This window comes from Phytophthora infestans, genomic scaffold (assembly GCF_000142945.1).
Source record: "Phytophthora infestans T30-4 supercont1.32 genomic scaffold, whole genome shotgun sequence".
Taxonomy (NCBI): Eukaryota; Oomycota; class Peronosporomycetes; order Peronosporales; family Peronosporaceae; genus Phytophthora; species Phytophthora infestans.
The window spans coordinates 875,124-942,381 of NW_003303727.1; the positions used below are offsets into that span (position 1 = coordinate 875,124).

Here is a 67,258-nt window from a genome sequence, read left to right on the forward strand (position 1 = left end):
GCACCCCTTCGATCAAATTTCACTTCCAAGTTGTCGCATCTGCCTCTTCGAGGATTTACAAGCAACGGTACCGCAAGAAACAGAAAATATTTCATGACGGTCTGGAGGGTTCCAACACGCAGCTACAGCAAGAAATTCGGCTGCTTACTAGTCGACTTCGAGACCTCTCGTTCGCCATCGCAAGAAAGTCAGCGCTGTGGTCAGTTGCTACTGATTTCTTTCGCTTATTTCAGCATGGACTGCACGCTCGAAACGGGAAACCAACCGCCCAGCTTGATTTCCTGCGATCGTTGAGCGCTCCGGATGATGTTGCAGCTGCGGCGGCTACCGCGAGAAATTGGGCCATCTTCACGCTGTTTTTTCAGGACGTCAATATGCAACTTCAGCGTCTAGAGAAGATTGGAGACAGCTCGGTTATCGGGACCACCACCACAAGCTTCCCTCTCACAAGACGCTCGCTAATGAACGCGTTCCCAAACCTGTTCTATGACAGTACAGTCCGCAGTATGGAAAGCCGGAGCTATCGTGTAGTTCAAAAGCTGCTCGACCAGCATCTCGTTATGCATGGGTCTGTTCGTTTTGATTGGGACTACTGTACCAGTCGTATCGGAAGGATCTACAGTGAGATCGACATGATGTCCTCGTTGCTGGAGCTTCTTGGCAACATAGAGGACGTATCCTTTGTATTCAAAGGAGCACGTCGTCGGCGAACTGCTGATCCCCTTGGATGGTGATCAGTTCCGTAGATGTGCGACGATGATCAAACAAATTTAATATATTTGTTGTTATTATACAGAAGCATATTATGCTGTTACTCCGCGGAATAAACCAACAACCGTATTCTGCTTTGCAACAAGTTTGGCAAAACAAGATTCGACCTGCTGTATTGATAGGCAAATGCTGTTCCAGTTTATCGTTTGTAGATCCTCGGTAAACTGGCCAGAATTGTACTTGAAAAAGGGCAATTAATGGTGTATTTCGTAAACGGATTTGTCGGCGGAAACCGCCGCTCATCGCAGTCAAGCAAATATAATTTTTACGGCGGGACGAGATATTCGGCACGTTACAATTTCATGAATGGTTTAGCGCATACTATAAAATTTGGTCGCCATTACGATCAAGACTGAATACTGCTGATTTATTTTCGCATTCTGTAAAACTCAGTCACCATCCGCTTTTATTGTGGGTTATTTCACCGAGCCTGCTAAATAGATTATTTTTTGCGATATGATGGTTTTTCCCGGCAAATGGGTACGTTTTCTATTTTTACCAATGATCAGCGCTTGTTGATTGAGTTGGAGACTAAATGAACAAATATCCAGAGTCCATCCGGCGATACCAATGGACGTGATAATTCAGCAATTTCGTATACCCTGTCATAACAGTTTTGTATTGTTTGAGTGCTCTGCTATTTTTAAAAAATCTTCCACAAAACGTTTCTGCATGTAGGCTGACACATTCACTAGCGGCTAAGGCAAATTACCTTGCTATAACATTGTAGTAGCAGATGATACTGTATTGTAACTTGCCAGAAACTATTCTGCAAGCCCAATCTTGTTTTTACAGTGCAGCGTCACGCCTACGTGGACTCGTACGTGCTACCCAGTCCAACCTTCGCACTGCATACCAAGGTGTCCCGTACCCGGGAACGGAGGGGTCATTCCAGGAGCTCTGCCTCCCATCGGGATGACCCGAGACCCTGGAATCACTCCTCGCCCCGCCGTCCCGTCAGGGTGGTTCCCGTTGAACTCAACCTCGCACGTACCCTTGACCGAGCCCGTTAGGGTGGTCCTATAAGGGGACCCCTGAACGCCGGAGTCTTGGCGTCGGGGGACCAAAAGCACCTCGCGACATCAAGTCCTTTCCCAGAGGCTCTCCGTTGTCCCACGAAGGCCGACAACAAACGAAGTGAATCCTTCCTTTTTTTATGTAGTATAGTGTACGTAAGGTCGAGAAGGTGTTAGGCCTCTCTTCCGGTTAGCTCTCAGTCTTATATTTCCCTCCTTCTACTCAAGAGGAAGCCAAGCCAATCAAGAAACTTTTATTTTTCAACTCTCTAGTGTTCCTATCTACCGTTCCTGCAGCCACTGAACAAGACCGTACTCCCTGAACAGCCGCGGACTACCCGACCCTTGAAGGAAGAGGAGGTATACGACATCTGGTGGAGAAGCAGGGTAGTCTGCTAGCTGGAGAAGGTCTTGCTCCAAGTGAAGTCTCGCGGAGAACGTCAGAAGGAAGGACAAGATGTCGGCTACTAGCAACAGAGAAGATGAGAGCGCCACTGTCCGGGAAGAAGAAGGCCCGACCGAGAGTCTGCCTTCGAGAATGCGACCCAGTCTGTCGACTACGCAAGGCCTCCAAAACGTGCAGAATATCATAGACCAAGCGGCTAACCGACTTGGGGGGAACAACTCTAGTACTGGTGTCGAGCCACCCGCGGACGCTTTGGGCTCCGGGGTCCCTGCGACCTTCACTTCGGAAGAGTTGGACTCGATGCTGACCCTGAACGGCGGAGGCGGCCGAGGTACGGTGCAAGGCTGGCTTAACTCCCTCAACTGGTTGAGATCCATGGCCCCTCCTGAAATTGCCGCCGATATGGAGAGAACTGGTGGAAACGGTCTTGTGGGGACTCCCCCCCTACGACTCGAGTAAGGACTGCAATCCCGTCGTACCAAGGTTTCACAATCCGAACCCCAAATACGTCATATGGACAGGACTTCAACCCGTTCTTCTCCCTACCAACTGTCCCTGAAAACGGTGGACGTGCTTCCCCGGCAAGTATTCCTCCGAGGACCTCTAACGCTCCTCCTTGGGGTCTCCAGCCCTCCGGTAACTTGCGAGGAGGCGGGGAGAACGCTCCAGCGGTAACCGTCCCCGTTCCTCAGAGGGTTCCTTTCCAGGTCTCGTCGCCTACCGTTCAAATTCCTACCCAAGGCCTGGGGTCTCGAACTTCGATTACCAGTGGAGTCGCGTACGGAGTCGACCCTACGAGAACAACCCGAGCTTCACAAGGAAACGGAGGAACTACGGCTTCTGCCGGAACCCACCAGGGTCCTGCGTATGAGGAATATGGAGGTAACTCCTACTACTCCTCGCCTACGTATGGTAATACGCCTTCGACTACTAGTGGCCAGTATGGTATGCCCACTAACATCCGAAACGCAATTCGCATGCTCCAACCCTTTTACTCGGAAGGAGCGTCGGTGGAGAAAGCTAGATCCTTCTGGGAGGCCTTCGAGAACGCCACGATAGGGCTGGACGAACCCTCGCGTCTCAGCGCTTTCAGGGAGTGCTTGAAAGGCAAGGTCGGCGAAGATTGGTGGATGTACTCGCGCATCAACAGCTTTGAGGCTCTGAGAACTCGGTTCCATAACTAGTTCATCAGTCAGACCCCTTTGCAACTGATTGAGAATCTGAAGAACACTAAAAGACCCCGGGGAATGTCCGCCGAAGTGTGGGGCGACATGATTTCAAGTCTCTGCGATGATGCTCAGTGCTACGACACTCAGATGCGTTACCAGTACTTCTTGTCTGGACTTCGGAACCGAGATTGGAGGAACGCCCTCACCACGACAATGATTGACTCCATCCCTGCGGCTGTGGCCATGCTGCTCCTTAAGAATATGCACCGTCCGGTTGAAGACGACTCCGAGTTCGACAATGTGCCGTCCCCTAAAGCTTCCCAAGAGAACGCTGTCCTCGAACGCATGATGAACATGATGCAGCAGACGCAGAATCTACTCGCTCAGCAGCAACAGCAACAACTTCAGCAGCAACAGCAGTTGATGGAGCGTCCTCTGACGACCGCCTATACTTCCCCAGCGATGAATGTAGCTGCTGCCTACTCTCCTCCTGATCCGAACCCCTCTCTGCACTATCAGCCTATCGGAACGCTTCCTATTACGCCTATCAGGGGCGTTCGTGTGGGTCCGGACTTGCGAACCCAAGATGGTCTTCTCGTGTGCGGTCGGTGTCACACTCTGGGGTGTAGTCGTATTCACTGTCGCCGCGGCAAAGCCACATGTCCTCACTGTAAGGAAGTGGGCCACATCGGTCCTGAATGTGAGCGTGACCCTCCTAGCGGATTCCGGAACACCCAGCCGAGGAACGGACGCAAGTGCTTCCTGTGTGATGAATCGGGTCACATGTTGGCGGAGTGCCCTCTAAAGACGTCACTGAAGAGACTTGGCGGTCCGACAGGGGCAACGGTGGGACCTGTCCTAGGGCAAGCGCCCAGCCAGCAATGATGGGGGCGAGAGGGAGGGGAAGGGAGTGTCGCTCCTTCCTCTTGTCTATGGATCGACACAAATGGGAACACTTTGAACTCCGCGGAGGAGTCGACCAAGAGGTATGAAGTGTGTCCTGTTGGAGGTGGGATGAGTTCCGCCTTACCGGAAAGAAATGAAACGAACGTAAGCAATGAACATATGACGAGAACTGAAGAAATACTGCCGTTTGAGCATGAAGGACGTACGGCGCCCGTGTGGAACGGGGTATCGGTAGTCTCAAACCCCAACGACTGTTGGAAGACGGAGAGAGAAGCGTTTGTAAAAGAGGTAGGCTCGGGACCCGTAAGGGACGGTCCCGCAATAGCTGCGCACGTCGACGAACGCTCCAATACGAACCTAAGAGTGGTTACGAGAGATGACCAAGAGAGCGAGATCGAAACAACGAACGAAAAACTAAGCAAGGAAGGAGAGACGGAAAAGCCGCTACTTCAGGAGTCCTCGACGGAACGAGACTACCCGTCGACGTCAACGAACCACAAGAGTGTGGTTTCGAGCGTGCTCGATCAAGACGAGGAAAAAGATGAGTCCAATAACGGCCCTATACAGGAGGAGTTAACTCCAGACGTGACGGAGGTACTCGAAAGCCCAACCCGAGAACAATATGGAGCTACCAAAGCTAGTGTTCCAGTACCAAAGGCGGACCCACGCGGGCAGGAGAAAGACGTGACCACTCCTGAGAGAGACGACGCCTCCGAAAAGGACTCTGAGGACGTCGCCAGTACTAAGTCCCCAAAGAATGAACCGGAGAAGGAGCCTTCCTTCGCGAGGGTTTTCACCAAAGAGGAACTAGATACGTTGGAAGAAGGTAAGCCTTCCGAGCTGGCTGAAGAGAAAGAAGAATATGACAAAGAGCTCGAAGACCGACTGTTTCCTCTCGATGAAGTCGAACTGAAGCGCCGGTTAGTTGAGAATGCGGAACAATCGAAGGAATTGTCTCTTGCCGAGTTGAGTGACTTACTAGGCATTCCCGAAGAACAGCTAGCGAGGACCCGAGATTCTTCCCCCGGTCGACTATCTACTCCTGAGTACTGGTTGGAATGGTTCCAAAAGACACTAGCCTCGTCCGGAGAAGCGAAGCGAGCCAACCGTAATTTCCAAGAGGAAAAGCCAGTACGGATCAACTCTGTGACGTCGGACGACTCCGATTACCGCGACGAAGGGGGAGGGACCGCGACGAAGAGGTTCTCGTGGCAGGACGCGCCGAAGACGGTAGTGCACTTCCCGGAGCTGAGAGTTCCTCCTCTACCAGGAGAAGAGTGTCCCGCGGACCCCTCTGTAGTGGAAGACAATATCGCGCTAACCCTGGGGAGTTCCCCCAAAAGGCCCTCCGAACTCGGTGAAACCGAGTACGAGTTGCTGGACTCTCGCGGTATCGTGCCGGACCCTTGGCGAGCCATAGTGCGACGAGCCGTATACTTCCTCGTAAAGGCTGAAGCTTCAAGTAGAGGTGACTGGTGTGAAGGGTGTATTGGCGAAGGATCGCTAGATGAAGAAAAGAAAGATGACTCCCCGCCCCCCACTAGGCTCCAAGATCTCCTAAGCCGGATCGAGGACTGGATCAATAGCCTCGCTGTTCCCACTGACTCACGATCGAAAGAGTTACTGACTAAGAGAATTGCGGACCTTTACGAGGAAGAGGCTGACGAACTCCGCTTGAAGATCCTCGAGAGGAGTTCACCCTGCCGGCTCTGTCGTTGGAAAGATCCTGCTCCTAGAGGTTCTCCTGCGCCGAAGATAGTCAGTTTCGACTGCTCCTCTCTATTCGGTAACCGTACCGAAGCCCTCGGACCGAACTGTTCTCCCCGAGATAAGGAAAACGGGTTGTACGGCTATGTGAACGTCGTCACTGACGCTCCTGACCCTCGCCCCAAGCCAGGTTTGGTAGAAGTACCGAGCGCCACTGATAACTGGTCCGCTGACGTGGAAGAAGGAATCGTTCCCCTCGGCGAGCGAGTGATCGGATCGGTAGGGGGCGTGGAAGCTCTATCGTGGGGATTTATCGAGAACCTCCCGGCCGAACTTCTCATCGACTCCGGGGCCGTAGCGTGCCTAGTGCATAGGCGGGTATTGAAGCGTCTCGGCTTAACTAACTCGCCTCTAATGCCCTACGTTGGCAGTCTGAACGGTGTGTCCGGGTCTGCGCTCGATATAGAAGAAGTAATCTACTTGCCGGTGCTCGGGTTACACGTCGAGAAGAGAATACCGTTTGCCGTTGTGCCTAAACTACATGTCGACGCAATCCTGGGCACCAACGCTCTCAAGGACTTTCGCGCCGTGGTGGACTTGGACGAGAATACAGTCACGCTAAAGGACACGAGAGAGGTGTTCCCTCTGGGGTCTCCTCGGGTGGAAGAGTCTTACCTGTCCCGCATCTCATCTACCATTCGACTCTGCCCTGGTGGACAAGCTCTAGTAGTTGCGGAGGTGCAAGGTCAACTGAGCGACGGGACCACCGTCCTCATAGAAGGGCTTTCTGCGCTGGATGACTCCATTAAAGTTGCTAGGACCCTGTGCACTGTGTATAACGACCTAGTGATCGTGGAAGTATGCAACCCCTCTATCGAGAACACCGTCGTCAAGAGAAGCACCCGATTGGCGAGTGTTACGGTAATCCCAGCGTCGGCGCTTCAGCAAGGAACCGCTGCGAGTGTAAAGCACGGAACCGCCCTGCCCGGCGAGGCCCAGACTAGGGACCAAAGAGCTCAAGACCTGTGGATCCACTCGGTCCTTAGCGCCTCTAATTCGACGACCGAAGTCGCTCAAGAATCCATACCAGGGGTGGACAAAGTACTCAAGGAGGAACTCTACGTCGACCTGGACGAGTCTAAATTGGGGAGCGAACAGAAGAGAATATTCACGGAGTTCCTCCAACCGTTCAAGGACATGTTCGTCGAAACCTCGATGCGCCCCGGACGGACGAACCTGCTCGAGTTTTCTATTGATACTGGAGAGCACTCGCCTATAAAGCAACTCCCTTACCGAGTGTCCAAGGCGGAAGGAGACGTGATGGAATCCGAGATACAAGAATACTTAAGGCAAGAACTCATACGACCCTCTTCTAGCCCTTGGGCGAGCCCGGTGCTTATGATCCGCAAACCTGACGGCGGGATACGGTTCTGCATCGACTATCGAAGACTGAACGCTGTGACTATCAAGGACTGCTACCCGATGCCGCTCATCGATGACATTCTAGATGTACTCGGCAACGCTAAGCTGTTCTCCACGATGGACATCGCATCCGGCTACTGGAATGTTCCGATGGCTGCTGATAGCGTGGAGAAGACTGCCTTCACCTGCAAATATGGTCTCTTCGAGTGGCTCGTAATGCCGTTCGGACTGTGTAATGCCGTACCGGCCTTCGAACGACTGATGGAGACTGTGCTTGTTGACCTTAAGTGGCGGACTTGTCTAGTGTACCTCGACGACTGCGTGGTCTTCAGTGAAGACTTTCCTACCCACCTAGTACGACTAAAACAAGTCTTGGAACGGTTCCGGTCGGCGTATTTCAAGCTCAAGATGAAAAAGTGCAAGTGGGCACGCGACCAGGTAGCGTTTTTGGGTCACATCGTCACTCCGTCTGGCATATTGCCCAACCCCGAAAAGGTCAAGTCGGTGATGAACGTGCTCAGACCGCACGACTTGCACACTGTGAGGGCGTTCCTGGGTTTGACTGGTTACTTCAGGCGGTACATCCCGGGATACGCAGCCATATCGGCCCCAATCGAACGGCTTAAGATGAAAGGGGCCCGATTCTTCTGAAGCGACGACTGCGAGGCCGCTTTCCTGCAACTAAAGCGTAAGCTGGTGGAACCTCCCATCCTGGTGTATCCCGACTTTTCGAAGCGCTTCCTTCTATATGTGGACTCGTCTAAGCTCGCTGTAGGGGCGTGCTTGATGCAAACCGTGGAGGGGCGCGAGAGAGTCGTGGCCTATGCGAGCAAGCTACTAGTTGGCTCCGAGAAGAACTGGGTCCATAAGGAGGACGGTACGTCGGAGATCGAGTGCTGGGGTAACGTTTGGGCCACGCGCAAGTTCCGCTGCTACCTGGACCGTTGCGAGCTCGACCTATACACGGACCACAAAGCTTTGACGTGGGTATTCAACGAAACTAATCGTACGAGCAACGCTAAGCTGGCTAGGTGGGCCATGGAGTTGTCTCAATTACGTTTCAAGGTGTTCCACAAGCCTGGTACTTCGATGGGTCATGTGGATGGTCTGTCCAGGCTGTATACCCAAACCATCAATGCTATCTCTATGGCGGAGCTACTCAACGATGCTGACGAGCCCCTCCTTGTACTGTCGAAGTCGGGGAGACTACGACTCTCGACTCGGCTCTGCTCCCTTCAGGGACCTTGCCCGAGGACGCTGGCGAAGCTAGACCCGAGCCGTTCCCCGACGAAGAAGAGGTTACCGACCAACTCCTAGTGTCCCCCGTTGATGTGTTCGGGTTACAACAAACTCGCTTCGTGGAAGAACAGAAAAGGACACCCTGGATCCAAGCTATGATAGCGTTCCTTAGCGATGGAGCTCTAGCTCTGGACCCTCAAATGCGCACCAAAATCCTGCTGATGGCGCCTAACTACTCGGTAAAGAACGGAGTACTCATGCGTCGCGTACACCTGAAGGCTCGCGCTGGACCGGCGTCTACTCTTGAAGTTCCTGTGATTCCCCTGCCTTTCATATCGACGGTACTACATCACTGTCATAAGGATGTACTTGCCGCTCATGTCGGAGTTACTAAGACGCTCGACAAAGTGCGCAAGCACGCTTACTGGCACGGGTGGAAGAAGGATGTGGCCGAATATGTTCGGGAATGCACCGTGTGCGGCAGTGGTAAAGGCTATCGCCCTTGGAGAAATGGCCGAATGCAGAGGATGCCCGTACAAGAACTATCGGGACCTTTCTCGCTATTAGTGGTGGACGCCATAGGTCCCTTAGTGGCTACTCCTCGAGGCAACAAGTTCATACTCGTCTTCGCTGACTATTTCACTCGATGGGTCGAAGCGTTCCCAGTGGCCCGCTTGGACACTGTAACGTTCGTGGAAGTTATGGTGAACGAAGTGATCTCGCGGCACGGAGTCCCCGAGAAACTACTGAGCGACCAAGGATCCAACTTCATCTCGAACCTGGCACGATCCTTCTACGATACACTCGGGATCAAGAAGTTGTTTGGAGCTGCTTACCATCCTCAGACTCAGGGGCTAGTCGAACGCTTCAACGGCACGCTGATCGGGATGCTTAAGATGTATGTCAACGAAGCTCAGAACGACTGGGACTTATATCTTCCCCGAGTACTGTTCGCATATCGTTCGTCGTATCACGAGGCCCTTAAGGACTCACCATTCTTCAGCCTGTATGGCCGGGACCCGGTGTTACCTCTGGACCTCGCGTTTCTCAACACGAACAACGGATGGAAGAGTAACGAAGTCGCTAGCTACAGACGAAAGCTATTCTTATCTCTACGGGATACGAGACGATTAGTAGAGCGCCAACTCTTGAAGGCCCAGGGCAGACACGAGCAACGACTGAGCAACCAAGTACCGATTAAGTTCAAGGAGGGAGACCCGGTGTGGGTCTACCAGTACTTTCGAGCTCGTCGCGGGGAAAAGACCACGAAGAAGCTCGCTTTCGCGTGGCATGGTCCGTACCGTGTGGTCGGGATCGTGGGAGAGAACTCCTATCGAGTAGCCATCCCTTCTCACCCCAATCGGGTCGTGACCATTAACGTCAATAGGTTGAAACGTTTCCAAGGGCGATGGAGCCGACCGTTCCCTTCTGAAGTACCCGAGGGAGTCCAGTCGAGTCCGGGTGTAGACGACGACGGACCTCTATCAGAAGAGGACCTCCCCTCTACTAGCTTCGTAGAGAGACTCCTGATTGGAGGGGAAGAGACGGCCCTGACCGGAGTTCCTTGCTCTGTGATCGACATAATCGCCCGACGCAAAAAGAACCGTGAAGAGCAGTTCCTGGTGTTGTTAGCTACCTAGGAGACTCTTTGGAGACCACGAAACACACTATTGCCCACCTACGCTGCTCTGATCAAGGCGTTCGAAGAAACCCGTCGTCGGGAGGGAGACCTACCAGAACTACGTCGCAGCGCGCGGTTGGAAGACGCTAACGCCGCCGTTGACGAAGAAGAGCTACTCTTCTAGGGAGGGGGAATCGTGGCGGGTCGATCCAATGAGCCAGAGTAAACTCACGACCCCGCCTCCCTCGAAAGTGTCCTGAAGAACACTTCTTACGACTTTGTATATTTTTGGATTCTACTTCACAAGTGGCTGATCTCCTACATACCAAAAAGAAAAACAATCTTACCGCGATCTCAAGAAAAAAAAACGAAAACAACAAGTGGGGACGAATCGTGGTGAAAAACAAAAAGAAACTTAAAAAGGAAGACGATGCCAGTACTCTTACTCTCATCCAGTGAGGAACGGTTCTGGAATGGTACGAATCAATAACTCTTGTCGTGGTGGTCGCTGGTGTGGTATCTCACGCTTGTCGTCAATACGACGAGGGGAGCCCCCTCCGATCTGTCTCCCCTAAGGTACTGGTCGAACTAGCATTGACGAGTACCCGCCGCAACGCTTCTCAACGTAGTATGGCCGAGGCTCGGAACATCGAACGTCTGCGGGTCGACGACGATGTCGAGGTGCTATATGACTTTCAAGCCGCCGACCCTAACTACGTTGAGGACCGCTCCGAGGACTACCACGAAGCGTTCCAACCTCCCCTGTCTGAAGAAGTTGCTAACGACGGAGTCTATAGTACTAACGTGAGAGATGTACGCAGAGGAACCGTTCGCCGAGGACGACGAACGACAAGTCGGGGAGGATGTCCCGTACCCGGGAACGGAGGGGTCATTCCAGGAGCTCTGCCTCCCATCGGGATGACCCGAGACCCTGGAATCACTCCTCGCCCCGCCGTCCCGTCAGGGTGGTTCCCGTTGAACTCAACCTCGCACGTACCCTTGACCGAGCCCGTTAGGGTGGTCCTATAAGGGGACCCCTGAACGCCGGAGTCTTGGCGTCGGGGGACCAAAAGCACCTCGCGACATCAAGTCCTTTCCCAGAGGCTCTCCGTTGTCCCACGAAGGCCGACAACAAACGAAGTGAATCCTTCCTTTTTTTATGTAGTGTAGTGTACGTAAGGTCGAGAAGGTGTTAGGCCTCTCTTCCGGTTAGCTCTCAGTCTTATATTTCCCTCCTTCTACTCAAGAGGAAGCCAAGCCAATCAAGAAACTTTTATTTTTCAACTCTCTAGTGTTCCTATCTACCGTTCCTGCAGCCACTGAACAAGACCGTACTCCCTGAACAGCCGCGGACTACCCGACCCTTGAAGGAAGAGGAGGTATACGACAGCGTATGCGATCTAGTTTCATTTTCATTTAAGACTACTGTACCACAGCTGAATTAAGACAAACATTTGGCTGAATTATTAGGAGCAGGCAGCTTTTTTTTTACATGCATAAGACTCAGGAAATAAACATCCACCTCAGCTAAGTAACTACATATCATCTTTCTAATAGTTTTCCCAGCGAGCTTTCTGAGGGACGCCTTAGGAATAAGCTGATAAATGAGCTAGCTGGTTACGAGACTCACGCTACGATTTACCTCTACAATACACTGGTGGCTCTCGCTTTGTCGAGTGTCGATTGGTTTTTCGCCCGGGATTTACTACACTGCTACATGATGGCTTATTCTAATTCATATTGCATCGTGTTGCCTTCCTTGCAATGCCCTCCCGTACATTTTTACCCATCACCTACATTTGTGGGAAGCGACAATGCGCGGTTACTTTCCTTTACAGCTTTTACACATAAAATATAATTGTCTTAATTAAAATACTAAAACATATCTATTTTAAAATACTACGGTAAAATATAATATAAAATAATATGTGTATTGTCATATTTATTTTATCCAATTTTAAACAATTTAAAATTAATTGATAAAAACGAATATTACAAAATGAAAATGTCCAGCAATATAATAAGTATCATTTTGCTGATACTTCCTAATCTAGCTAATTTACGGACGATGCAGAAGTAGTCATTCTTGCGCTTGTTTAATTGCGGGCGTCCAGTTCGACAAAACCAACCCAGCTATGATTAGCAACATCGCTTTTTCGAGCTAGTAATATAACACTGCTGGCAAGTAGTCTGCGAGAGTGGTGGGTCGATACGTGAATCAACCAAACTGAAAATGTACGACGCAATGCGAAAGACTAGTAGTACAATTTTTCCCACATTAACCACCACGGGAATTAAAAGCACTCCCCACAAGACTTGGTGGCGGCAGCTTGAAGACAAATGGAACCAAATCCAGGTTGGTCGCCAGGGATCGTACTCTGTTGAGCGCCTCATGAGTCTCGAGAATTATTGCAGCTCGACATCGTGGACTCGCGTGATTTCAGTCTGCGTCCTCACGCCTGTCCCGTCTCTTTCTGTTGCAGTGTTGCTTGAATGCCTTCCGCTACGACCTCCAGCGGAGGGATGGATAGCCAACTGGGTCTTCTGGCTTCGTATGTCGTTGACTTGCGCGGTGCTTGGCTTCGGAGGGTACTCACAACTGGCAGCATTCGTTCCGGAGCTGAACTTCACGCTCTGTAAGCAGTTTATCGCAAATACGAGGCTGGTTGTCGGGCTGATTGGTACAAGTATTCTTGCAGCAAAAATCATTGGATTTCTAGTACCGCTTATGATGCAATTTGGAGCCATTCCGACCGGTACTTGCGCGGTTCTAATGCTGCGACTTGTCATTCTATCTGATGCGTTTGTGAAAGATTCTCCTATCAAAGTTCACATGAAGAGGTTCTACCGCTACTTTCTTGCGTTGATTAGTCTCACGGGGTTTTATCCCGTCTTTAAAGTATTTTACGACATTGTTCCGGTGACGTATCGAGGCGGAGTGATTCTCGTCTTACCAATCTGGAGATTCGCTGCAAAGCACTTTATCGTCTACGCTTCTCGTGACTTGGAAGACATCATACCTGAATCGGTGGCATTTCTGGTTGATTTCTTCAGCTCCCTCTTCGTATCGGTGTGTATGTCGTCCTCGGCACCATCTTACTTGTCCATCCTGTTCATAGCAACAGATTTAGGGCAAATACTATTGGAGCTTCGTGAATTAAGTGAAAACGCTAGGGTGGTGCAACATCTTATCGGACAATATCAGAATCACTCTGGCTATCAACAAAGCCGAACACCAAAATCTACAAAACTCCTGGCAATAGTTCTCGAAGCGATTGAAGAATCTGACGCGTTTAAAGCTCAACCATTGGCATCTGTGCGTCCGTTGGGGTGTCTCCCTCATGTTCTTACTAGAGCCCAATTTGAACAGCTTATCAACATGGAGGCATTGGGCGTGTTCTGTCAGCAGGATTTATCTTTAAGCAACCGTATTAAACGATCCCCCCTGGAGCCAAATACTCCAGCCCAAAATGTATTTAAATAGAGTACTTCTGTAGCACCGGCTCCAAAATCCAAACAAGGAATATCCTCCTCCACAACGCGGCAGTTAAGTGATACAAAGAGCAAACATTCAACGCGTTTTCGAACGGGGACGAAGAAGTCGAAACAGCTGCTCCGACAGAGTCTGCAACTGCTCTTTCACTGCGAATACCTCGAACTGGTTGAGTACGTCGAATGTATCATCCCAATCGTCTATGTAGCTTACAAATCGGTCCTGGAGCAATTGCCGAATGTGGTTTACTATCCTGGTGGTGCGGGTAGTTGGAGCGTAGTTACTGTGGCGAATATTCTAGTGTTGGCCATCATGGAGATTTGCTCTCTCATTTTCCTCCACCATTTTCTGCAGCGCAAGTTTGCTATTTCGGCAATGCACCAGCTTGCGTTCGTATTGGAAACGCATGCGTATCTGGTCCAAGTGAAGCTTCTTATTGGAATCCTAGTGCTCATTCCGTTTGAACTAGAACATTTAGGTACGAACATTTTGAGTTTTGGTGCAGAATTTAGGCTCTGCTCCGTATGTAATATTGTTTTCTTTGCATTTTGTTAGGCGCCGACTTTAGTCTTCAATTTAGATGGCTGGACAGCAATGAAGTAAATTGTAAGGTGATCGTGTCCGAGGTCAACACATTCCTGAGCTGAAAATGAACTATCCGCGCACATTACTGTAGCATGTACCGTATCGTCGTAGTCCTAGGCGTCACTTCAATAGCAAGATTTTCACATCGCATGCACAGACAGATGTGAGCAAATCATGGTTTTACGAAACGTTGGGAAGGAAATACGTGCAATGTAATTATTCGACATTGCTGTTTAGATCATCGTCAGATTCGATGTCATCGTCCGAATCGACATGGCCGTCGGCAAGGTTGCAATTCTCCAGCTCTTCGACAATACCACTGTCAATGTATGCAATCTCGATATCCGTCAGATCCGCTACTGTGCGCGTGTCGCTAATGATGCCAATCTTATCAAACCCGCTTACAATTGTCTCCTTTGAAAGATCTGTCCAACACGTCGAAACCCACTCAGTGATGTCAGCTCGATTAGGTGGCTCTAATTTGAGCGAATCTTCTGTGTGCAAATCTTGAAGTCGTTTGACTTCGTCATCGGCCCGTTCTTGGGTCAAATCTTTGCGAGCTCGTGCAATCAACGAATGAAGCTCTTCTCGCTTGTGCTGGCGTCGTTCTTCTGCAGCGCGATACTTTACAAGCTGGTTTCGTAAACGGCAAACCCACAATGTGCGTAGCCTAGCTTTAAAAGGCTTATTCCATGATATGTCTGCCGGTTGGCAGACATAAGTGTATCTCGGTGGGACTTTGAAAAGGACAACGTTAATCGATGCCGCGTATTCCTCGACTTCATCGGTCCAGTGCCCGCTAAAGTCATCCCAGATTATTAAAATGTTTTCATCCAGATTCGCTCGCTCAGCAAAATGAAATTGTAGAAATCTGACAGACAACTCTGAATTCCACCACGCGCATTTGTTTCCGTAAATTCGGCAGCTAAGTCGTTTTTGTAATGGACTAAATTCGCGATTCCACATTGTTGGACAAAATCCATGGCGCAAAGCGTCATTCTCGACGCGTTTGGTCGTTATTGTTGAAGGTAGGCATTTAAATACTAGAAAAGTATCCAACTTATTACCTTCCCAGTCTGCTAAGAGCATGACCGTAGCTCGAGCCTTCTCCTTATTACCACACATCACCCATACCGTCTTAGCACCACGCTGGTCTATAGTCGGTTTTGGCAAGTACTCATAATTCACGGCTACAGTGCATGTTCCTCAGCAAAACAAAATAATAGTAACATTTAAAAAAAATGTACCGTACCCGTTTGATCTGCGTTGTATACTTGTACACACTGCCTGTCGGTTATTGTCTGCAGCACCAATGCCCGGAACGATCTAGCCGCTTCTAGAGCGTCCTCTGGTGTCGTTTGCCCCTGCCTCGTACGTGCACGAAGAGACAGTTTGTGCCGTTTTAGAAAAAGCTTTATCCACGTCGGTGAGACAGCAAATTTGTCCCCAAGCCCAATGTCAGAAGCCGTCTTTTTTGCCTCTAGCTGCCACATGAGTCGCGACACAGGTGCGCCATCCTTGCGTAAGGAGCTGAGCCCTACAAAGGACGATCGACGCTTCGGCCGCCTTGGAGAGCACAGTTGCATCACCAAGACTACGTAAATTTTGGTGCCTGCCGCGTCCCGACTCACACGCAGCACGGATATCAGCGGACTGTTTGGCCCACTTGTTGATCTGCTTCTTTTTAGCTCGTACTGCAGCATCGGTCAGCTCACCGTAGAAGTGTGCAATCGTTTCATCAAGACTGTGACCTTCTTCATTGTAATTTAGAACATCCCTCTTGTGTGAATACTCCACCGCTGTGCGTTGATACGACTTTCGCTTCTTGCCTTGCCCATTTATACGAGGGCGGCCCATGGCTCTGTTGGCTGGTGTTTTTCTGACAATGAAGCGTTGTTTTATCCTAACTGACTCTAAAATTAACTGTCACCCCAAATGTAAGTAACAAAACCACCTGACAGAAATACCGCTTTCTGATTGGATTTTGGTAGTCTGACCCTTAGAAGTAAACGACGCTTATGACTACGACGCTACGGTATAGGCCAAATGTTGTCCGATTTTTAACCAACTCGAACTCGTACTAAATAAACTCAGAAATCAGTACACCGTTCACGTTAAAAAGTCATACTCCGACTAATTTTGGTGAACGGAGTAGTTCGGAAATAGCGTGGGCGGGAGCAAAATTCACCAAGAAATGCTTGAATCGTATTGGAGGGGTGATGTACAGTATGCATGTCAGGTTGTTTGCACGATACAGATGAATGTAGTGGGCTTCATACAGGTACAGTAGTTTTGTTGCTGCTAGGGATGTACATCGAAGCCCACACAAAGCCCTAGCTTATTTTAAAAGTATTCGCCACAATTTCTTAGCCTGCTCGCTGGGGTTAGTTTGTCTGTTGTTACAGGAAATTCGCACCAAAAAAAGAATTCACGCCAAGCTTAACTTTTCATCGATCACTTCTAAAAACAAAAAAGGCTGGTATTAATACTCTCAGCTTCGGCTATGCTGTCTGGGTGGCGGATCGACCAACGCGTCTTCAAGTACTTCGCGATGCGAAGCTTTCAGTTCAGACGAAAAAGTACTGCAGTTAATCCCACATCTGATACAGTAGACGTCATCAGCGCTCGGACTGCTTCTCGTCTGACTTCATGGCGACATCTAGAAGAAAAAATGGAATCGAGGCCAGGTTGGTCGCCAGGGTTCGTACTCTGTTGAGCGTCTCATGAGTCTGGAGAAATACTGCAAAACGAGTGGTCTGCCTACTCACGCCGTTCCCTTCTCTACTAGTTGCTATACTGCTTGAATGTCTTCCGTTGCGACCACCGTCCGAAGGTTGGACAGAAAACTGGGTATTTTGGGTCCGCGTGCTGCTAACACTGGTGGTGCTTGGCGTCAGTGGAAACGCACAAATGGCTGTATTCGTTCCGGAGCTGAACTTCACGCTCTGTAGGCAATTTATTGCTGCTACGGCGACGGTTGTTGGACAGGTCGGTACGCTCATGTTTGCAGCAGAATTTGTTGGACTTCCTGTGCCGCTTATGATGCAACTTGGAGCCATTCCGACCGGCATTTTCACAGTATTAATGCTGCGACTTGTCGTTGGATCTGATGCGTTTGTCAGTGGATCCCCAGTTATGATCCGCATGAAAAGATTCAATCGTTTTTATCTTGCGTTGGTTACAATCTTCGGGGTGTTTCCTCTGTTCAAAGTTCTGTACGATCGTTCCTGTAGAGTATCGAGGCGGAGTGATTCTCGTCTTACCCATCTGGAGATTTGCAGCAAAGCACTTAATCGTCTACGCTTCTCCTGACTTGGAAGATATCATACCTGAATCGGTGGCATTTCTGGTTGATTTCTTCAGCTCCCTCTTCGTATCAGTGTGTATGTCATCCTTGGGGCCGTTCTACCTGTCCATCCTGCTTATCGCAACTGATACAGGGCAAATACTATTGGAGTTACGTGAAGTAAGTAATAATGCCAGGGTAATACTACAGCTTCTCGAACAGCAATCGGGTAATTCTATTCACCAACGTCGTGGCACAACAGGTGACACAAAGTTGCTGTCGACAATTCTCGAAGCGATTACAGAGCCTGGCGCGTCTCATCCCAACACGTTAAACTCTGTGCGTCTGCGGGCCTGTTTGCCCCAGTCTCTAACGATAGTACAAGCTCAACAACTCCGTAAGCTGGAATCCTCCGACACAAACGGCCATGACAACCAATCGTCTGGCGACGGGACGAAGCGATATCCACAATATCGATACCAGAATGTGTTAAACCAGAGCGCGACTATTGTACCGAGCCCCAGTTTCATTCACGTAAAATCCTCTTCGACAATTCAACACGCAGGTGAGTCACCTAAGCTTAGTGAACAAATACCCTCTGCCAACAGCGCCGGATTACTGTCGGAGACCACAAACGAGTTGGTATTGGAGGGCTTACAGCTGTTCTTTCACTGTGAATATCTGGAATTGGTTGAATACGTTGAATGCATCACCCCGATAATTTACGTGGTGTACAAATTCATCCTGGAGCAATTGCCGAATATTGTCTATTATCCTGGTGGCGCCGGTACTTGGAGTATAGCAGCTGCAATGAATATTATTGCGTTGGCAATGCTGGAAGTCGCCTCTCTGGTCTTCCTCCATCATTTCCTGCAGCGAAAGTTTTTTTTTTCGGCCATGCACCAGCTCGCGTTCGTATTGGAACACCAGGTCTACCTCGTACAGGCGAAGCTATTTGCTGGAATTCTTCTTCTGATACCATTCCAATTGCAACATCTCGGTACGTTCTTTTGCGTTGCTCGGGGTTTGAACAATCATGAGATTTACAAGCCGCAATTTCTTAAATTATTCGATATTTAGGTGCTGACTTTAGTCTTCAATTCGAATGGCTTGATGACAAATAAATCTATTGGATATTTTTGTTGGATGGTATTTCTGCAAATCTAGCACTTTTATGAAAGTTTGAGGGTTCCGGTATTTACTTTGTTAACGAAAACTAACTTCTCTACCGGTACAAGAAAAACTGATCAACCTGTACTCTCACAAAAAATACCGTTCTGTCTCCAGCAAAGAACAGTTTTTGCCTATCAACATGCCTACATTTACTGGCTAAAATAAAGCACCGTTATCCAATCATAACGCAGAACTCACATCGGCTAACTTTCGCCTTAGAGTTAATTTACAGTAAACAAAGCGACGATGGGCGGGTGTCCGACCATGGTCCAGCGCCGCAACAAGGTGGCGCTGCCTCCAGGCTACAGCCAATTGGTGCGTCCGCCCTTCCTCCTGTCCTCTTCATCCTCCTCTTCTAACTCTAATCTCTACCCAGCACTGGATGCGCCTGTGTCAATCTGGTCAAGACTTGTCCAGTCTCCGTGGCGGACCCCCTCGTCGCGCTATCTCAATGGAAGAAGTGAACCGCCACTGCACTGAAGAAGACTGCTGGAGTGTGCTAGACGGGAGAGTGTACAACATGACGCCGTACCTTAAATTCCACCCAGGGGGCATCGCAGACCTGCTACTGGCTGCAGGTGGAGACTGCACGGACCTTTTCAACGAGAAACACCCGTGGGTCAATGGCCACAGCATGCTGGAAAAATGCTACATCGGTAAATTAGACCCCGACTCAGTAGCAGCCAGTTCCAGCGCCGAATCGTCCAGATTCGCTCTGGATAAAACCCGGTGGAGCAGCTTCACACTCGTTTTGAAGCAGAAAGTGGGTCTCCAGACGGTCAAATTCACCTTCGAGTTACCTGGTACGAAACTACTGGGACTCGAGATTGCGGGACAACATCTTAAAGTCCGAGCCAAGATAAATGGCCACATGATCGAGAGAGCGTACACGCCCACGTCCAAGCTCTCGCAGTCGGCGTCCTTCGACCTGGTGGTTAAAATCTATCCGGACGGTCTCATGAGCAGTTATCTGGATACAATAGAGATTGGAGGCACCGTGGAGATGCTGGGACCCCAAGGGGTAGTGGGATATCCGGACGCGGGGGTGGTGACAGTGGGTGGTCAGCTGAAGATGACGAATGTCCGTCACGTTGTGATGGTTGCTGCAGGCACAGGCATCACTCCTATGCTGCAGCTTGTCCGTGCTATTATGGAGAATAATAAGGATACGACCAAGGTCACGCTGGTGGACTGTAATCACTCGTTGAAGCATATTATCGCACGCACGCAGCTGGAGCCGCTCGCCAACATGTTCCCAGACCGCGTCAAGGTGTTTCATGTGCTGCACGAGGCCAGCGAGGATGATATCAGAGAATTAGGATCGTTCAAAACCGGCAAACGATTGGACAAAACGATACTCGCTGAGTTGCTACCAAAGGCTTCACCCGAGGTGGCAGCTTTCCACTGCGGCCCGCCAGCTTTTGATGAGGCTGTTGGTGTTATGCTGAAGAGCATTGGCTTCCAGGAAGACCAGATCTACGTGTTCTAGACAAACCGAAAGGCGCTTGAAGATCTACATCATACACGTCCCTATAAAGCCGCTTTGAAGAGCAAGTTATTTTTTCACAGCATGAGCAGCCATGTCTTCGTCGACGAGCCCTGTACTGCTGTCAGCGACCGACCCATTCTAGCCACTGTGCTCGTGGAGTGAGCGAGCTGGGTGTGCTCGGGGAACGAGGTGACCCTGGATTTTTGCGGTGTCAGGATACCCGGACAACTTGGTTGCGTTGTTGTCTACAACCATTTGCACTATTTTCATACTTACTGACCATCTTCAGGGCACCCCGATGCTTATCTCGCTCTGAAGTATTTGCCATTTACCGATGACAAAACATCGAGAGTTTTCAGGGTCTTTTTGCTTCAGGTGGACGTCATACAAACCTTAACTTGGGACAAAATGATACTCCGAAGTACTACTGCAGTACCGGTATTCTTCATCTATCAAACATGACTAAAGACTGTAGCGAACATTGAAATCTCCTCGAAGTGCTATTGGTTAATTCGCTCACCAATGCACCCGCAACGCTGCCCGTAGAAAAGATGGAGCTCAGGAATTCCGTGTGCATTTTTTACTTTTGTTCCCAGTGCGCTGCGTGCTACTCGATGTAGCATTAGCACGGTCGGTTGTGGAGACATTGCACTCCTTTCGTCTCAGAATTTCTGAGTCAGAAACGAACTACACGACATCGCATGTCTCTTTGGAATGCTCGACTGGTGTGCATAGCAGCAATAGCGTTAAATACGACTGCCTTCGACTGAAGGCTATGGATTTTGCAGCACGTGGCTGTGACCTCCGCTGGATGGGAAGCCACTAGAGGACGACGTCGAAACTGTCGTAGCAGTCGACGATGACATACGCAGCGTCGGCGCGATAATACTTTTCAGAGTGAAGGCCACTTGCATGGAGCTAGGACGTGCATCTGGGTCCAGCTGAGTGCAGTCCAAGACTAAATTACGGAGATTGGGCGGGCAATCTTTGCGTAGCGACACTCGAATCTTCCCCAGTCGTACAAGTTGAGCCAGTTGCATTCCTGGCAAGCGCTCGCCTTTATCCGACGTCACGTCCGAGAACGGGGCCTCGCATGTATCCATCTCGGATAACACGACGCCCAGCGAGTAAATGTCTGCCTTCTCCGAGTACTTTTTGCCTTCGATGATCTCCGGAGCAGTCCACAGTAACGTCCCCACTCCTGACGTCATCGTCTCGTTCACATGAGTCTTGCGACTAACTCCAAAGTCGCTCAACTTGGCGTGATACTTGCGATTCAGCAGAACGTTCTTGGACTTGAGGTCTCGATGGACAACGACAGGACGCAAGCAGTGCAGGTAGACCAGTCCTTCTGCGATGTCCATGGCGATTTGGATCTTCTCGCGTTGCCAGGAAAACTTGTCTCGGTTCTTCTTGAGCACTTCGTCCAAGTCTCCAGCCTCCATATACTCGACCACGGCACACAGATTCTGCAGCTGATTCCAGCTCACGCCTACGAACGACACAATGTTGCGGTGCTGCAGAGTGCACATGAGTTGAATCTCGCCTGCGAACTGCTCCAAATTGGCTGTGAACTGGCATTTCTCCGGCAACAAGCGCTTGATAGCCACGTGTCGAGTCTCCAGCTGCCCGAGCCACACTTCACCGTACGCTCCTTTCGACAACATGCGTAGGAACGTGAGCTCGTCAAAGGCGATACGCTTCGTGAAGATCTCGGGGTCCTGCATGAAGTCCGTCAAAACCTCCGACTCGTCGCAGTACTCGCTCACTGTTTTGCCTCCCGCTGCGGCTCCCACCCACGTGCCAGCCATGGAGGACCGTCGTCCGTACGCCGTGGATTCTCGATTGCTGGCGTTGCCAACAGTGTACCAGGACGACCGTCGATTCGTCTGTGCGTTCACATTAGTGGCAGCGTTGGACGAGCTCTCGCTGTCTCTGTCGCTCTTCTTCCCACGTCCACCGAGCACTCGAGGGATAAAGCTCAGTCCGGACCGAGTTGCACTCGCCCGACTCTGTTCTTGTGCAGCTCCAACAGCTGCAGGCTCTGAGAGCTGCTCGGTACTCTGCATCCTCCTCTTTCGACAGCAGCAGATAGCTAGACACACGACCAGAAGGACAGCCCCACCGACGCCTACACCGAGAATGAGAGCCACGTTGCTATCACCATCGGATGGCTCGTTATCTTCCGACAGTTTGCTGATCTGTAACGTGCTAATTGATGACAGGAAGGTCGCAACTCGAACGTCATCCACTGCCGGTTTGCAAAAGTCGGAAGCCTCAGTCACATCCTCCAGTCTCAAGCACGGGATGATCGTATCTAGAGTGTTGCCACATGACACACCAGCGTCATCATTCCGCATGTGGATCGAGTACACCTGCAACGTCTCTGTTGAGTCAGTCAAAGCGACTTTGTGTTGATAAGCCTGAGGGTACGGGACGGCACTGGACGAAACTGCAGAGGACCAGAATGACACGTCGTTGGCTGTGGGCAGCACAGAGGAGCCTCTGTCAACTGCACACCGAATGGAACTCGTCACATTGGCCACACAATTGGCGTTCGTGGCCTGGTAGTAAGTGCCACAACGCGCAGCTTCGCATTGCGATGTAAAGTCGTCGTACGAGATTTCTACGCTCGCCATCTCCACGCCTGTTGTAGACCCACTAGAACAGCGAGTGTAGACCTGAATAACAGCGTCTCCAGTCTTGCTCCCGCTGCTGGAGCCACCCGAGAACACGTACCCGTGTATCCACAGCAGGCCCACCTTTGTGACGTCGTCTAGCTCGCCCCAGGAAGCATCAGAGTGCGCAGTCAGCGTGGTCGCGATGTCCGGAGGAAGTTCTACATCTGTGGGGGTCGTCAACAGTGTTGTATCACTCTGGAGACTCTCGCAGCGAGCGAGGATGTCGCTATTGGACGAGGCGTCCAGTGCCACAACGTTTGTAAGCATTGCGAGGGCTGTAGACGACGCGAGAAACTGTAACTTGCGTCGTCGATGACGCAGGACGGTGCTGCACATGGTAGACGTGGCCGGAAGCAATGTGTGGGCTGCTGCACACACGCACAGAGAGAAGACGGCGGTCAGATGACGAGTGCTTCCAAAGAGTGGGAAAAATCAGCTGGGGGGTTTACTATTGTCGATAAAAGTCTATTGGTTAGGCCCTGGTCTAAGTTGAAATTCGTTCCAAGAAATTCTGCTCGGTCATTGGCTGAAAATAGAAACAGAGTTCGGAACGCGATCTAAATTATACCGTTCTGTATGGCGTTCTCAGAATACCCCCGCTACCTATTCCGAAGTGGGAACGAGTTTGGCGTCTCTGCCATGTATATTGGAACTCCGTTCCGTTTGGCAGCACTCTGGACTTGTGAAAGTAAATGAAGACTGAATTATTTAAGTGCTAGCTCACGCTCCTCCAGAGCTCCTACCAACACTAACGGATTCAACCCGTTCCCATACAATGACCTGGCCCAACTGATTCTCATCCCGAATGTCCTGGCCCACCTGATTCTCATCCAGTGTGTCCATGTCTCGTTGTGCCTGGTCTCCAATGTGAATTCCAACACGCCTCCCTCGAAGTGCAACTTCGACTACTTGGCCTAATTCACGCCAGCCAGCTCCAACATCGCCTTCAAGCGAATCTTGTCGAGCGGCTTGGTAAACGTGTCCGCAGGATTCACCTCGCCTTTCACCTTGTGCAGATCAATGGTGCCCTTCACCACTTGTTCCCGCACATAGTGCCATCGGAGTTCAATGTGTCGCGTGCGTCTGCTGTAGGTAGGATTAGTCGCCATCACATGAGCTGCTTGGTTGTCAATACCAATTCGTAACTTCACCTCATGATCTGGTAACATCTCCTGCAGAATGTTCCCCTCTGCTACAGCTTCCATAGTAGCCTCGCAGGCCGCCACATACTCCGCCTCAGCCGTCGATAAAGCAATAATCGACTGCCGCCGTGACATCCAGGCAATAGCTCCTCCAGACAACATGAACACAAAGCCCGTTGTACTCTTTCGCTGCTCTGGATCATTCGCCCAGTCGCTGTCACAATACCCTTCAAGTACAACTTCCCTAGTTGCACCTTGAGTTCTTGTGTACGTGATTCCATAGTCAAGCGTTCCTGCCACGTACCGCAGTACTCTCTTCAGACTTCCAACATGTTTCGCAGACGGTTTGCCCACAAACCGACTCAGTTGACCCACCACGAACGCCAAATCAGGTCTGGTGCTCGTTGCCAAGTACATCAGAATTCCAATAGCCTCTCGATAGGGAAAACTCGTATCTCCTGTCTCCTCATCGCTCATTGGTGCCAACCGCAAGTTCACTTCCATCGGATTTCCAACCGCATGGGCATTCTGGTACCCGAACTTGCTCAGGATCTCTCGTGCATATTTCCCTTGGTGAATTGTGATTCTCTCAGTCGTTTGCTCTACTTTCACACCCAGGTACTCATTCAACAGGCCTTGATCCTTAATCCCGTACTCCTTGTCCAGCTGCGCGAACAAGTCCTTCTTGCTCTGCTCGTCATTCGTTGCAACCAGTATGTCATCAACATACACTAGCACATACATGATCGTATCTCCGTCAAAACGATAGTACAGACACGGTTCCGTCAACGACCGCATGTATCCGTGCTTCATCAACCAGTTGTTTAGCTCCGAGTTCCACTCGCGACCTGACTGATGCAAACCATATAGCGCCTTCAGCACGATATAAACATATCCGTTGATCTTGCATGGGTATCCTTCAATGGATCTCAAGTACTGCTGGATCTCCAACTGGGCATTCAAGTATGCGGTGTTAATATCTCCGGCATACACCATTAATCCTAGCTGCGCTGCTAATGCCAACAGCAATCTGAACGACGACATCCTCGCCACCGGTGCAAACGTCTCCTTAAAGTCAATCCCGGGTCTTTGATAGTTACCCAGCGCCACTATGCGCGACTTGAAACGAATCACATATCCTTGATGGTCGGTCTTGATGTCATATACCCACATCGTGTTCACGGCTGATGCTTCCTCCGGCATTTCATCCGCAGGAATCTCGGCAATCACTCCTTTCTTCTTCAAAACTGCAAGCTCTTCCATCTCGGCCATCATGAAGAAGTCACACCACTTCGACCGTATCATCTCACGACGATTACGTGGAACTTTGATCTCACTTGCACGAATGGGTCTTCCATTCTTATCCAGTACACGTGAGGAATTCATCGTCACGTTCACCATGTAGTCATCGAGATACGCCGGACGTCGACGCTCGTGAACTTCTCGTAGTCCAGTCCGTGTCTTCTTCACGTTTGTCTTATCCGCATCCAGCTCTGCACGAACCTCCTCTGAAGGAGTCTCATCTCGATGCATACGCTTGCCAGTCACTGTTACCTCAGGACTTATCCCCACCGCATCTCTGTCTGGCTCAGCTTCAGGTAGTGTGTCCTCACCAGTGTCACTCTCTAGCTCCGCATCATTGCTACTCTGGTCCTCAGCAAAGACACTCGCTACTGTGGTCTCTTCATTACCATCTTGCTCTTCGGAGTCATCCAGCTTATGGTCAACTAATTCCGATCCACAGGTTCCAGCCACCGATATAGCGTCCGCATCTGCTATGTCAACACCCTCAGCCGCTTCATGGACATTCTCGCCCTCAGCTGCTTGACCAGTGTCGACACTAACACCTTTGCTAGCCATACTCGGTTGACTGCCTTCATGTTGTACACTTTCAGTAACAACATCACCATGTTCATCGTTCTCAACGGCGTCACTGCCTACTTGAACAGTCTCAGTACCGTCCTCAGTAACTTCGAGTTGAACATCACCATTCAAATGAACATCTCCATCCGCTTCGCTATCGGCATGGTGGACAGGTTGATCATACACTTGGTGCATTTCTCGTCCAACCTGCGTATGTACGTCAGTACGCTCGCCTTCCTGTGTCTGCACAGCATCCACGCAAGCATCCACACTCTCGCCTTCCTCGAGCTCAAAAGATGGTACATCACTCAGCTCGCTCAAAACGGTCTGGTCCTCATCTTCTCGATGAGTAAAGTGAAGTGAAGAGAGATCGTCGTCTTCCACTTCCGTTGTGTATCGGTCCCGATACATAACATCTTCTGCAACACGCAGATCTGACACAAACTTGGCTGTGTGCTCATCAGGAAAGTACACTTTGCAGCCAACTACATTCTCAGCATACCCCAATACAAACCCAATCTTTGCATGAACACTCAGTTTCTTGCGTCCAGGAGTCACTGGTACGTGCACGTACGCCAGCGCTCCAAACTTCCGGATGTGGTGTACATTCGGCTTGACTCCGAACAGCATCTCGTACGGAATGCCATTAGTCCCCTTGTTGTACACACTATTCTTGACATACACTGCATTTCTCAGTGCCTCAGGCCACAGGCTCCTCGGTAGCCCCGAGTGTGCCATCGTAGACCTAGTCATGTCCTCCAACGATTGGTGCGTTCGTTCACACAAATTGAGCTGCGAGTTCTTCGGCCCGACTTTCACATGTTCAATTCCTCTTGAACGATACCATGCATCAATGCCTTCATTGAAGAATTCACCGCCCTTGTCACTCCAAATCTGCTGCACTCTGTATGTTTTCCCGTTGGCATTTCGGCCTGCCTGCCGTTCCGCCCACAACACATACTCTTGCATGTACTTGTTCACCACCTTGCTGTCCTTGTTCCTCAGCAGGTGCGCAGTGACAAACCGCGAATAACCATCCATGATCACCAACACGGCCTCATATTGAGTCGCATTATTCTTCCCTGGAATCAGAAGATCCGCATACACTACTTGGTTGGGTCTCTTCAGTCCACGGTCCAGCATCTTCCTGTGTGATTTCATCTTTTATTTTCCAAGATGACAGGCATCACACGTATCTTGCTGTCTCTGTGTCACCATCATTCCCTCCACCAGCTCCATGTCGACCATAGTCTTCAAATACTGTGGACAGATATGACACAGTCTCTCATGCCAAAGCTGCAGCGAACCAACACCTTCTGCCATAGTGTCATTACATCTTGCTGCTGCTTCTGGTAGCACTCGAGCTCTCTGGGTCGGACTCGCTACTTAGAACTCCCAAGTGGCCTCCTGCTGCGTTGCTACAGCCACAGTCCTTCCATCTCTCATGACGTGAAAATTCCTCGATTCTCTGTCATATTCCAGAGTATAACCCTGCTCGTAGGCTAATCCAGGAGAAAACAAACCATACTCGGCATCCGGAATGTACAACACTCCGTCGAGATAGCTCACTACTTGTTCTCCATTAACGTCTGTCGTAAACGCCACTGTTCCCATTCCAGCAACACGGGAAGCAATCGTAGGCGTAACTCCTCGGATCTGCTGTAGCTGCTCCGAGTCTGCCGTGTACGACATGAACTCAGCGAAATTCCCCGTGACGTGCGAGTTGGAGGCCGTATCCAGATACCACCACCCGCCATTGAGACCTTGTGTTACTTGATCACTGTCCTCCAGATGTGATTCATCACTATCTGACTCATGATCGTTCACCGGGTTTCCATCACCTGCTGCTTCATCGTCGCTCACGATTCCAATGCCACGTACATCATCAGTGTGTACGTCATCCACTCCATGTGCTTCATCGAGCTCCCGAGGAATCCCGTATATTTCACGAGAACTTGTGACTCCTGCCACAACACCCTCATCCCGCTCGCGGTTCATCTGCACTGGTCCAGTGGTTTCTTGTCGTAGGGTACAACAACTGCGCGGCTTACGCTTCTTCTCTGCGTCGTCAGCTTTCTCTTTCCCCTTCGACTTCTCAGGACAATCGACACGTAGGTGATCTTCACTGCCACAAGTAAAGCATCTTCTAACTCTCTTGGGGTCACCAGTCTTGTCCTCGTGAAAGCCTTTTCTGCTCTCACTGCCTTTGCCATGTCTTCCTCGCGGGCTACCCTTCTTCTCACTGCGCTTAGCTCGAAACTCTTTCTGCCGAGCCGTCGCCGCAAGAATCAGCTCTCGAACCTTCTTAGGTGTGTAGACACTCGGGTCTGCGCCGTAGTATATCGAAGACTTCAGATGCTCAAACTCCAGTTGATCAGGCAAACTCTCCAGTAGCATATCCACCATCGTGGTATCTGCAACCGTATGATTCAAGTCGACCAACACAGTCTTGAGATTGAACATTTTGCAAAGATGGAGGTTGGCGTCTCCTCCAGGTGCGAGCTTCATACTCCAAAGCTCATTCTCCACGCGACGGATCGTGTACGCCTTGATGGCTTCGTTCTGCTTTCCTTCGTAAAGGCTGCAGAGCTCGCTCCACATCTCCGATCCGGTCTCCTTGTCACGTAGTTGATGCAGCACGTCTGCCGGTACCGATGTACCAATCAAGCGCATGATCTTCAACTGCTTCTTCTTGAACTCCTCTTGCTTCTCTGCACTTGCAGTAGCAAGCATCGCTAAGGTCAAATCTCCGACTACGATGTCCTTCAGGTCTTGTTCCTTGAAGACGTTCATCAGCGCCCACTTGTACGTCTGCCAATCCTTACCATCCCAGTTCTTAGGGACTCCTTCACTCGAGTACTTCAGGGGCTTCGTCATTTGGGCTCAGAACCCTATTGGAACTCCGTTCCGTTTGGCAGCACTCTGGACTTGTGAAAGTAAAATGAAGACTGAATTATTTAAGTGCTAGCTCACGCTCCTCCAGAGCTCCTACCAACACTAACGGATTCAACCCGTTCCCATACAATGACCTGGCCCAACTGATTCTCATCCCGAATGTCCTGGCCCACCTGATTCTCATCCAGTGTGTCCATGTCTCGTTGTGCCTGGTCTCCAATGTGAATTCCAACAATGTATACCCGTGCCGACTTTAGGAATAGCTCATTTTGCTGTTTGCCTCCGGTAGACCTCAGCACTAATCCCCTGTCAGGTCACGTCGCTTCGTAATGGGCACCAAAGCTAAACTCGCCGTTCTCTGCATGTTGCAGTGCGTTTGTGCAACTGTGTCCGCTCTGTGTAGCGATCGTCGTCGTCTCGGTGGAGAGACCCGTTCCAGTGTCAATACGTCTGCAGCTACAGCTTTCGATAGAGCAATGCAGACTAAGAAAACAAAATGGTTTCACTCGAAGATGCGTTGTGACAAGCGAACATTTCTTGCGGTTGTGGCTCTTGTCAGGCTCAGCTGGAGAGAGCGTATCCATTACAATATCAAGTTTGACATCACCAAACGTGTTGCTGTGACGATCATTTATCTATCTACTGGTGGAACGATTGACAGTGCTGCTACTGTCATGGGGATGTCAAAAACCAGTGCTGTCGTATACATTTGCCAAGTGCTGTCGGTTTTGACGAAAATGGCAAAGGAAGAAATCACAATGCCCAACACACAGACCGAAATCAAGAAAGTTACCGATGGATTTGAGCGAATCGCAGGCTTTCCTGACGTCATTGGTGCAGTGGATGGCTCCTTGATGCGAATTAGCCGACCTGCGGAGCACGAAGGCTGGTATTGTAGAAAAAAAATCTCTGCGGTGAATATGCAGGCCATAGTGGATCATGAGACTCGATTTCGTTCTTATTGTATTCGGGCTGGGTCTATCAACGATCAAGCTTTGTGGAATCAGTCGGGTCTGCGCAATAAAATTTCTGTGTCTAGTGGAATGCATTTTCTCGGCGATGCTGGATACAATATATTTCGGCATCTTCTTACTCCTTTTGACGAAGAAGAGGCTTCGTCCAGTGCCCAGAAGCGGCGCTACAACTACAAGCTATCCCAGACCCGAATTACTGTCGAACGAGCATTTGGCATTCTCAAGAATCGCTACCGCATACTTCTGGGCAAGATATCCCAGAACTCCCCAGCTCGTGTCACGAATGTTATTGTAAGCTGCTTAGTTTTACATAATTTGATGATTGGTCTTAAAGACAGCTACACGATGGTAGGAGATGACCCCGATCGATCTCCACCAAGTATGTTGTCCTCTCTTTCTGGAGAAGATGAATTGAGCCATGAGCAGGGTCTAGCGAAACAGAAAAATTATTATGAAGTATCTTGGTACTTTTTAGGAAGTATGCAATTTACAGTTACATTTCCAATGTATATCCTCAAGGACCTACTATCATTTAATGCAATGTAGAACGCTAGGCTGAAGCTAAAGCCATTCCTCGACTACAATTTAATTTGGTGGGGACATCTTGGAGACAAGATGTTTAAACAGTGTCAACTGGCGCGCCTGTAAATCGCGGGAGGCTTCTTGAGCGACCCGGACATCACGGAGCACTTCAACGAGCTTATCGTCAGTCTTCATCGATGAGGCGATAGCTGTCATGCCGTCTTTCATGGCAGCAGCCAGACTTGCAATGGGTGTAGCCGATTTTTGGCGGCTGTCCGAGGATGAGAAAGGCTTCTCTTCTTCAACACAATCCGAATCGTTATCTGCATCCGCCAGAGTTGCTCCACCAACTCCAGTACGACCAGCGAAAGCGCTGTTCAGAATATCTCAGAGCTCACTCTCATCTTCATTTCCATCGTTGCCAGTGTCTGTTCTAGCCTCCCTTCCTTGTCTGTACTCGCACTTGAGTTTTTTGTACTTGTTCGCAACCTACAATTGCAAAAAATGTTAAGAACTGGAGAAAAAAAAAAGATTATTTTTAAAGTACCTGATCACTTGAGAGCACCACCTCCAGTTTCTCCGATAATCGATTGGCAAAAAATTGCCATGCGAGAGCTTTCTTTCGGTTAGTATCGGCATTTTGGACACGAAGCCTAACGTCATCGTCTTTGAAGCGCATGTCGAGGAGCGCTTCGATCATCTTATTCGTCCAGACTAAGCGCTTGGATGGCGTTGTTCCCTTTTCGGAGGATTTCTTCTTTTTTCCTTGTTGCCCAGCGCTGGATTTGGCGCCTGCTTTGCGTTTTCCGTTCACGGTAGTAGATACCGGAGTCGACGGGTTAGCTGTAGCTGTAGAAACTGGAATTGTTTGATCCCATTCAGTAGAGCTTGGAGCGGAAGCGGGGGTTGCAGACGGCCGAGGTGGCTGGGGCCAGTATGTAGAAGATGGCATCGCTGCTAGTGACTCCCGGGCCAGATGCGATGGCAGCACCGGCAGCTGAATGATGCCGTCAAAGTAAGGACGCCAGGGCTCCCGATTATGGCATTGTTATTTAATAAGAACCCTCTTTAACCATAAATAATGGCATTGGGCAGCTAGTGTCATCACATACATTATGTCATGTACTGCACACAAACAATAAATACGAGCATAATGTAAAGCAAACCAACACCATGTTAATAATTAGCGAGTGGCCTCGTCGACAGTCTGAGCTGGCCAATACTCTCCATTTTGGCGTAAGAACAGCACCATTTCTAATGTAATAGGCTGCAAGCTGTAGCGCTCTTGCCCGTACGTCGTCCTGGTGACGCTAAAGAACCTCTCAACAAGGTCAGAAGTAGGTGGAATGCAGCTTAGCAGGTTGTACCGCGGCTGAGCTGCTGCTAAACGGCGACGTTTTTGTAGACTCGCCACGAATGAGCCTTCGTCTTCACTTTCCTTCGCTTTTGCTGCAGTGCGTGCAGGTTCTTCTACTTCTTCCAGGCAGCGGAAGGGCTGCAGCACTGCCTTATCGGCCCTCGTTAGACTTTGGCTCCCTCCCAAGACACGCACACAATAACCTGGGCTGGCGTGAAGGTGGCGTGGCGGGGAAGCGTGGCAAGGACCATAGTAGCTTAGCGAGGGGCTTTGTTCGAAATGCTCAAATTAAAAAGTGAGGACGTGAGCAAGCTGTGTCGTATAGCTGGCTTAGAGAAGTGCTGGTAGCAGAGAGTTTAAGTACAGTAGTGAAAAGTCATGGTTGGTTGTGAGAGGTACATAATGATAAAGAGGTTTTGCTCATAAATTATGTCGGATGATTTCTTAAGCAAATAAATTATTAATAACATCCAGGTAATCGAAGAAATAAATAATTTTATGATTTCATAAGAAATAATTGAAAAGACCATGCCATAATTGGGAGCCCTGACGGACGCTGGTGAATACTTGGTAGATCTGACCCATGAGCGTCCATTGTGTCCACTGGAGAAGGGTGACTGGAAAGTGAGGAGGTGAATGCCTTCTTGTGCTACACAACGATCTTCACCTTCATCAGATTCTTACACGAAGCAAAACTCAGAGCGAGTTCTGACCTGGTTGTTGCATCAGAATGACTTCAGTATTGGTTTACTTTGAGTAGAAACGTGCTCTCATTTAACCCAATCCCTACCCAATTTCTCAGAACGAGTTTACTTAGACCAGGGCCTTAGAGCAAAAACGAATTTAAGAGTCTGAACGGAATTCGAGTTTTTATATAAAATATTACTGCTAATTTTCTACCATTGGTATTGGTTACTGCCAAAAAAGGATTTTGGAGTATGAGCTCATTAATTCGAGTTAAAACCGTGCACGTAATTTAAAACATGTTTACACTGACTACCGGTACACTGCATGTAAAAGAACTGCAGTTATTTCAGTATTTTTGCTCTGAAACGTTTAATACCGAATAGAACTCCGCGTTATTTTGTGCGTTTTTTTCATTAGAGCATTTTCAGTGGTTTTACCTATTTTCAGTGAGAACGTTCTAATTTTATCCAACGCCCTTTCACAGCGCGTAGTAATCGAAGGGCGTTCTAGTCGATGGGGGCAAGTCATTCGATATTCTACGTTAGTACTATCATTCTAATTACATGTCATAGAGCTCGTGTAGCGATTAGTGTGAGATGCTATCCTGCTACTGTGAGATGCTACTTGCTACGGTCTGCCAGTGCCCAGTGCCAGACGTCATTGCCACAGCCAAGACACTGGCAATACCAGTACTACCGAGCAACCTACAATCCTACGCGTGTCTATGCATGTACTGCATCCCGGCGTACCGGTCTGCAACGCGCTCACGTGCAAGCGGCGTGCGGAAGATACCAAGGACTGTATGAAGGACGACATTGGTGGCGGTGAGCAACTGCAACTGCGTTGCAGATGATGGTGAACTACTTAGCCTTCTATAGACTATCTTAGGTTGAGTATGTGCTAATCTAACTTTGCGGAACATGGAGGTTCAGGTGCTGGTAGCTCTCACTCTCACAACTGCTTTTGCTGTGCTGCGTGCGCAACGAGTGAGAGGCAGCAAGCACCAGAACTCCGTGGTCCTGTCGTGGTACTTTGCCCGGCACTTACGTGTCTTGCATTCTATTCCTACTTGCTCTACGCCTACTGCCCTACAAGTCTGTGCTTATGGCACCTACTTTACGTAGTGATAGAAGGTCGGAGAGCCCGGTGACGCGCCATGCGTCATCTCAATTAGTAGCTCCCATCCAATTTCAGATTCCATTCTCTCGACTTTTTCCGAACAAAAAAAACATAAATTAGTATAAAAAAACATAGAATACCATGTATTAATGCTACAGCTAAAGAACAAAGAGATTTTACCCTGGATTTACTCGAAAATAAGCTGCTTTTGTAATCTAATTAAACGCCTAAAAACTAAGAATAAGACTTCTATTTTAGGAAAGGGTTCTCTAAATGTATTGCCAATCCTCCTAGTACAGAAGCGCTTATTACGTAAAGCATCATCCATCTTAGTCGTGTTGATCATGTCAGTAGCAGTGCTAAGGGTCGCTCTCCTGTGGCTTTAGGGGTGACTCTTCGTACCTAGGTACGCATCATGACGAGCAATGAGCGGCCATACGAAAAAACCACATGCAGTTATTCAAATGTAAACGGCATTTACATATACAGCATGTGATCCACGTCTGTCTATTAGATGTCACCCATCGCATTTGCATTGCAAAGAATGTTGATATTTGAGCCCTTATTTATCCCAGATGAGCTAAGCTAGGGGGAGAGTGCACACAAAACACAAAAGCCGCCTCAGCAGTTCAGGTGGATGAAAACTTCTTGGAACTACTCTACCTCTGCCGTGTTCTATTTAGTTTTGGCATACAATGTGTCATACTAGATCACGATTAGTTCTAGACTGCATCCAATTGAATTTAAAAAAATCATTTAAACTATTGATACACTCACCATTCCCCAAGAGTAGCGCTCAACCTATCCCAGCTGCCATTTTGAACTTGCTTGGGTAAAGCGCACTAGGTTTTCGGGCTCAGTTGTCTGGAACTAGCGTCAAACTGCTATTATTTCCACTGAAGATACGACTGCAGAAACACCTTGTATGGGGGGGGGTCCCGCTGACAGGCTTCAGCCGGTCATCGCCATTGTCTAGCAAGTTGCCTCGGTAGAGGGAGTCAGTATAGCTACTCCTGGGAAGAGTGGCGGCAGACCTTAGCTCACACTCGAGCGTAGCTTGTCCACCGCACTCAGGCCCCACAAGTCGTGATTGTAGTTAGGAAGCATTATCATCTCGAGCCTGGCTGGAGACATTTCCTTCCGTAGATCAGACAGCACCAGCTTAGCGAGAGAAAAGAAGCGCTCACAGTCGTTAGACGTTGGCGGGATGTACGCGACGTTGACGTAGTGCGAGCGCATCACGACCTTGCGCTTCTTGAAAGCCGCTCTCACAATAGACCGCTCCTCGGCGGATATTGAAGACGACCGTTCGAGATTAGGCGACCTAGATTCAGCGCATGCTAATTTCCCGCGACGTTTAGCGCCTCCCCACGCTGTAACTTGACTAGACCTTGCCCTAAATTGGAGTTGTTCACTATAGTTGCCGTTGTTGACAGGCGAGGCTTCAGGGCTGGGTACTCCTTATCAACCCGGTCAAAAAGACGTCGCGAAGCGGACAAAGTTAGCGTAGACTTCTGCAGCTCCTTCGTAACGGCCTCAAAGCTGCTAGATCTTTAAGAAGCGCCTTGACGCGCTTGTGCTCCGCACGTCGTAGCAGGAGTGGTTGCACATCATGCTCCATGAGATCACCGAGGCCCAGCCGAATAATTGCCGGCTGAGAGTTTGGCATAGCGCTTTACCATCTCGTACATCTGGTGTCGTTCCTCAGCAGAGGTGACAGATGGGAGGCGGAAAATGGCTCTACCCTTGATCGTACGCAACTTGGACATCAAATTATGGACCTTGGTTATTAGCTCGTCTCCGCTCTTGAGGAAGTCCTTGACCGCTAGATTAAAGCGGTGGCTAGCGCATCAGATTAGCAGTATAGCACCCTCCTTCCGGCCAATGTACTGGTTAGCGGAGCAGTTATTGCCGACCATGAACTTCACTGCGCTCCAGGTCTTGTTGTATCGCGACAGCGTGTCAGCGATTCGGTCGTACAGGCTCTGAGCGCTAAGATCTTCCTCCGTCTCTACGGGCGAGAAAACTAACAGCACGAAGCGACGAGATGAGCACTCTAAGTCCTCGTAGTACTCACTTACCGGTTTTACCGGCGGCACTGTCAAATACCGCAAAGATTGCGACGTAGTGACGGTTGCTGCTTGTCCAGTCGTCCAATACGAGACTAAATGATTCAGGTTGCTCACGGGCTACACAGCCCTCCATTTCCTCGAACAGCAATACTATATAGCGCAGTAGTGCGCCCGCTGACACCATAGAAAGTGCCACACTCAGTCGGGTTAGCCTTCGCTGCACAAATGCATCCGGGAGACGCTCTTAAATCACTCATTCGAGCCAGCGGTACAAATCCAGCGTACGCTGGCTGACTAAGCGAAGGTGTAGGAGATTCTGGCGGCGTGCAGCTTCTTGGGCTTCTTTTTCACAGTACTCGTGGTTGCGTCGTAGGTGGTTCAGTAGATTCGTGTAGCCGTTGCCCTTCCTGTACTGCTTGCCGCTGGTCGTGCGGCTGTAAACGCCATCACCGACCTCAGTGAATAACATAGAGCAAATTTGGCTGCTCGTTAGAACCATGATGGGCAGAGAGGGCACTGTAGCGGTAGAGGGGTGTCCTGAAGACTGTAGATTGAATTCTGAATGGTTGCTTTGTTGGTTTGGCGTGCATGGAAGCCTGTATTGTAAACAGCAGGTAGCGAGCGACCCTGTGGACTTTGTTGGCTGTAGCGAGCCCGCACTTTGCCAGTTTGTGAATAAATTGTGATAAATTCAAAAATGAATTGAGGAGCAAGAATTAATAATTAAATTTCAAAAATACGATTAACTTTATGCATTTTCTTTTTTCGGTCTCCCTGCTTCTGATCTCGTTCGCATATCTCCTGAGGCGATTGCAGCGTCAGGCGATGTCGACCTGGGAGGTCTTATGCGCACGGGGCAATTGGAGCTCAACACTCCGTGGGCATAGCGGGATCCTTCACCGTCGACGCTAGCTGCTATTCTGGCCTTACAATATTCGTCTCCGCCAACCCGTCGCCACCTGACGCTCCATCATCGCTCGCGCAGCTTTGGGCACCCCGCCACCACCCTATGTATCAAGTCCGGTGGCAGCTCCTCACGTAACGTCGCCTGCAGCTGGAGTATTGGACGCTGACGCTGGGGATGATATGAGTGCTAGGTTAAAGGACGGCGTTTTGATACGTACGCCACTGTCAGCTTGATTAGTTTTGTTGAAGATCACCGAGCGTCCCCCGCTATAATTACGGCGATTAGAACTGATACGTCAATTTCGCACTCTAATAACCTTTTTTGCAGTAGACTAAATCTCAGACGAAAAACACCTTTTGAAATCTCCGCAGCTCCGCTTTTAGGTAACGGTGAGCATAATATGTAGTACGAAGTAGCCTGATATCTATCCTTAGATCAACTGTACCTGTTGTGAAAAAAAAAACATTAGATAGTTTTCGAGGCGCTCATTACCCGGGCATTACCTACACAAATCTGCAGGTGAAGCAGCGGGTAGTGACAATTCAAGATGAGATTTCGGAGATTTCATTTCACCAGAGGCGCACTACTGTGAGTGACAAAATATTTCCCCAAAGGCGCACTACCGTGAGTGACAAAATACTGATATTTTTGTGTTCTAAACAGTAATTTTATTACAGGCGATACATGGCCTCCCTGGCTTGGATGGGGTCTCGCCGGCCCTACCATGTTCCACGTCAGACGCGCTACGCTTAAGTCACTTGACTGCAAGCTGGCGGACGACCTTCCCAGCTTTCTCATTGGCTATCGCTTTGCTCGCCACCACGTCTTGGCAATGGCTTTAGCATGCTGGAAGTCATCTATTTCGGCGATGATGTCGTCAAGTAGTTGGTCCTTTACCGCATACGATTCTTTTACGCCAGACGCCCTCTTGGGTGACACACGCCGCTCTTGATGCATCTATAAAACAAAAAAAGAAAATCGGTATTAAAATGACATCAAATAGAAGTATAAGCTCGATAAACTTACCAACTAGAAGGTTGAAGCCATGCTGGGCAGTTTTACCACCGAGACGCGCCTGAGAGAACTCAGCTGTTGCGACAAGGGCGGCAGCAATCGCTTCCCACTGCGCCATGACCTTACCATGCTTTTCCTTGTATGACTTAGCTACAAGTCTCTATTTGTCGAGACGAACAGTAGAGCACGCTGGAATCTGCAAAGAAAGGCCCGAAACTATGCAATATCACTGCCTTTCCTACAGGTGCTCCGATAATAACATAGTAGCATTGTAATAATATTATCGATGTTCTCAGAAATAAAATATTGTTCTTTTGAAACCAAAAGTGATAATAAATTATTACAGCCAAACGAAACTTTTTATTTCACTGTCAGTTTAAAAGAAAAATGGTCATCTATGCGTTTTCGCGAATCAAACGAAAACAAACGTTTGATAATTTTTAATTGATCTAAGCCCCGGTCATTTTGAGCAACATATGGTATCATGGACTGGAAGATTTTCACGTTTCGTACACCTCCTCGGGAAAAAGTAACCAGGATTGGGAGAGGGCATCGACCCCTCTTGAGCTTAGCATCTTATGAACGACTGTTGGTTTGCTGGTAAAAACCGAAGTGAATAAGATTGATGTTATCGTTCTTCTACTTGTCTTTCCTGTCCTTTGTGCACTACCTGCTCCAACCAACCGTCGCTACCAACCATGTAGGTGCTGTACTATATGGACCAATCACAGGACGGCTCACTACTGAACCGGTCCAACGACCCGAACCGGGCATGAGCGGTGCACTGCTCAACACTCCCACTCACCGCTTACTGCACGGTGTCCACCAGTTTCTTGATACCGCTAGCGCTCCGCAAATACTTGAGCGTCTTGGTGCCAAGCCCCTTTGTGAGCATGTCCGCGAGTTGGTGCTTAGTGTCCACGTAGTCGATCTTGACCGTTCCGTTCGCTACACTTTTCCTCGTGAAGTGGTGCTTGATGTCGACATGCTTAGCTCTGGCATGATAGCCAGCGTTCAGATCCAGTGCTATCGCCCCTTGGTTGTCTGCCTGGATCTGCGTAGCCTCTTCCTGGTCCTTTCCTATGTCCTTCAACATCGCGCGCGTCCACAGTACTTCTTGGGTGCACAGGCTCAACGCCATGTACTCAGCTTCTGCAGAACTCAGCGCTACCGTTCTCTGAAACTTCGACTTGAAAACCACTGGGCCGTTCCTGATCATCACCATCACACCTGACACGGAACGCCTATCATCGATATTGCTCCCCCAGTCAGCGTCCGTGAAAGCTTCAACCGTGACCTCGCCCGATCCTCCGTTGTACACGATCCCAAGTGTGCGTGTCGTCTTCAAGTACCGAAGCACACGAATCGCAGCTCGCCAGGATATAGACCAGGGCTCTCGAGGAGTCGCGACAGTTGCGTCACCACGTCGGCAATATCCGGCCTAGTACACGTCGTAATGTACATCAGACATCCGATTAGAGAACGGTACGGTCTTGCCTGCATCTCCGTACACTCCGTCTTCGTTCCTGGTGACTGCTCCTTCGACAACTTGAGATTGGACGCACAAGGGTTGTCGGTGCCCTTAGCGTTTTGCTGCCCGAACCGTTCTGTTACGTCGTCGATGTACCGCGTCTGCTTGATCATCAGTGTTCCAGCGCTCTTGTCGTGATCAATCTCCATCCCCAAGATAAACTTCGCGTCACCAAGCTCTTTCATCTTGAAAGCGTTCTTGAGGACCTCTTTGACTTCACAGATCTCATCGCGGGTCTTGGCAGCGATGATCATGTCGTCCACATAGAGACAAACATAGATGTAACCGTTCTTGGAATGCTTCACGTACACACACTGATCTGCACCACAACTCTTGAAACCGTTCTTCATGAAGACTCTGTGAATGGTTTTGTTCCAGGCGCTCGCAGCCTGCTTCAGCCCATAGATGGCCTTGATCAGCAAACAGACGTGATCTTTAGCGTTCTTGATGCCGAACGGTACCTCCATGTAGACACGGTCCTTCAGCTCACTGTTCAGGAACGCTGTGTCTGCATCCGACTGTTCCATCTCGTATGCGTCCGCAACACACACAGCCAAGACTACATGGATTGAGTTCATGTTCGCCACAGGGGAGTACGTCTCAAAAACGTCAGCTCCATACTTCTGCTTAAACCCGTTAGCCACCAACCGTGCCTTGTAACGAATCACTCGACCGTTCTCATCACGCTTCTTGGCAAACACCCAGCGACACCCAATCGGACGGACCGTTTTGCGCGGTACAAATGTCCAAGTACCGTTCTTCTTGTGCGATAGAAGCTCTGCCTCCATCGCCTTCCGCCACCCCGCTGCTTCATTGATTGCAACTGCTTCAGCGTACGAGCTCGGCGTGTCAGGTACACCGTTGATCCTTGCCGCATACGCCAACACTGCTTCTGCAAGTAGGCCACCTTCGTCAATTGTTGGACGCTTAGGTATTGGTGGACCGTCACTTCCTTCCGACTTCCGTTCCTCATCAAGCTCCAGACCGCCATCCCAAAGAAACACTGGCTCTCGAGAACGCCTTGAGCGTTCTACTTCCGGACGGAATACTAAGCGATCCTCGTGGAACGGTTGCGGGCCATGGTACTCTGCCAGTTCCAGCCCAGTGGAGGTCCCACCTTCCAGTGGCAGTGATTGTTGTACACTAGTATCCTGATCCGGTTCCACGTTGTCCATCTCGATATCTTGAACGGGCTCTTCGACATCTTCCATAGGTTCATCCACTACTGGACGCTCAGCCGGAATTGGGGTCACTGCTACATCAGTGTCCTTGGTCACGTGAATTACCGTCCTTGTCCCGAGCACGGTGTATCGTATATACCGTTTACTTCACGTTCGTCAAGCTTGACGGACCGTGCCACCTTGACCTTGGACGCTTCCAAGTCGTAGACACGGTACCCCTTTGTGTTCTCTGCGTATCCGAGGAACACACACTTGAAACTCTTCGGATCAAGCTTTGTTCTCTTTTTCGTTGTCGATGTGAGAGTACCCATGAGACCCGAACGCACGCAAGTGTTCCATTCGTGAATTCTCGTTGAATCCCACCTCGTACGACGTCATGTTTGACCGCTCCGTGTTCACCGAGCGGTTAATCAGGTACGCTGCGGTACTCACAGCCTCTGCCCACCATGTCGTCGACACACCCTTGTAGTGCAGCATGCTTCGTGCCTTTTCCATGATCGTACGGTTCATCCGTTCAGCCACACCGTTCTGCTGAGGGCTGTATGGCACAGTACACTGATGCATGATACCGTTTGGAGCACATAGCTGCGTGACCTTCTTGCTCACATACTCCGTTCCGTTGACAGAGCGAAGACACTTGATCCGTTCCCCCCATTGGTTCTCATAGGGCGCCTTGAACTCGGCCAGCTTAGTGGCGACTTCGCTTTTGTTCTTCATAAAGTACACCACCACGAACCGTGAGAAATCATCCACAAATGTCAGCACATACCGTGCTCCACCTTTGGAGACCGTTCGCATAGGCCCCATTACATCCGTGTGGGCTAACTCCAGCACACGTGATGTCTTGCTCGTTGACCGTGCCAGGAACGGTGTCACAGTCTGCTTCCCCTTCATGCATCCACCGGATAAAGTCTTGATGCCACGGTTCACGACTGGTATACCGTTCGTGGCAGACTGAGTCTTGGCCATACCGTTCTCGCTGGGATGTCCCATACGAGCGTGCCAAAGCTCCCACTGGTTGTCAACCCCGGCGTATTCCACGAAGCGTGCTTCTTCTTGTTCAGAGTCACGCACGTACGCCTTGCCAACCTTCTTGCCCAGTGCCACAGCACTGTTCTTGCCCCAGATGACACACAAGGAACGCTGGAACTCCACACTTAAACCGCGTTCCGCAAGCTTCCCGGCCGACAGCAACCGTCTGTCAAGTCCTGGGATGTACAGAAGTTCCACCATCTTGATGCGCTTGCTATCCATACCGGTCAACTTGACCGTTCCTCTGCCTGCGACCTGCAACTTCTTCCCATCTGCAATTGTCACCTCGATGCCCGAGACCATTCCCTCATAGTCGAACAGATCTTCACGGTACGGTGTCATGTGTGAGGTCGCACCGCTATCGATTAGCCATCCAGCGAACCGTTCTTCGCCCACAGCAAATACCGCGTCATCCTCAGCACCGTTGCTCTCTCCCGGACAGTCCCGCTTCATGTGACCAACTCGATTACACTTGAAACACTTGCCCTTGAAGCTACCACCGTTCTTCCTTGGACTGTTCCCCTTTCGACCGTTACTTCGGCCGCCCTTGAACCGTCCACCGCTACCACTCACAGGAAACGCTTTCTCCGTCGTCTCCTTCTTTTGCAACCGTTCGAGCTCCTTCAACAACTTCTCCTTGACCTCAATGAGCGTGATATCCTTAGCGCTCTTCACAATAGACGCAATCAGCTCATACCCCGTCGGAAGGCTGCTCAGCAGTACAACTAGCTGTCTTGAGTCGTCAACCGGCTCTCCTAGCGTCTGGAGACCAGCAACAAGCTCGTCGAAAGCGTCCAAATGCTTGGGCATGGTCGAGCCGTTCTCCATCTTGAACTCATGGAGACGGCGTGTCATTTCGACGCGGTTGTGCAGAGTGGTACGGTAGTAGAGCTCACGAAGAGTGTTCCAAGCGTGCATAGCAGACGTTGCAGACCGTATCTTCGTCTGGTGTTGCAGCTCGACGCCTTGGGCGATGATCCCCAGTGCCTTAGCGTCGTTGATGAGCCACGCTTCAGTCACCTCCGCTTCCTTCTTGACGACTTGGCCGTGCGCCAGCAACCCCTTGCGCGCCAACGTCATGCGCATATTAAACTCCCAGTGGAAGTAGTTTCCACTACCCAGGAGGACATCGGCTCGCTTGGACGTCATGGTAGAATGAAGGTGGTGGGGCGTGCTTGGTAGAGTTCTTGTTGCGGCTGTTAACCTGTTGGTTTGCTGGTAAAAACCGAAGTGAATAAGATTGATGTTATCGTTCTTCTACTTGTCTTTCCTGTCCTTTGTGCACTACCTGCTCCAACCAACCGTCGCTACCAACCATGTAGGTGTTGTACTATATGGACCAATCACAGGACGGTTCACTACGGAACCGGTCCAACGACCCGAACCGAGCATGAGCGGTGCACTGCGTAACAACGACGTAAGAATTGAACTTCAGCAGCTCAATCGGCGCGATACCGGCACCTTTACAGCTTGCTTTCGTGCATCGTCCCTTTCTCTTTAACTTCAATGAGCATTTATATTGTTTAATGACGTTCCGGGCGAAAATTACCTGACTTAAAGCTTTTTTCGGTTAGTTTTTTATATGAAACTTACCAATCTATACTTTCAAGTTGAAATTGATATCTGGCCTCTCAACAACAAATAATTTCTTTAAAAAAACTGTATTAGAATATCAAAACAATGATTATTTCGGGAACACCTGCTTACCAATACCTGATTCATTTACAATTAGCTAATAATCAACACACTGATCGTGGATTCTGTCTCGCGTGTACCCAAATAGACGGCATGATGAATTTGGTTTTGTTTTCTTTGATGTAAGCCAATCCATATTCAAGGAAAACAAAACCAACGGACCACCGTCGGTGGCACTGACCCAACCTTTCTGCTCATTCTTCATTCCTGAACAAAGAAACTTGATAGCTAGCGATACGTCGGGCTGTCTTGGCCAGCATGGAGCAGCCTGACCTCTATAGCGCTGACGGCTTACTAGCCGACGGCATACTTGCAATGCATGAGAATCTGGCCGCAGCAGTTGAGGATGCACTGGGAAGACCGATTCCGGAAGTTGAGATCTCCTTCCGCGACTTGAAGATTTCGGCGCGTCTACCGCTGGCGAAACCAGGTTCGGAAGGACCTCAAGTTCCCACGATTTGGACTCAAGTTAAACACGGAGTACTAAAGTGTTTCTCCAACCAAGAAACAGCCGAGAAGGAGATCCTGCGGGGCATCACTGGAGTCTTCAAGCCGACTCGCATTACGTTGGTACTGGGGCAACCTGGTTCCGGCAAGTCGTCATTGCTCAAGATGCTAAGCGGGCGTTTCCCCATGAGCAAAACCATCGAAGTGTCCGGAGAGATCACGTACAATGATGTCCAGCGAGCAGAGGTGCTAAGCCGCTTGCCGCGGTTCATCGCGTACACGAACCAAAAGGACGATCACTATCCGCAACGCACGGTGCAGGAGACGTTTGCGTTCGCTCAACGATGCTGTGGAGGCGCCACTCTGGAGCCATGGGTGCTCAAAGCACTAGACAAGTGCAAAAAAGATCAACACGAACGTGCAGTTAAACTCATGACGGCACAACACAAGTTTGCTGCGGAGATCCGAGTGAAGTCTCTTGGTTTAGATCGCTGCAAAGACACCATAGTAGGCAACGCCATGATCCGTGGCGTGTCGGGCGGCGAACGCAAACGCGTCACCACCGGTGAAATGACGTTCGGCCGCAAACGAGCGCTGTTGTTGGACGAGATCAGCACCGGACTGGACGCTGCCACCACGTACGACATTGTCAATTCAGTCAGAAGCTTAACTCGACACTTGAAAGCCAACATCGTCGTGTCTCTGCTACAGCCGCCACCCGAAGTGTTCAACCTCTTTGACGACGTCTTGATTATGAATGACGGACGCATCATGTACCACGGGCCGCGTGAACAAGTCCAGGAGTACTTTGAGAACCTCGGCTTCCACTGTCCTCCTCGCAAAGATGTGGCGGACTTCCTACTGGACCTCGGGACTGAAAAGCAACACGCCTATGTCAAAGGTGACTTCACAGAGAGTAAGGTCCCACTCGAGTCGGTGGAATTCGCAGAGCGCTTTCGTCAGTCCGGTATCTTCCAGAACTCGTTGACCTACATGAGGATACGAAGCAACCACCAATCGGATGTCTTCGACCCGATTAAGGACCCGTGTGTGTTTCGACAGTCGCTTCTCCAAGACCTCGTCACGGTATTCCGTCGTCAATGTAAGATCAAACTCCGGGACAAGACTTTCCTCTTCGGACGGTGCTTTATGGTTCTGGTGATGGGTCTGCTCTACGGCTCTGTGTTCTGGCAAATGAACGATTCCAACAGCCAGCTGATCCTCGGATTGCTCTTCTCGTGCACCTTGTTCATCTCAATGGGGCAGGCAGCTCAGCTGCCCACGTTTATTGAGGCCCGCAGTGTGTTCTACAAGCAACGCGGGGCCAATTTCTTCCGATCGCTAGCCTATGTCTTGGCCTCGTCATTGACGCAGATTCCTTTCGCCATCTTGGAGACTGTACTCTTCGGGGCGATCGTCTACTGGATGGGAGGCTACGTGGCTCTGGCTGACAGATTCATCTCGTTTCTCGTCACGCTTTTCCTGTGTCAAACGTGGTTCACAGCCTTCTTCTTCTTCCTCTCGGCTGCCTCTCCCAGCATCACGATGGCTCAGCCAGTAATGATGGTCTCCATCTTCTTCTTCATGCTGTTTGGCGGGTTTCTGTTGAGGAAGACAGACATCCCCGATCACTTTATCGGTTCTACTGGATCGACCCCGTCGCGTGGAGTATTCGCTCGCTTAGTGTTAACCAGTATTTGGCACAGAAATACGATGTCTGTGTGTACGGGGGGATCGACTACTGCTCTCGTTTCGGAACTACATTCGGTAAGTATAGTCTCCAACTCTCTGGGTTGCCAACGGGAGCGATATGGATCTACTTGGGGTGGCTCTACTTTGTAGTCGGGTACATCGTTCTCGTTCTAGCAGCACATTTAGTGCTTGAGTACAAACGCTACGAAAGCCCAGAGAGCACACCAGTGGTGCAAGCTGATCTCGATGCCAAAGAGGGGCCTTCAGAAGCTATGACGAATGTTGGCAACGCGTCGGCCACAGTCCCAGAAGATGTTGCGGTATCCATCGTCACCCCGAGAGCACCACGAGCTCCACCCGTCACGTTGGCTTTCCAGGATCTATGGTATTCCGTGCCCATGCCCGGTTGTAAGAAGGCGGACGACATTGATCTGCTCCAAGGCGTCTCTGGCTATGCCAAACCTGGAACCATGACAGCTCTAATGGGGTCGTCTGGTGCCGGTAAGACCACACTCATGGACGTCATCGCAGGACGAAAGACAGGAGGGAAAATACGCGGTAAAATACTGCTAAATGGGTACCCGGCAAGCGACCTCGCCATCCGCAGAAGCACAGGGTATTGCGAGCAAATGGACATCCACTCCGAGTCTGCAACCATTCGAGAAGCTCTGATCTTTTTCCGCCATGTTGCGACAGAGCTCTAGTGTATCCACCCGGGAGAAAATGGTGTCGGTAGAGGAATGCATTGCGTTGCTGGAACTCGGCCCCATTGCTGACAAGATCATCCGCGGCTCGTCCACCGAACAGATGAAGCGTCTGACCATCGGGGTCGAGCTCGTTGCACAGCCTAGTATCATCTTTATGGACGAACCGACCAGTGGGTTGGACGCGCGATCCGCTAAGCTCATTATGAATGGAGTGCGCAAAATCGCAAGCTCGGGGCGAACGATTGTGTGTACCATCCATCAACCGAGCTCCGTGGTGTTTAGTTTCTTCGATTCTCTGTTGCTTCTTCGACGTGGCGGACGTATGGTGTTTTTCGGAGAACTCGGCAAAGACTCGTGCAACCTTATCAAATACTTTGAGGCAGCCCCAGGAGTGACGCCGATCGAGCCTGGGTACAACCCCGCGACATGGATGCTCGAGTGCATTGGCGCTGGCGTCGGGGCCTCTTCTCATACTCATGGAATAGATTTCGCAGAGTACTTTTCGAAAAGTGATCTAAACGTTTGTATGGAGCAAGATCTCAACCAATATGGCGTTCTTCGGCCGTCGCCAGATCTCCCCGAACTTAAGTTTACGAAGCAATTCGCGTCGACTAAGACAGCGCAATTCAAGTTGCTGTGTCGTCGCTTCTTCTACATGTACTGGCGAACTCCGACGTATAACCTCACTCGCTTGATGGTCAGTGTGATGCTGGGTGCCATCTTCGGTATCATCTACCAGGCTACCGACTACACCACATTCACGGGTGCGAACGCAGGGGTCGGACTCGTCTTCATCAGCACCGTCTTCCTGGGTATCATCGGCTTCAACAGTGTGATGCCTGTCGCGGCTGACGAACGTACAGCCTTTTATCGGGAGCGAGCATCGGAAACGTACCATGCCTTGTGGTATTTTATCGCCGGTACATTGGTCGAGATTCCGTACGTCATGTTATCATCTCTCGCCTTCACCATCATCTTCTTTCCTAGCGTTGGCTTTACCGGCTTTGGAACGTTCATCACCTACTGGCTCGTCGTGTCTCTCAACGCACTGCTCTTTGTGTACTTTGGTCAGCTGCTGGTGTTCGCTTTGCCTAGTGTAGCGGTAGCATCAATTGCTGGAGCTCTGCTCAGCTCCATCTTCATGCTATTCGCGGGCTTCAACCCACCAGCGAATAATATCGCGATACTACATCTCGCCACCAACCTACAGTATTGCAACTCTCGTAGCAATGGTCTTTGCTGACTGTCCCAGTGCAACGAGCAAGAAACTTGGCTGTCAGATTCTACAGAACGCACCGGCCACTGTTGGCAACATTTCTCTCAAGCAGTACGTCGAGCACGCCTTCGACATGAAATCGGATCATATCCCCAGAAACGTCGTGATTCTGGGCATTCTCATTGTGGTATTTCGGTTGTTGGCACTGCTTTCACTACGCTACATCAGTCACCTAAAACGGTAACCACAACAAAAGCAGCATTGACGACAACGTGGCAATACAGAGATGACATTCAAACCCACGTAAGCATAAACATAATCTGCGCTTCTATCTGAGCATTTTTAGAAAAGATATTGGCGATAATTTTCGCAAGTTGAGCCATGGTAATTTTTTTGTAAAGTTGTCGCTGGACTAAATTATCAATTGTGCTTTTGGAATTACAACTTATACTAAGTATTAGCGGAGAAAGACGAGGACCACTTACGAAGTTGTTTGTCACTTTAATATATAAAATTTCATTTATTTATTTAAGTACGAACATACGTTTTAAATGATGCTCGCACGCCATCAACAAGCCCCATGAATCTGATGCCAGTCGAGTCATAATTACATTATAAAGCTCCTACAACGAATGCGATTTGCCACGCTTGGCACGCGATCGGTAACAATGCAGCGTAATCTTGTAATATATCGATGAGCAAGGTTTTCAGCGAGTTACCATTCCGTCATTTCGAATCTACCGATTAAGCTGCGAGACTACGATGCTTCGTCCTCCCACCCGCCATACTATGAGTGAAGACGTCATCGGCGCTGTCGCCGAGCGAAGACGATCAGTCCACCATACTTTCGTTGGCGAAGCTGTATGCACGAGCAGGCAGAAGCAACAGAGCTACTGCAACGAGCCTGCATGGAGCTCATCAAGTCGGATACCGCAAACTGGCGACAGGAGCTCTGCGATTCCACACCCGCTGACAATGCAAGAAATTGGTGCTATAGCCGACCAAGACACGCTGAGCGAACTGCGTTCAATCCTGAAAGACCGTCGGGACCGTCGAAAGATAATTCAGCAGCGGCATCTCAAGAAAAAGCAGAAGACGGTGGAGAACCTTGTCGAGTCTATCCCAAAACTTCGCACAGAAATTGAGCAACTCCAGGTCCAGCGTTTGAGCTTAAGAGAGAGGCTCCCGAAAGAGAATGTCTGGTTCGTTGCAGTCGAATATTTCCGCGTCTTCCAGTTCGGATTTCCCAAACTAGACGTTTCTCAGACGCGGGCTTTCAACTTTTTGAGCGCAAGTATGGCGCCAGATCTACGTGTAGATACTGGAATAAGCTCTGGTGGTATCGATACACTTATACAAAACTGGAAGGTCTTTCCGCAAGCATTTCCTGGTGGTCACATTCGGCTGAACAGTCTAAAACAGTTGTCAGCTGAGACCCTCATCGGAATGACCAATACGACTGTCACTCTTACCAAAGACACATTGCTGTACTTATTTCCGAGCTTGGGAGATGGAAGCAGCGAAATGGATGAGCGCAGGCGGGGTATCTTCGCCAGACTGCTGAACCAGCGCATTGTCTTACCTGGCTCGGTGCGCTTCGCATGGGACGAGTCGAGCAAGCGCGTGATCGGGTTGTTCTCTGACACTGACTTACTGACTCCAATGATGGATCGACTTGGAAGATGTTTCACTTGTTTTTAGTGGCGCTCTCGTCTCACCCGAAGGAATCTTCCGCGTGGAGAAAGCAAATAAGCGTCAGTGAGAAAAATACACGTAGATTTTTTTTTCTAAACATTTCGAGCTTCGCTTGTCGTTTTATGCATCGTTTTATGGTCCGGTCATGAAGCCATAAAACGTATACGCAAAGCACAATACCGGTACTATTAATAGAGAACTTTTTACGGCTTTTAGTTTCTGGTATTTTAGAATAAGATTTTTTTTCGTCCAGAAATATATTCCAGTGGAATAGCGGTTATTCCACTGAAGTAAAGTGTCGAATATCGATCGGTAATCTGTCCGTCATTTATTCAGATTTTATCCGTTATTCCAAGCCTTGCGTTATTCCAGACAAAAAAGCTCTCTAATAACTTCTTGCGGCCGAATAAAAATGATTCCAGTTTTTACTGTTTTATAAATAGCTACTTACACCATGTCTCGCGAATAATGCGTGTTCTTGAGGTCAGCATCGATGCCATGCGAAGCTTCCTGTGCAACACTCACTCAAAACCAGCAATTAGGCCCACACCAGACACAGCAGAAATCAACTCTAACTCGTTTTGGCGCTAGCTAAAGGAGATATGGAATCGGATCCAAGTTGGTCGCCAGGGATCGTTCTCTATTGAGCGTCCCATGAGTCTGGTGGATTACTACAGCACAACAACGTGGACACAAATAGCTCTCGTCTGTGTACTCACACCAATTCCTGCACTCGCCGTAGCTTTGCTAATTGAGTGTCTGTTGTTACGATCACCGTTCGAGGGGGTGGGCAGCAAGCTGTGTATTTTTGTTTCGATTTTTTTTGACAACCGAAGTGCTTGGCATCGCTGTTGTTTCGCAAATGACAGTATTTGTCCCTGGGCTCAACTTAACGTTTGGCAAGCAGTTAATCGTAACTTCTGGATATGCTATTGGACAGGCCGGCACATGCATGATGGTGAGAAACTAAGGAGTACCCGACTAAGGAGCGCCTAAACATAAATAGAGCACCAGATGCAGTTTGTACATTGAAATAGAGGACGTTGAAGTCAATCATGACCAGCCAAAGTCGATCTTCATCAATACCAGCATGATTTATGGAGAATAATCTTTTGAAGAATATAGTTGAAACGCAGCCGTAAATAAAGTATCGCGCCCGTTGTCTGATTCACTGCCGAAGGCAAATTAAGCGGGGGCTAATGTCCTAAGAGGGTTGTCGCGGCATGCCGCTAATTCCCCGTCCGACAATGAAAGATAAGCTGCTCTCTACAGTTTATCTATTGATTATTCTGCTAACTACCATGATGCTACTTTTGTCTCTCAAGCGCACCAGCGTAGCTTAATGGAAACGCACTTGAAAGGGATGAGGGGATTCGATTCCTCCCAGTGGTATTATTGTTTTTTCCTTACAGATTTGCCAAAAGATTAGTTCAAGGCAGCATAATCCCAACTACGCGGAGGCAAAAACGCGATATCCTCACTATTGCTGTCGCCTTCTGCCAAAATCAACTGAAAAGAGAACGCAGGTGCATCCGATTGGTTCTCGCGGTCGTGTCGCTCAAACCATGGAGCTTCTCGTCGCGTACTGCTTGCGCCATGCCCCGCTTTGTATTGGTTTATGGAGTTGGATGTTTTGCGCCTGGTTTGCAAGTTGGAAGGCTCCAGAATACGGTCGATCAGCCTGTCATCATTTGACAATACCCAGCAGTGTTTGTCGAAGTGTTCCGGCAAGATCTTCTGCTGACCAATGGATGAATAAATTTCAAATAGCTGGTGAAGAGACGGCCTTCAATGCGTGCGTCGGAATACCACTGAGCATGATGTTATTTCGCTACCAGAAGTGGCCAAATTACGAGCGGCTCTCCAGCGTTTGTCAGTCTCCGTAAGTGCGTAGGTTAATAACAACAGCAGAATACTGGCCCCACCGAAGTCTGTGAGGAACGATTGTGGCTTCTTGTGCTGACTAAAAGGTGATAGCTTCAGCGGAAGCGTCCCACCAGAGAATAATCTTCATGAAAACGTTCAATAAATCTTCTTTTAAGGTCTCCAGCCACCGTTTTATCTTTGCAAGAGTGCCTTCAACGGTGGACGTGTCGTGACAGCCAAAGTTAACATGTCGATCTGTCCAGCACTTGACTATCCTGGATTTATACTTCCCCCAAGCTCGCTCTAGATGCTCAGCGGTAGAACTGCTAAGGCCTCGTAAAACCACACAATGCTCTTTGAATTCAGACACCAACTCCGACGCAATTACTTCATAATAATTAGCCATGAATACATACATCTCCACTGAATTCTGTTTCATTTCACCGTTCTGCTCCGGTCGAGATAGGCGTATAGTCCCGATGTCGTCTTGCACGCGCACCACAGCATTTCGGTTGACGTGTCAGCGACACAGGATGTTATAGATTTTAGGATAAACAGCATCGCTTGCATTCATACACGCAAGGTCTCGGTCCGTTACGAGGATTTGAGGCAATAGCACGCTATTTTCTAAGAGAAGAAGCTTCAGTTGGTTGAAGACCTACGTGTAGTTGAACTCGGCTTTAGGGGTTGCTCAAATATGGTTGTGTGGACTCATACACTGAGCAAGAGGGAGTACATTGTTTAATCCGTGAGAATAATAATGTTGCACAGAGGCCAGTTGTGTTTGTTTGTCTTGCATGTACAGTCGATAACGCGTACACCCATGTAGTGTCGTGTCAGGTTATAGTGTCAGGGTGAGCTCACAGCAGGTTTTTAAGCGTCGTGATTCAGGGCCCACCTTGTACTTATAGTGGAATCCATGCTCGGATAGTTTACGTAAAAGTGCGTCAATTGCTGTATCTGTTGCTAGCGTATCTCTGCGTTTTGCGTCTTTAACATTTGCAATGCCCTTCGGAGCTACGAGGGCGATTTTGTCAGATAGCAATAGAGTAGCAAATATTTTGGACAATTCACAGCTGAAACTTCCGCAGTCGTATTCTGATGAGTACTGCGGCGTCGATGACCTGAATGTACACGAACGTCCAAAGAAGCTGGGTGGCTGTGGATGAATCTTGTAAACGATTGTCCACGCCCCTTCAGTATACTTTTGATCGGCAACAACGATCCCGGCGAGCTACGAGTACCGCCAGCGCTCGCACTTCCTCGCGTGTAAACAAGGAAGGCGCGAACTGCACGAGTATGTGCAAGAGATACAGGAGCTCACGGCGTCCCTAGTGGGAAATCCACTCAACGAACACATCAAGATGCCTGTGTTCATGGACGGCCTTCGAGTGGGCTCCGCACGCACTCAGCTGTTCCGGGTGCAGTCAAGCACCCTTGAAGAGGCGATTCAAGTGGCTCTTCAAGAAGAGTACAGCCATCTCCAGGCGCATACGCCGGCCTCAGCGTGGACTGGGAGTTCCTTGTCGGCTCCCGGTCGAACAAGCCCCAACGGACCAGTTCCAATTAAACTTGGGTCCGCCGAACAGCGTGACATCCGCTGCTTCGGCTGTGGGAAGATCGTTGTTGCCGATCAAAAGTATACTGAAGGGACGTGGACAATCGTTTACAAGATTCATCCACAACCACCCAGCTTCTTTGGACGTTCGTGTACATTCAGGTCATCGACGCCGCAGTACTCATCAGAATACGACTGCGGAAGTTTCAGCTGTGAATTGTCCAAAATATTTGCTACTCTATTGCTATCTGACAAAAACGCCCTCGTAGCTCCAAAGGACATTGCAATGCATGGGGCACCCATTCGTTTTGAGCCACGCATTGTTCGAATGCGATCTGCCTCTTGAAGATGGCGAGAGTTTTTGGGCTTACCGCTTCGATCGCATGCGAATAGTCGACTTCGAATCTTGCCATTTTGATTTTTCTCTTCCCTTTGTCTCGTTACATCATAGTGCCGCGCCAACGTCCACTGATTAATTGCATCTTCGGCTGCAGCTTCGGACGGGTGGACAGCTTCAGGGGGCGGGTCGATGTTGTAGTCTTGTGGCATCTGTGTCTGGCGTGTGATGTGCTTGGTGCTGAATTTATTATTGTGAACAAGCCTATGGAAGGAGGCTTGATGTATTTTTAGCTTACAGGTAAGGAAAACGCTTCTTTTAAAATTATCCTCTGAAGAAGTAATAAGATCTTGAAGCACATCTTCCAATCTGCATCTGGTGCTCTATTTATGTTTGGCGCTCCTTAGTTGGGCGCTGGTTAGTTTCTCCCCTCATGATGCAGCTTGGATTTTGTACGACATGTGTTTTCTTGTCCCTAATTCTTCGACTTGTCATTGGACCTGGCGCCTCTAAGAGTGGATCCTCTATTATAGTTCATCTGAAAGAATTCATCGGCCTTTTGCTGCCTTTATAACTCTATTCGGAGTCTATCCGCTCTTCAAGGTGGGTTATGACATTGCTCCTGTAGCGTATCGAGGTGGAGTAATACTCATTTTACCGGTCTAGAGGTTTGCTACAAAGCAGTTGATCGTTTACGCTACTCGTGAGCTGGAATATATTATACCAGAATCAGTGGCATTTTTGGTTGATTTCTTCAGTTCGCTTTTCGTATCGGTGTGTATGTCGTCTACATAACCGTTTCACCCCCAAAGTTTACTACATGGTACATCACACTGGTCCCTATATTCACTCTTAGGGGGTTAGGGGTACTATATATGCTATTTTATGCACTGCTTGGGCGGACAATGTAACCTAATCCATTACGTCCTTCCACCAGCGTACGCCAACATAAAGATCGCGTAATCCTAATGTGAAATTTGCAACATTGTTTCCAATCGACACTTTAACAAATGCGGCACCAGAGCAGGTGTAGTTATCTAAAGCCAGTAGTTCTGGGAGTTCCGAAACATAAACCACATCCCATACATTGTATGATCAGGTCACTTTGAGCGAGGGACCACCAGAGTGATTGTAGGTATTAAAATCAAGTAGTGCGTAAAGTTCCCAAACACGATTTGAATCGGTTCCAAGTCACCGAACCGATGTAACACCAACAATTAAGATCATGGCAGGTTTTATACATCATTTGGGTCCGAGTACCTAAGTTCCACAAAAACACGCAGCACTAGCTTCTTTCTCTTCTATACCCTACCCCCTCTAAAAACATTTTTTATATCTAAATATAAAGTATAGGAACTCGGAACCCGAGCACCAACAGAAAATGTCAATGTAACCACATCCCTAATAGTTATTAAAATTTGGCTCCGAAAATTTTGGAGCCAGAGCTCCCACAATTCGCCAATTAGTTGCAATTCACTATAGAATTGAAGCACCACAGCAGTACGACATCATTTTGGAACCGGTTCGAAACGCGGTTTTGGAACGTCGGCACTCAACATAAAACCTCAACTGAAATTATTTCTGTCATTCTCTGCTGCATTCCCGAATTTGCTCTGTCAGATCCAAGCGATGAAGCGGAAGTGATTCGAGCTGTTGGGCGAGGATGGCAATCCGTTGACGACAGCGACAGCTGTATCCGTGGAGGTTAAAGATGTTGATATGCTGCAGGACGCCGTTTTTGCCAAAGTCTCGCGTGCTCTCCCTGCAAATGTTATCGCGCCCGACCTCACGGTATCTGCGAACCGAGAAGCATTTGGCGCAAAGCAGTAGCTGCCCAAATTGTCGTCGTCTGTGGCCGAGTTTGGGTACGATGAAGACAACGCACTTATCGTGCAAGCACCGCAACGCATAGATAGCCAGCCCCACACGAGAAGCTCGTGAACAAGTGAGAAAGGCCGCGTTTCAGGTCGTCGATCCAGCCAAGGCAAATACTGGCATCGGAATGGGTGTCGGTTTTGGGCCAACACGTGCGGTGACGCTCGATCATAACTTTACGGATGAGCACACTGTGGGGAGCTTGATTCTTATCCGGATGAAGGAAGAGATTGCAAGCGTTCAAGTTGTTGCTCGCGATCCTGATCTGGATTTCGCAATACTCAAGTCATTTCAGCCCAAATCGCTCATTCCTCCTTGGAACGGAAGTCCATATGATCTGGAAGCACGTGACGACCTTGTGTTGCATCATTTCGACTCGGAATTGACGCATATCAAGAAGGGTTCAAGAACAAGCTCGGATTTACCAAGGCGTTGTGCATAACCGTCAGTACGTCTAAAAGGCACCTCATTTATTCGTGCCCAGCTTTCGCTGTAGATTCTGGTGCCGCAGCTGTTATGAAAGATGGTTTTTTTGCTGGCATCCACTTGGAAACGATCAATGCGCTTCGCGAGCAAATTGAGCGCAAAAAGATCATCAAGGATCGTTTGACTGATGTGGAGCAGTCTTTGGACAACATCGTCAGCAGCGGACTGGAGCACGCTGCATGAATGACGAGTGGGCACGGGCACGTGTCCTCGACTGCATAATCGTTGAGCCTGGATGAAGACACAAGGGGAGTTAGTTCAGGTCAGCGAGTTTGTTTGTTTGCTTTTCTTTCATTAATAAACTTTCCTCATCGGAAGAAAACCCCGGGTCTCGCGACAAAGCTAGCTTTGCGCTCTCTGAAGTGTGAGTTTGTTGATCAACCTTTCTGGACGCAGTCTACCGTCCAGATCGTCATCTCCTCCACGCGCTACTGGATATTGCGCGCCCAAGTGCGATCGGCTTCGACTAAAGGGGGGGGGGTTGGGCGACTGACATAAGTTCGACTTAAGTTCGGTTGAAGTGTTAAGTTCGAACAACTTCAATATGGTGGGCTTCCCTGTTGACGCTGACGGAGACGTAGAGATGTCAATCCCTCAACCGATCTTTGAGGTCATTAAGGCTCCAGAGCTGACCAGCTGGGAGCACGCTGTTCTGATTGAGTGGCATCGTGAGTGGGAGCGCTACGTGGAAAAGATTCGCCACCGATGCTTCACCACGGGTGAGACGTACGACAATGTTGTTGCAACTGTCAAGGGCTCGGCGAGACGGCAGACGCTTAATAACCTGGCTAAGTACGTGCTCAAGAAGCCTATTGCGACGGTAACCGACGCGGACATCATGAGTGTTGTCGAAGCACGCTGTCGTACGCTCAAAAACGAGTTCGTTCCTGACGTCTCGTCGCTGTTCCGTGCGAACCTAAGGATGAACATGACAATTGATGACTGCGACGCACGCATCTTCCGCTACTATGAAGATTTTAATGGGATTGTGGAGGACAATGGGCTACAAGGGCTGATTGGGAACGAGAATGAAGCGGACGCAGGCTACAAGAGTAGAATGAAGGCCCGTTGCCGACTACTGGTTTAACACTTGCAGCCCCCAGTCCTCAAGGCTCAGATCGGTCGACTTATCGATTGAGAGAGGCGTGACTACAAATCTGATGATGTCGCCCTTTTCGACCTGATTCTGGAGCATGCAAAGGTACAGCAGTGGTTTCATCGAATTTCACAGGATTATGCGGGAAAGCAGGATTCTAAAACTATCAAGCCAGAAAAGAAACCACAACGTGGTGCTCCGACCAAGCCCACGTCAGCACCCTCGCCGGCGCCCACGACGACCACTTCTTCGACGGGACCTCTCCCTGCGCGCTCTCCTTTTTGTGATGGCTGTCTGTTCTGCAAGGGAGGACACTGGCTCAATGACTGTTCCACAGCCACGGACGCACAGCGCGAAGAGGCTGTGAAGAAGTTTCGCGCGGCTAAAGAGCGGCGTTCGGGGCCGGTGCGGTCAAAGGCCGCCCGCTATGCGACGCCTGCCGGTTCTGTATGTATCAACGAGCTCCTAGATGTTTCCTATACACTCGATACCGGCGCCGACAAGAGCGTGGTTCCGGAGAAAATAATGACCTCACTCCTGGCAGTGCAACCTACGCTAGAGACTACCCCACTAAGTACGCCTGTTGAAGCTGTTATGGCTGACGACAGGGTCCAATTGTTCAAACAAGATGTGAAATTGGATCTCGAGCTAACTACAGTGGCCGGGTTAGTCTCACTGCGCTCAGTACCGTGCTGGGTTCTATCCGGTGAAGGTGATGAGTTTCTATTGGGCCGGGATGTCCTGAAGGGGCTCGGCATCGACGTGGAGCAACAACTCACTCAACTGGCTGGATCCCCACTGCCGGAGGCAGAGCCGGATGCATTTCCTGTAGGTGCTGAGCTTTCGGACCTAAATAGGCCAATCGACTCGCCGGAATCTCTTCTCGACCGAGCGGTGGCCAATGCGCTGCCGAGTAAACATGTCGGTACTGTTAGTGACTTGCTGGATGAGTTGCCAGACGTCTGGCGTGATGCAGTTGGTCCTGATCCCCCTGCTAATGTGGAGCTTCTACGCGTGTCGCTGAAGGTGGACGCAACGCCCTACAGGGGCCCTGCACGCAAGTATGCGCCTTTGCAAGCCCATTTCATCCGTGACTATGTGCAATATTTGGTTGATAATGGGCTGGTAGAGAAGAATAACGCATCTCGCTGGACAAGTGCTGTAGTGCCCGTGCGCAAGCCGGCAACCAAGGACGAGTTCCGGCTGACCATTGACAATAGGGTTGTCAGCGGTATGACAGTCTCCATTGCTGGAACGATGCCTAGTGTCGCCACTACGACCGACGCCTTCAACGGTAAGAAGTTCTTCGGACGTTTGACTTCACTAAGGGATTCTGGCAATTACCTCTACATGAAGAAAGTCGAGAGTTTTTTCTTTTATTATGCCCGATGGTGTATTTACACCTTATCGAGTCCCCCAAGGAGCGATGGACTCCGCCTTGCATTTCCAGAGCCAAGTCCAGACCGAACTAGCCCCGCTAATACCACATTCGGCCCTTGTGTGGGCCGACGACGTGATTTTATTCGCACCAACAATACATGACTTCCTACAGACGCTTCAAAAGTTCTTCAAGATCGTCAGTGCAGCCAACTTCAAGCTCAACATGCTTAAGTCGTTGCTGTTCGAGCTAGAGATCAAGTGGTGTGGCAAACTAGTTTCGAGCGACGGAATTCGCCATGATCCTGCGCGCGTGGACGCTTTGGTGGAACTTCCGCTCCCTGCAACTGTGGCAGATCTGTAGTGGTTTGTATTTGCAACGAACTGGTTGCATGACTCGCTTCCCGACTACGCACGCACTGTGGCTCCGCTTCATGACAAGGTGGAGGACGAAAAGAAACGGATCGGAAGACGGAGCCGAAATGCACTACAAGTGACTACATCATGGGATAGTGACGAAACGGCTGCCTATGAGAATGTACTTTCGTTGGTGAGAGACTCTGCGCTGATGGAGCACCATGATCCGGACGCGGAACTGTGCGTCTTCACTGATGCGTCGCTTTTCGGGCTCGGTATCGTGGTAACACAAGTCATGCAGTGGCAAACTGGCATTCCTGTTGAGCGCCAGAACCACCAGTTGATCATTTGCAAAGGCGGTACGTTCAAGCACTCACAACTTAATTGGACGGTGGTGGAAAAGGAGGCATACCCGATCGTGAAGGCCTGTAACGACCCTGAATACTTACTGCTGCGACCGGGAGGTTTCCGGTTGTTTTGTGATCACGCGAATTTGATATACATATTTGCTCCGCATGCCGACTTGAAGAAACATGTGCGAGACCGTTTGCAGCGGTGGGCGATGCGTCTGTGTGGTCTTCACCACCGCATTGAGCACATTTCTGGTGATGCTATTGTGTGGGCAGATATTGGGTCTCGGTGACACGTCCGCGGTTAAGAGCAAGTTTTGGTTGCGGCTGTCCAAAAACGAGGTCGACCGAACGTTCCTGTTGAAGATCTATCGGTGCTTCGCCCTCTGATGGACGCTGATTTTGTTTTTCCTACCTGGACGGACATCACAGCTGCGCAGTCTGTAGCTGGACGAGAGAAGGCTCGACTGCGAGTCGATTTCTCGGAGGAAAATGGCCTACAGCTTGTCGATGAACGTCCATGGATCCCAACTGGAGCTCAAGATCTATTAGCCAGAATTCTAAGCAATGATCATCGTACTGTAGTCTCGATTCTACATTACGAAGTTAGAGGATAAGGTGGCGAAGTTCGTCCGGGGGTGCCTGCTGTGCAAGCATTTTAAAGGACCTCGACTTATTCCACGACTGTATGGACCGCTACTTACACCTACGGAACGAAACGAGCAGGTCCTCTGGGACTTCCTTTTCCTTGGTGATGGCTATGGAGACTCAACCTACCTTCTCGTGGTCAAGAACGGACTTTCGCATTTCTGTGACCTATTTCGGTGTGCTACGCCGTCGGCATACGTGGCTGCGGAGGTGCTGCGGATGTGGTTTTCCCTGTATGGCCTGCCTCAGACGCTGCTATCAGATCAAGGCACGCATTTCCGTAATGAAATGGTGCAGCACTTGGCACGGAGCTGTATTTTACGCCTGTGTACTCCCCCTGGTTAAACGGAACAGTAGAAAGACTAAACAAATATGTCCTCCAAGTTGTACGAGCACTCCTGATGGAATACTCGCTGGATAGCCATCAGTAGCAGTACTTACTTCCGGTCATTCAGACCAACTTAAATCATACGCCTGTGAGATCACTTGCAGGCCATTCGCCAGTCGAAGTTTTTACCGGACTGCCGGCCTCATCAGCGTTGGATGTATTGGTTGTTCCAGCCACTGAAACCTCCGTTGAGCGAGTCGTAAAACTTGGTGATATGAGCGACAAACTGGACAGTCTACGCGTTTCTCTACATGACCTACCTCGCGAGGTGGGCGACACTAATTAGCGCAAGCGGCGGCAGGACATGAGAGCTCACAAAGGTACGTCAGTGAACTTTGATGTGGGCGACTTCGTGCTTTGGTCAAGAATCGATCAACGACTCCCCAATCACAAGCTTCTAGGCCAATGGGTTGGCCCGTTCGGGGTTGTGAAGGCACTCCCTCACTCGTTCAAAGCCATTAGTGACGGGACATGTCTATGACGTGCATGCTTCGAGACTAACGTTTTATGCTGATTCGGCCCTAAACACTACGGAGGAGCTACTAGAACTCGTTTCGAGTCAAGATATGATGCTGGGTGTCGAACGAATTGTGGATCATCGTTATAATCACGAATACGGACGATGGGAGCTGATGGTGGCCTGGGTCGAGCTTCAGGCGATTGAAAACTCGTGGAAGCCGCTCGCTACGCTTGTTTAGAATGTACCTGTTAAAGTGCGCAGCTACGTCGCTACTACGACTGAAGATGATGAAATCCGCGGACAACTCGACTAGTTAAATGTTCCTATCGTGTCCAAGCTTTGAGAGGCACTGTCAGCCGGATTACGGCCGTTGATCAAGCTATGGTCACGACAGCGTGCTGGCATGAACCAATGGCGAGAGTGAAAGCTGTAAGGCACGCTTCATAGTGCCTTTCGATGAAGAGGAGGCTTACGCCACTGTGCTGCATTGGACTTGGAGCACGCTGCATGAATGACGAGTGGGCACGGGCACGTGTCCTCGACTGCATAATCGTTGAGCCTGGATGAAGACACAAGGGGAGTTAGTTCAGGTCAGCGAGTTTGTTTTGTTTGCTTTTCTTTCATTAATCTACTTTCCTCATTGGAAGATATCCCCGGGTCTCGCGACATGCCGCAGTCGTTATGAAAGATGTTTTTCCTGCTGGCATCCACCTGGAAACGATCAATGCGCTACGCGAGCAAATTGAACACAAAAAGATCATCAAGGATCGTTTGACTGATGTGGAGCAGTCTTTGGATAACATCGTCAGCAGCGGAGTAGCGCAAGGCTGCTGTGCTCTTTTAGTAAATGAATTTATCAACGTAGTCTCCGAGTAAAAGTTCAATAAATATAACCGTATCACTGCCTTTGAATCACAACAGCAGCTACTGATTCTGCTGTGACTCGCTGCTGTTCAATCGCGTGGAGCTTTGTGACACCGCCTGTAAGATGAATTTGCCCCATTCCACCCTCGCATCTTCAATGTTCAAATGCTGTTCGTATAGGGCTTGATATCACTCCATCGACTCGATTAGCTCGTTCTGCTTGGCAATACTTGCGCGCGCAGCAGCAATCACTTTCTGCTGCTGCTTTAACTCGGCTTCCTTTGCCTTGAACGCAGCCTCACGTTTTTTACTGCTTTGCTTGCTCCTCATTTTCCTTCTGCGTAAGTACAACAAGCTCTTCTCTCAACTTTCTTTAAAATTCCGTCTCATGCGCACCACCTTGCTGGAGCAGAGCCTTGGTGTCCATTGTCGCTTATCTTGAGCTCAAAAAGAATGAAAATGAGCATCATAACGGACGAGCTTTTTTTTAGCTAATCAGATCACTCCAAAATAATTATTTTTATTTAGGACATATGAGACCATGCAAAACAAAATGATACTAACGAACCTAAGTACGAATCGCGATTTAAGCACTCTAAACGAAAGCGGGGCGTCTCCTCAATCTTTTGATACGCTACAGAATGCTTAAAACCGAAGAAGTTGTGGTCGCTCAAAAATATTATCTCCATTTATGGCCCCTCGAAATGACTAAGCATTTAGGAGTATTGTGGTCTCAATATTTTTTCGCATTAAGAGAGTAAGTATTATTTAAAAGCTCTTCTTAAAAGCAATTGAATAAGGGTACTTTTACAGTTTTTTCGATGGAAGTTTACAAAAAATGTCACAGTTTCAGATAAGTGCGAAAATCAATTGGCCAACTTTGAGCTAGATTACCTCGATAACTCTAAATGGTCCATAACTATCATTTTGTTTGACGCAGTCTCATATATATTCCTCAATATATTGAAGCTATAGTGAGTTCATATTGAGCAATAAAAAAATAAATATACAGAAATAACAATGTGTAAGTACATCTTCCCAGAAACCCACCGAAAGAGTGCGGCTCAAAAGACGATTGGTGTCGACACTACGCAAAGTACCAGCCAGCAGTTGATGAACCTGCACTTGACGAACCTGCAGTTGATGAACCAACGATGACTAATGAAAAAATTTATGGTGAACATTGCATTCAGCACATCAAATCGGTCGATAAATACGATCAACCCAAGTTGGTTGATTCACGCGTATTATCACCAAGTGATTGGATCAAGTCGAAGATGCACGTAGTTGGTGATTCCGTCGACTACAAGCATAGTAATGATGTCACACCTGACTTTGGCAATGACGCCTTTTGCAATATCAATTCAATGAGCTGGATGTATCGCAGATGCGTAACAACTTCTTCTTCAAGTCCAGTGAAGACCGTAAGCCGTTTGAACAAGCAAACATTGAATGCGTTGTGGAGTACTGCATTGCAGCTAAATCTTACGATGAGCGATTGTGTAATCTATGCATGATGATTCGAAGTGATTGGTTTTGCAACAACCAAAACGTATGAAATCTTGCTAGATTCTTTGCTCGTCAACCTCATTCGGATTTGGTATTTGATGCGCAAGGCCTATGTTTGTGTGCTTAAATAAAAGTAGAGCATTTCAACAAGGCGTTTGCTACCGAAGAATTCGATGGTCGGTTTGATTCCAAGTATAATCCATCACTGAACGAAGGCAAACTAAAAGGAATTGCCGCTGGTTGCGATTCTGTTGCATACAAACAATGGAAAGATGAATATGAAATCAAGGAGCCAAGGAAAACTTCTACTTCGAAGACGTTTGAGCTTGCTACACTTGATCATGATTTCGAATTGACATTCAAATCTGAGCGGAAGTTGGCAACACTAGCTCAACTGGTGGAGTTAACTGGTCGAACAATTGACGACATGCGTTCAGCAATGGTCGATACATCATTTGAGATCGATGAGCTTAAGTATTGAGCGGAGAAGTATCTAGTGATCGCAAACAAGCCAAATCGTGACTTTGATCTAAATTGCAGTACTTTCGAGAAGATTTTGAAAACTACCAACTTCGAGTCTCTTCATTTACTGTAACGATTTGTGCTCTACTTCATCCACGAGCTCAACGTCTTTGAAGGATCTGATATCACCTACTACAAGCGTAAGCCAGCAGAGGATGATCTTTTCTGTGATCAAGGCATATGATCCAGAGAGCTTGTTCAAGGTGCAAATTCAATTCATTGAGAATAAGAAGCCACGTTCCACCAAGCTGTCTGACCTTCTTAATACGATTCCATTTCACAAGTTTGCAAATACTGTCTGCAAATGGGAACATGATCCAGATGATATGGAGACATTCAGCTTAGCAAATCCACTACTGGCAAATGAACTGCACGAAGAAATTACCGAATCTGACTTGCACCCAGTACTTGTCGATTACTTGAAGCGTATTATTTGTTTTAATCACCCTGGGAGGTACCAGAGGTTGATGGAGTATATCGGTAGCCTTTGTCACTATCCAGACAGCAATACAAAGGTTAGCTCGTGTTATATTCAATGGAGAAGCAGATTGGCAAGTCAAACTTCTTCCAGCTCCTTACTAGTCTTCTGGGAACGGCAAATAGTCTCATGTCTCAGCATCTCGTGGATCGCCACAACTTCGCCATAAAAAAATTGTGCTGGTTTGAGGAAATTGCTGGTGATAAGCGCTCGTTTCGTAATTGTCTTGAGCGAATGAAGTCTGCTATCACCGATTCCGTGCAATCTAGTCAAAACCTCTACCATAAAGAAAAGTATATGGCAACATCACTGAATATACTGGTGCTTCCAACAACTTGATTGACATCGTCGAAGCCAAGATGGCAATTTTCGATGTAAATCCAGCGGAACAGCACAACAAGGTCTATTACGGCAAGCTGATTGATGATGTGATCAAGAATGAGAATGAGATGAACTAATTCTACACATATTTGAAGCAGTTTGCCAACCCCAAGCCAAAATCCTTCTTCCGAACGCCTATCTATGATTTAATGATAACTGCTAGCAATGAGGGCATTGTCAAATATGTCAATGAACGTAATGAATCGGGACTAAACGGAATCGTACACACTGAATCGCAAGGCCAAAATCGTGTGGAGAGAGATATTATGTATCGGCACTATCAAAGGTGGTGTGAGACAGCTGGTAAAGTCCCTGATAAGCGATCGAAATTTTGTGAAAATATATCGAAGTTGGACCAGCGTATCACATTCAAGCGGTACAAAGAAAGTGGAGCCACTCCTTATGGATTCTTCTTCCCAATTGACTTTAACCAAGTCTAAAGCTTCCCGAAGCAGCAATATGGCGATTGCGACGAGGTTGAGCCATGCCGACCTCGCTGACTTGCTTGTTCCCTTTACGAATATCATGACTGAATCCGCCGGTCTCAGGCTCAGTAATATCAGGGATAGTATCCATTACAGAGCCAGCATTTGACTTCCAGTTATTTTTCAAAAATCTCCAAACTGATTTTCCAGCTTCTTTGACGCCATCCCATAAATCACCCCAAAACCCACTTCCATCAAGTCCAGATTGATGCGTACGTAAACCTCCACCGTGAGTCATATGTAAAGGCGTTCCTTTACCAGATTCATACGCTTTGACGAGCTTCTTATAGGTCTCGGGTCCAAAATAGTGGGCATGACCAGAATTGAGCTGAGCATGCGTCAATCGAACAGGCTTTCCATGCAAAACCTTTAAACCTTGCGCGTGGCTAAGGCTAACACGAAACGCTTTATACATCTTTAGCAGATTTCGAAGAAATCGCGTTATCTGTGGTAACTTATATATAAGCACGAAAATAATTGTAAAAGCTTAAATCCAAAACCCAGAATCGAGATGAACTAAAACGAATAATTATTCGCGATCTCGAAATGAGCAATGACAGGCTATCCAAAGCCACAATGGGCTGTATTTGGGCAACTACTTCGATTGTTCAAATTGGGGAAGGACTATGCAATGGGACCCTAAGGAATTCATTGTCTGTATTCAATATGCCAACAAGTACGACGATGCACATTTTCAAAAAGTGTATGGTGTTCAGAACTCCGACATGATCGCTGAATTGATACGTCTTTACAAAAGCAAAGAAAGGCTTATCCTTACTTTGAATGCACTTTGCAAGATGGTGAAGAATCGATTCCGCGATGCGTTTCAATACTATAACGCAGTGAGAAAAGTACTTAGCAAGCAAAACAAGTCCGAGAAACTAGATAACGAACCCATTCCAGAAGAAGAGAAGAGATACATTAGCTACCAAGAATTGATAGCGGTTCCTGAGAAGATTCTCATGGATACGTATGGCAAGTTGTTTCTATCGAACAGTAAGCAGCTCCCTTATCCAGCTAAGGCCTATACCTTGTCCGAAGCCTCTTGACTGGAGATCGGAGGATATCATCGTCGTACACCACCGATGCAACACGCACTTAGTCTAGTATGTAGGGTTTCCGCTCATTGACAATCCCAGAAACTATTGCACGCCCCTTAGCTCGGTTCGTCTCGGGGTTTCTCGGGAGGGAGTAGCTAGCTTGGGGCTATTCGCGGATAGGTCCGTCGGACTGGCTGGCGTGCTCGCCGGTCCTGCGCAGCTTCACTTTTAGCAAATTTTAGTCGCGGGGCCTGCCTTGACAAGGATAACCAACACCAGGCAGTGGCTTCTTCGGTCAGCTCCTCTTATTGGCTCAATTAGATGCGGCTCAGTTAACTAGAATGTATTTCTTCTTGTTATTCGTCTTCCTGTGTTCGCACCAGACCGGTGTTCACACTTGTTAGCTTTGCACTAAGCAGAGCTTTAGCTCTGCACACGTTCGCGCTCTCGGCTTTGTCCCCGATCGCGCAGGTCTTTTACTGACTTGGGCTCTTGTGGAACGCGACCTCCACCGTCCCGTGGGTACCCTGGGTTATTCCACTAAATGCGACGCTTTGCTCTTCAACCGGAATCGCCGTCCTGGATGTCCTAACTATCCTTGATCGCTCACCCCGTCGTCACTCAGCACTCGGTCCGTTCCTTCTCCTCCGTCGTCGTTACCCACCGGAGCACGCGCATCTACCGGCCATAGGCCCTAGCCTCATGCACAGAGGTCACCAGCCCGCCGGCTTGCGTTTCCAACGCGTGAGGCCGTCCGTACTGGCCCGGTTGTCTCCGTCTCCTGTTCGCCGCCATGTGCGTCATCAGCGTTCTTCGTTGCCTCATGTGGCCTTTCCTGCCTTCGTTGGTCCACCGTCGTCGTACGTATTCCATCACCCCGCGCTCTGCGCTCAACAAGGGCCCTTACCAAAAGCCCCTCCTTACTGAACAACGAGCTGAGCAAGCTGAAGAAAGCGAAACAACTCGCTTACCTCCGCTTCTTCTTCGACTATGTCACGCTATATCTCAACGTTAACTATCCTCTGCGTCTCGTATGGTCCTCAGTCTATCTGAAGAAAGTTGATGGTAGTAACTACCTCCAAGGAACGAAGCTCTATTTGAATGATTTCAAGAACGTTCGCCTCATGGGTGCGCAAGTCATCGAACGAGATGGATCCACATTCAACCTGATTGTCAATTTTCTAAACTTCTTGTCGAGTTCGCTTGGACAAAATCCAACGAAACTGCTCTGGCGCATGCTCAACAATAGCCCTGGTGAATACGATAACAGCAATGGAGTTTGAACAGTGCTATCTAGGCTCTTCGTCAAATACAAGGGAAAGCCGATGAGCATGATATGATTCGTCATATCGCTGAATCACATCTCATTCAGTCGCCAACGTATGCGAAGCTGACAAAAAAAAGGACCTTCACGCAAAGCTACTCCACAGCACGTTTGCTGCCAACACCAGCTACAACAAGGTCGCAAACAGATCCGCGGCACCAGAGGTTGTTGAGGAATCGCCTGACTTCTCAAATGAACCAGCTCTTCAACCTCAAAGTATGACTCGACGATGTGATAACATTTCGCAGTGACATTCTTGAAAAAAATTCTCTCGATAAAATCCATTCTCATGGTTGACATTTTTTCGCTTGTGATTCGTTTGTAGAGATCAACGAATTCTTTGATTGGAATATCGTATGGAAAGTCGCGGCAAATGATTGCGAGATCGCGCTGGGTCAAATTTCGATCAAGAACGACATATTGACTGTTGATTCCGATTGTTTGAGAGATACCAAAGTAACTTTGACTAATATAGATCATACGCCCACCAAGCTTTCGACCACGAATAAAGAATTAGCCTATCTGAGCTTGAGTCTTCTTTGGTTCAAGGACCAAGTTATCGAATATAAATAATTTGCTTGTCTCGGAGTCATAATCGCTCATCACTGCGACTACTCCATTTTCAAAAATCTCGACGTTATCGATGGTATCCTTGAGATGATCGAAAAACGTCTCATTCGTCTTCGTGCATATGACGATCTTCGTGAAGCATTCATGTAGCAGAGCGATGATATAGAGGACGGTGTTGGATTTGCCACTGCCCGAAGGACTTACAACGCACATCCGAAAAGGCAGCGCGAAGTGCTCGTTCTTGGAGTACTTCTTGAGCTTCGACTTTGGTATGGATTGGTAGAAGCTGAGCATCCTTTCTTCGTTCATATATACAAGTAATCAAAATGTCTTCTCTTCCACCAACAATTAAAGTCCACTCTTCAATGCCTCTTTCTTCCTTGGATAAAATGATTACTTGACCATTGCCACCGCTGACAAGATATACCAGAAACTCAGTGGGACTGGAGTCTTCAGTTCACTTGCTGTAGCTGGAAATCTCGACGGTGGGGCGTTGACGATTGAAGGAGCTGCTGTTGATCTCAGTTCAGTGTCAGGTGTCACAGCTGGAGCAGTTACAGCATCCAAGGTTGTGA

The 67,258-nt window shown here is 49.1% G+C and overlaps 4 protein-coding genes across 4 annotated transcripts; 3 read left to right on the forward strand and 1 right to left on the reverse strand.

The window, feature by feature from the left end:
• Nucleotides 1-18,518: 18,518 nt before the first annotated feature.
• Nucleotides 18,519-20,283, forward strand: PITG_14155 (nitrate reductase, putative; the record flags this gene model as incomplete). The annotated part of the gene is made up of 3 exons (XM_002899221.1): nt 18,519-18,621; nt 19,027-19,109; nt 19,171-20,283. The coding sequence occupies 3 exons, from the start codon at nt 18,519-18,521 to the stop codon at nt 20,281-20,283; spliced, it is 1,299 nt and encodes a 432-aa protein (XP_002899267.1).
• Nucleotides 20,284-21,029: 746 nt separating this feature from the next.
• PITG_14156 (protein kinase, putative) lies at nt 21,030-23,300 on the reverse strand (the record flags this gene model as incomplete). The annotated part of the gene is made up of 1 exon (XM_002899222.1): nt 21,030-23,300. The coding sequence occupies one exon, from the start codon at nt 23,298-23,300 to the stop codon at nt 21,057-21,059; it is 2,244 nt and encodes a 747-aa protein (XP_002899268.1).
• Nucleotides 23,301-43,213: 19,913 nt separating this feature from the next.
• On the forward strand, nt 43,214-45,568 carry PITG_14159 (ATP-binding Cassette (ABC) Superfamily; the record flags this gene model as incomplete). The annotated part of the gene is made up of 3 exons (XM_002899223.1): nt 43,214-44,991; nt 45,072-45,486; nt 45,536-45,568. The coding sequence occupies 3 exons, from the start codon at nt 43,214-43,216 to the stop codon at nt 45,566-45,568; spliced, it is 2,226 nt and encodes a 741-aa protein (XP_002899269.1).
• Nucleotides 45,569-45,817: 249 nt separating this feature from the next.
• Nucleotides 45,818-47,261, forward strand: PITG_14160 (ATP-binding Cassette (ABC) Superfamily; the record flags this gene model as incomplete). Its single annotated transcript, XM_002899224.1, has 2 exons — nt 45,818-47,010; nt 47,054-47,261. The coding sequence occupies 2 exons, from the start codon at nt 45,818-45,820 to the stop codon at nt 47,259-47,261; spliced, it is 1,401 nt and encodes a 466-aa protein (XP_002899270.1).
• Between the last annotated feature and the right edge of the window lie 19,997 nt (nt 47,262-67,258).